At 40.9% G+C, this 72089-nt stretch overlaps 2 protein-coding genes across 3 annotated transcripts; both read right to left on the bottom strand.

Moving 5' to 3' along the window:
• Positions 1 to 12695: 12695 nt before the first annotated feature.
• POU4F1 (POU class 4 homeobox 1) lies at positions 12696 to 15382 on the bottom strand. Its single transcript, XM_066383704.1, has 2 exons — positions 14987 to 15382; positions 12696 to 14331 (listed from the first exon to the last, which is right to left on the bottom strand). Exons 1-2 carry the CDS (start codon positions 15107 to 15109, stop codon positions 13195 to 13197), a joined length of 1260 nt encoding a protein of 419 aa, XP_066239801.1. The 5' UTR covers positions 15110 to 15382; the 3' UTR covers positions 12696 to 13194.
• An 8426-nt stretch (positions 15383 to 23808) lies between these two features.
• Positions 23809 to 66361, bottom strand: OBI1 (ORC ubiquitin ligase 1). 2 transcript variants are annotated; one of them, XM_066380711.1, is made up of 6 exons: positions 66246 to 66361; positions 56805 to 56940; positions 53304 to 53395; positions 50664 to 50912; positions 47172 to 47260; positions 23809 to 27525 (listed from the first exon to the last, which is right to left on the bottom strand). In XM_066380711.1, exons 1-6 carry the CDS (start codon positions 66315 to 66317, stop codon positions 26016 to 26018), a joined length of 2148 nt encoding a protein of 715 aa, XP_066236808.1. In that variant the 5' UTR covers positions 66318 to 66361; the 3' UTR covers positions 23809 to 26015. The 2 variants fall into 2 exon arrangements, with proteins under 2 accessions (XP_066236808.1, XP_066236809.1); XM_066380712.1 differs by lacking the exons at positions 53304 to 53395; positions 66246 to 66361 and having other exon boundaries at positions 56805 to 56937.
• Between the last annotated feature and the right edge of the window lie 5728 nt (positions 66362 to 72089).

The raw sequence follows: 72089 nt of genomic DNA, 5'->3' as shown, positions 1-72089 counted from the left end.
TGCAGTAGACAACACTGCAACCCTGAGATTGAAGTTCCAACCCTGATTTTTCTAGTGTGTGTTGTCCCTGGAATTGAGATTTAAAAAAAAAAAAAAAAGTCCTACCATATAGGAACTAGAACATTGGGGGTGGGGGGGGTCCATCCATAAAGGAACTCTTCTAAGATTTTTTTAACTGATTTTTAATAAAGTCCTAATATTAAGGCTGACATTTGTGAAGAGTGACTTTGGCATTTTATACTTTTTTTTTTTTTAATTTGTGATCAGCAGTGCAGGTTGTTAAGTTTCCAAGCAGGAATCAGCTTAAAATGCTTGGATTCTATTATATGTACAATTTAATCACAGGTATTTAAAATAGACATTTCCATCTAAAATCCAATCAGAAATCAACACAGTTCCTCCAGGCATTAGATGATCATCTGGATTTCGCATTTGTAAACTGAGAGAAATAAATGTGACTTGTAGATACCAAGAGGTCAAGTACGGCTGCTCAAATATTTTTCTTACAAAATGACGGATTTATTAGACAAATAAGTAGCCCGGCTGATGCAAAACCCCCAGTGATTGAATTTTGACGTTAAGTCAACAACAACTCGAACTACATCAGTGCTTCAAGATTTAGTTATGATGGTAGAGATTACTGAACAAATAAGAGCCAGAAATGAACACAGATTTCTGAGGATCTGCCCCTGGCACCCTCTTCTTGACATTCTCCTCCATAGGCTCCCCCTATTCAGATTGTATTATAATTAAAGAACTTGCTTGTGCCTTGTGATTGGGAAAGAATTTTAAAATAATTAGGCATATTTTTCTGTTTAAAAAAAAAAAAATAGAACAGGTTCAGGGAGAAAGCCAATTGAGTTTCATTATAAATTCTTTCGTGGCCTGAAAGCCATCCACTATTACAAGGGAGGGAGCATAGAGTGGGTGTTCAGTTTTCTTTTGTTTTTTAAATTTTTTACTCTCATTAAGAGTTTTTGATAACATACTCTTCTATCCTTCCCGCTTCCTTTCCTTTAAAACACCGCTAGTTAAAAGATTTGAGGACTTTGGCCACCTTAGGATCCCACTCAAGGATCCTGATCTCCTGCTAAATAATTAAACAGTTCTTAGAATTTCGGGAGTATTTAGATTTCACCATTCCTAGGTCAAAGGCTAACCTCCTCCTCAATGCAGTCATCCTACCTACCTTTGGGGAGCTGGTCGTGGTCCTGAAAATCCTGCGTGAATCTTGTAGGAGAGGGCACCAACCATGGAGGGTTTTGCTCCTCGTGAAAGGGGTTTAAATAATTGCGATTACATTTAAGCATAAAGCAGTTCATTTCTCATCTTTTCCTAGAGAAAAGGACTAATCTGTTCATAGTGTGCTCTTATTCTGTGGGTGACTTTCTTATTGTAGTGGAATTGGTGACTAAATTTCCATTCAAGTCTGTTGAGCTAGCCAAGAACTCATTCTTTCCCCCCTTTTCTTTTATTCCTTGATTCTCGGCTATAGTTTAGTTCCTTCCTACTCTATGGAAATGCTTAGTTTGCAAGACCAAATTTATATGTATTTTAAGGCTTCGTCCGATCAAAAGTTTGGGATCATTTTTCTTTGTAGCTAGAAATTTGTTTTTTGAATATCCAGGCACAGACCGCTAGAGGCAATAAACTGGTACTAGATTTTTATCCCAGATTTTATTTAAATGTAGTAATAATTGCATTTTGTAAAATAAGTTGCCCATCCAGGATTCTCTCCCAGTTTTTCATATTCCCCTCTCATGTATGCATATACCCATAATTGCTATCGATGTTTTCATCATTCTGGTTTTTAAATCATTTATTGAATTAGTTGTTTTCCCAAGCAATAAACCTGGAAGTACCAAATTGCTAACCCTAAAATAAGCAATAGAATTCATAGGTAGAAAAGGATGTTTCATAATTATTTTGTCACTCCCCAGGATTAAATAATAAGTTGTACAATTCAAGCCCTTCTATGGGAGGGGGACATAGTTTTTTATTCTTCTTCCTTTTTAAATATTGAGTAGTATTTTTAGTCCAACAATGCATTTGTTTACAGTTTGCCTAAATTTGTTTCTGGATTTATATTTCAATATGCTCTTTAGGATGCAAAATTCCTGTCAAATTAAAGAGTGTTCATGTCTTGTCCGCTTCCAGCAAATCACTTGCAGCACCTCATAAATCCAGCTGGGGTTCCTTCCATAGCCCTATGCTGCCGAAATCATTATTGTCCTGCCTTGTTTCATGTCAGAGGCCTCTTTGCCTCATCTGTCATGAAACCAATTTCACTTTATTTACATCCATTTGCTAGTTTAATTACTGTGCTGATGAATAGCCTGAAGGAATTAAGTTACGAGTCTTTGGAAACCCAAAGCGACAGATATATGGGCTACCTTTTAACTACAGGGGAAGAAATGAAGGCTAGTGTGGCATGCACCAAAATTTAAAGATAATAAGTGTTTCTATCTACCCAGCTACTCTTGAAATTCAGGACGATCCTGACTTTATGCATTCACCATCTCCTGGATGAAATATAGTGTTTTAGGACCTCTCATGTTTACAGATTTACTGCAGTTTTCTACACTACAATCCAGTTCTCTATTTTTAAAAAAGCTTTTTGTCTACTAAAACAGTGACAGATGATTTTTAAACCAAACCAAATGATCTAATGTACTGGTGTTTTTAATTACAGGTACCTACCAATGTTAACCTTTCCTTGTAACTGATGCTTTTGTAAAAATAAAGGACATTTAACACATACAGTCTCATATACAGTTCAAAGTACTCCACTTACACACTATAAATAATGTCACAGACCAGTTACATTTTTTTGTTTATCATTGAGCACAGATTCACAATTATCTTCTTTAATGTATTTTTAAATCATAAATAAGAACTTTGTGTTGCCTCTTTCTTTTACAAGTCCAACATAACAGAGTACTGTGAATCTATGTTAATGACAGAGAGTTTGTGGTGGGGTTGAATAATCTGTGCTCTCAAATATATATAAGTAGTCAATCATTTGCATATATTTTTTTTAAAACCTAAAAGCAATAAATTTTTAGCCATTCCTTTATCCTATAAATTAACTACTGTGGTATAAGCCTATTAATCATGACACTATTAAAAACATGCCTACTAATCATGACAACATTAAAAATCACTTTCAAATTTCCTAAATGTTATCATTAATTCCCAACTTTAAAACTGAACATTGATAATCCAGAGATTAAGTCTTAATATGGTTCATCATCACTGACTACCATTTAAAACAACAATAAACCTGAATTGATATTGATTTTATATTTTCTCTATCCCCAGGTAGCATCACACATGAAGATAATGTAACTTTTAAATTTAAGTGCCTATATATTTCCCTTCTATTACTCTGTTTCTGACAGTTTAAAATCAGTACTTTCATTTGATTTCTCTACAAATGGTGAGTTTAAGGCACATAACAAACATAGCCACCATTTCAAGAAAGAATGTATGAATTTTTAAAAAAATTTAATGTACTTACTCATTTATACCATCACCATGTTGAGTACATAATTACTTCTAAGGTTGTGCAAACTTTCTAAACTATTACCTAATGGAATATTTTTTAAACATTCAGGGAAGGACAAGAAATTCTTCTAAACAAAATAGAAATAAGAAAGATGGGGATTTTAAATGTTTTCTCATTTTCTCCCCCTCCCTAATGAGTTAAATATATTTTGCACCCTATAGACTCTGCAGTTTTTTTTATCATTAAAGCCAACATGAGGAAGAGATAAAAATGCAAACATTTTACATGTACTATCAGAAGAACTAAAGATGCTGAAAAACTACTGTCTATGCAGCTCTAGATTAATAAATTATATATTTATTAGCAATCCTCCAGGCACCTCTCCATACCCCCCTATATCTTCTAAAAACACATTTGCCCCATTCTTCCTCTTCCACTAATTTTAATAAAGCCCATCTACTAAACAACTCACATTACAAAAACAAGTTTTTTTGTATCAAAGAGTTTGCATATAAAAGTTTTGCAATAAAGGAACCCTAAACAGGACCAGAAACTGTTCCAACTCTTTTAGTAGAGATTTTTGAACAGTCTTCCACTTGACAGAAAGGAAGTCTGTATTGGTTGAGTCTCTCTGGCTATTTTTATTCACTTTCTTAAATGAAAGAAATGAGAATGGTGGGGGTTTAAATGCTTTTTCCTTTTTCTCTCCCCCTCCCCATCACTCTCACTCTCCCCCTTCCGAAGACCCTCTTCTCCCTCTTCAGCTCTTTTTGATTAATAGATCCATGTGGCTAACGGCCTGACATATGGTGTGCGAAGCAGCTTGAGATAGTACCTTAGGCATCCCCTACGGCCATTAACATATTAGGGGCTTATGTGCAGTCAGTCAGACCTCATCTAGAGCCCAGAGCCTGCATTTTCAGAAAGGCTGCACCCCAGAGCTGTTTGATACAGGGTTTCAATAATGCACCACTCTTCAATTTTAAGGGAGTTGCTTCTGGTGCTGAAACACCGTAACAAGAACAGGAATAAAGTTGAGAAAGGCTCAGTTACATTCACCAACAGCAGTAAGATTGTGCTTGCATCTGTTTATATATGGATATGCACGTGGAGGCGCAGCTTCAAGCCCACAAACACGCACCAGCTCCTGAGTATTATCGGTAAACATCCAACGTTGGCTGCCTGGATTTATTTTGTTTAAAAATTTATTTTGTTTAAAGTCCTCTTTATACCGGGAATACCAACAGTACAATAACAATACAGTTACTGATAGAAATGATTCAAAAGCAAAAACAAAATACAGCATAATGCTTAAGAAAGAAACTACTCTGAATCATGTAGCTTGATCCTTTCCCTAGTAGAAAAAATTAAATACATTTTTACTTCTCTAGCCTTAAAATGAGAAAAAGAGGAAGAAAATAATGAAAATTTTAACTTTAAAGATTTGATCATATTTTAGATACATTTTCAGATTAAATCCCTGGAGAGGTAACTATTCTTGCTCTACTAAACCTGAAAGTTTACAAACAAATAAAAGTCTTCACAACTCAGAAAAATAGGGAAAGCCTCTAGTATGTTCATATATGCAATACACACACATATAGGAGTGTATGCATGTATAAATTTTTGGCAGAGAAAAAGATAATTCAAAATCAAAGCAGACATTCATTCCACTTGAAGCTTATGCAATTCACTTTAACATCGTAACTGAAGCTTTAAATTCACTTTGCCCAACGTTCTCCTTCCAGCCTCCTGCTGATGCACCACTGTACCCCTTTTTGAACTGTTCTCTGGCTGTTTGCTGGCAAATAAATGCTGTTTCGCTCTATTAAACCTTTTAGGCAGTTTCATCTTTGGATTTTTCAAATACAGAGCTAATAAGGAGTTGCTTTGATGCTGTTTTACTTTCAAACTATAGCCTCGAGGCGTTAAAACGTGCAAAAGGTAAGCGAAAAAGTAAATTGCCACGAGCAAGGCGCACCCTCCCTTTCAAAATCGCTCCGACCCTCTGTAGTGCACTGCGTGGCAGCCGAAAGTCTCCTATTCTAGTGCAGAACTACGTCCCGTTGGCAGCCTCTGGGGTTCTGAACTAGTGCCACGTTACCAGAGGGATGAGGAGCGCGGAGGTACTTCTAAGTTTAAAAGCCCTGGGATCCCTTGGGGGAGGGTAAAAACGGGAGGCAGAGACGGTAAAGCTTCCCAAAAGTTGATTTCTAGTCAAAGAAATAGCAGATGAGAAGTGAAGATTAAGAAACGGCAACTTGTTTAAGCAGCCAGTAATAAAACTTTTCCTTAAGGCATGGCGACAGTGTGCGAGAGCCTGCTCCTGAGCTCCAGGCTGATTTCAAACCTCAGGCTCAGGTTACACTTTTGGAGGGAAGACCCCGGCGCGCACTCTTGCCTCTCTCACACTTGATCTCCCTCCTCCCCCACCCCCTCGCCCTTAGTTGAATATAAGCAAATGAAACAATCGAAACATGTATGTTTTTCTTTAAAACTGGGATAAAAGAGTCCTCCGTTCAGAGACGTCAAGGTTCTTCTCATTCAGGTATATTTTCAGAAGAAATGCAAGCCCCCGGGACATACCTCTGCCCGGCATCAAATGGATCCTACCTGCTTTTTACAAATGCCTGTATTTTCATTGCTAACTCACAAGACACATTTTAAGTAGGATACTTGAGCTCCAATCTCAGCCTCAGAGCTCCTTGTCACATTCTGCTTCTCTTTCTTTTCCTTTCATCACAACGTTTTTGGAAAGTCGCATAAGTGATCAAAATTAACATAAATCATTATTAGTTATTAGGATTTGCTCTAAATTACACTGTGAATATCGCACCAGCCCCATCTGCCGCCCCTGCTCTCGCAGCAATAGATTGCAGATAAAATAAATGTCCTTACCCCATTAGAAGGTTCCTGTCTCTGTAGCCAAAAGCCAAACAAAAGCAATAAATACCGGGCTTTTCCTCTCCACTATTCAGCTGTGACTCTTTTCATCAGCTCTTCCTCTAGAAAAGCTCGATAGCGGCCTGAAAATATTGCATTTTATATCACCAAAGGGCGATTAATATTGCATTAACTGTATTTAACATTTTTAAGCGCGAGTAATCTACAATGAATTTGTTTCTGTTAAGTACAGGGGGTATCAGAACTACTGAAGACCACTTAAGATATCTGTATAAACATATTATTTGTCTCACACTTCGTATTTTTTATATAATGTTAGAGTGTAGCACGCGATGTTTGAAGTGGAAGAAGCCGTGCTAATTGTCTGCTTTAAGTATTCTGACACTGATTGGAGACAGCCTGGTCCCTGCCTTCATTAAATGTTTATTGTCAACACTTGGGGGGTTGGGGAGACTGGTGTAAGTGAATTTCCACGGCTGGCAATTGTCAACACTTTGTTTAATTCTGATCCGTACCCACAAAAATTTGTCTACGTTATGCTGCACTGAAGCCAGGAGTCAGAGTTACCAAACTTTTATTTGCAATTCATTTTACTTATCAATGCAAGCAGTCTATTTTTCTTCCTCCCCCAACACCCTTTTTTCCCCTTCCCTTTCCAGGCTCTCTGTCAGCTCCTCCTTTCCTCTTTCTACCCTCTTCTTTGCTAAATCCGAGAGAAGCGACCTCTGGGACCTTCAGAGTTGAGGCAGGGGATAGACGCAGAAACTTTTCGCCCCACTCCTGGATTTGCAGGAGCAGGACGCTGGTCTCGCTACTTGTGCTTTGCCAGCTTATCTCTCACCAAGATTTTCAGTCTCCGTTTTGCGATACAGCATTCTATTGAATTCTGCGAGACGAAAAGCCCTGTGGTCAGCCCTCCTCTCGCCCCGGGTATAAGTCCTTGCCTAATAAATACAAATCCATAAGTAATAAATACAAATCCATAAGGGCTTTGGTGATGTGCACCTTAACAATAAAACAAAAGCCAAGGTATTATTGCTCCCAATTCCTTTTATTTATTTTTTTTAATGTAAACCAGTTTTGAAAGTTTTGTGGTGTTTAAGGCGTCTGTTGACTTGGACAAACTGTCAACCATTTGGGAGGGGAGTATTTTTAACCTCTGTGTGACACCGGTCCCTTCCATTTTTTTCCCAGGACGCACTCAGAGACGCTTACTGGGTGGGAGATGACCTCCCAGAGCGCTTAATTACCAGCTGCGGAGCGCCGGCTCACCACTGAGGGACTCGGCGCACGTACCGCGCATGCGCGGGCTGGCGCGCTCCCCACGCTCCTCGTGCTCCGTGCGCGCCTGGTCCGCCCAGCGCTCCCCGCGGTCCGCACCCTGCCGGCCACACCTGCGCACGCGCGCTGGCCTCCGGACCTCGGGGGGCTGACCGGCTCAGTTCCTCCGCGGCCTGGCCAAGTCCCGACCCGAGCTAGTAGGTCTGTGGCTGTTTCGTCGGGTGGCAGGCGCTGCAGCCTGCGGCAGCTGGAAGCCTCCGGGCAGCGCTTCTCCGGGCGACGGCGGAGGGGCTCAAACCGATCACACCGCTGCCGCTTGCATAGGGCTTCTGGGGCGCGGAGACTCCCCGCGTGGACCGCCCTGAGTGGGTGGGTGTTTCCATGGCAGGGAGATCACCTTGCATGGGTCGAGGGAGGGAGGGTGGGTCCCTCCTCGTTGCAAATTCTGACCCAATCAGCTCTGCCTTTGGTTTGAAACGGCACCCACCACCCACCCGTCCCAAAGACCGAAGTCTCGCCGCGGAGACAAGCGGGCTGCAGCCCCACCCGGCCGCCTCCGAAACAGCTCCCGGAGTCGGAGCAGCGTTTGGCCGCTCCGGTTTCGCGGCCCTTCCCGGCCCTCGCCCAGCCCTCGAGTCCACCAGATTTGGGGGAGGAGGAAAGGGAGGGCTGCCTGACCCCTATCAAGCTGACTTGGAAACAATTCGTAAAGTTTTTAATTAGCTTCTTGTTATCATTCATTTTATTAGTTTCCAGAAGTCTCAGGCTATGAATTATTCAAAGGGTAAGCCAACTCGAGAGGTGCGGCCGCGCGCCCGCCAGCCTGTTTCCGGCCGGGCTCGGACCGCGTGGCTCGCCCGCTGTCCCGGAGGGCGTGAGCCAGCCCGGCGCCACCAGCGGCGGTGGCACGAAGGTTTGATCAAATATTAAATAACGTAATTATTGCGACAAGGCTTATCTCGCAGGTGGAAAGAGTCCTCTCTCCCCGTGAGAATTGGATTTGAGTGCTCTTTTTTTTTTTTAATCAATTAAGCTTGCGGTCTCTTTTGAAACCACCTGCGAGGACTGAGTGGCTGTCTTCGTGGGGCTAAGACTGCGGCGGCAATAACACTGATAAGCAGAACCATACCAGATAATTATCACCTTTATCGTCCCGCTGGCCACCAAGGCTGTTTGAATAGAGTGGGGAACACTGCTTTTAGCCAGGGTCAGAAATCACAATTCCAACTTCACTAGACTATGAAAGCCCGTACACGTGAAAGATGGAGCAGGAATGCTTCTCATAGGGATGGCGGGAGAGCCCAGGGCCACAGGGCCTGGGGTCGGGGCGGGAGCTGGACAGGTGAGTCCTGGGGTCAGGGCGCCCTATCTTCTCTAAGCGCGGCCACTTGTAGGAACAGGACCGAAGTAGTTTGTCACAAGAAAGTAAAAATCGATACAATCACGGCAGTATGTGCCTACGGTTTATTTATGAGAGTGTAGTCGAGATTGAGGGCAATTTCAGACCACGCATTAAACAAAAATTTAGAAGTTAGTTGATGTCTCTTAAGGACATCATTTCTTAGACCTACAGAAGGAACAGGACTCGAAGCTAGGACGGGAAAATTTAAACGAATGGATAGCAGAAGCATGGCAGGTGCATTTCATGATTATTTTTCTTTGCCTTTTCTACTCCACCGTCGCCTGGATTTCCCGAGAAGCTGAAATGCAAACGGAGAACAATTTCCCCGCTTTCTCGCACTTATTCTTAGATTGTTCTTTAAAAGAACCAGAGGCATTCATCTTGGTAGTTCCACTTACTGACTGGTGTTGTGAATCCGCTTAGAGTAAAATTCCGCTCTTCAGCACCAGAAAATTTTGAAAAGCCAATTACCCACTGAGTGGCTATCTTTTGCATTTTCTTCAGGAGGACATTTGTTAGCTTGTTTATTTCTTTGTTTCTTCACAAACTGACACTTAAAGTTGTCTTAGAATAGTCTTATTATCCCTGCCGGGAGTACACAGATTCACTCACCAGATAGCAAAGCATTTCTTGTTTTGCATAGTTTCCTACTACAGAAAATAGGAAACTCTGCAAAGCATGTATTTTCATGTTTTATTAACATAATATTGTCTTCATTTGGTAAGGATTTTACTTAATACAAAACAAATGCTTAAGTTATTTTACATACATTGGTCATCATTATATAATACAAATGTATTTGCAACATTTCTTTTGGGGCAGATTTTCTTTAAAGCAGCCCTTGTAAATCTTTTCATTTGTTCATTTCTGGTTCTCCAACAATGAAATTGGTCATACTTTTCTATAAAATAATGTGTTTTCTTTTTTACAAATGCATTTTATTAAAAACTTTGATGACATTTCAAGTCAGTGACAACAGAAAAAAAATCAATTTTGATGGAAGAGATCTATTTAAAAATACCTCTAAGTACTTTTTAAAAACATTAACAACTGTAAAATCTCAGCTTTTTTAAAAGTACTATTCTTTTTTGAACATCAAGTGTTTTGTTTCACAGATTTGCCGGTGAAATTAAAAATATTTGGCTAAAGTAGGATGATTTCAGAAGATACAATCCCAGCTATTAAGAAACTTTGTACATTTGGCATCTGATCTAATCCCAGGTCACCAAAAGATAAAGAATCTCTGGTCCCTTTGGAGCAGTAGGTGGCACAGTAAATGTTCCAAATGAACAGAGGCATTTGTCTTGGGAGTGGGACAGATAAATGGATGGGTTTTATATTTATTAACTTCCAGAGAAAAGTCATATAGTTACAACATTCTTAAAGAAACATTTTTAAGTTAGAACAAAATATAAAAACCTCCAACTACCTCTGTCCTTGAACCTTGATTTAAGTATTTTGGGGGTGCCTGATTATTTATTAGCTTTCACTACTTTCAAGTAAGGACTGTTGTGTAAGAGTTTTTGCAGTTAAAAAAACTGATATACAGACAACTAATATAGAATTCATTTTATTCAGAGCACCACTTTTCACATGAGTTGTCTGAAAGTGAATTCTGATTCAGCAGAAAAATACATCATTCTCACCCTTCCCCCTCTTTTCATCCCCTTTTTAACATCCTCCCCTGTATTTTTGGTTGACTTGAGTCTCATTTGCTTACCGGCTCTACCAGGATTTGGCCTAGTATAGACACAAAAATGCACCCAAATCATAAAACTGCTCTTCTTTCAATTATATTTTATTTGTAAGTGTACTGGGACACATCCCCTGTCGTATTTTGGCGCGTAGAAATGTTTCTGATAGAAGTGGAAAGGGGAAAAGATAATAGAGCAAAGACATAACCAAGGAGAAAGCTCAGCAGACATACATGGACAGATAGATCAATCCATGAGACATTTTAGGAATAACACTGGCAATTTGTAACCACTGTGTGAGTGTGTGTATTAAAGAAAATATTTACAATAATCTTCCTTTTTTTACTTTTCCTCTACATACAAGAATATGACAAGAATGCTGTGTTTTCCGTGAAAACAGGCAGTAGACTGTGAAATCACACTATTCACAAAACGGTCTATCAGAAAGCTAGCCCAGTTTAGTGCTCAGTTTCAAATGCATAGAATGTTTGCGCTGCAAACAATGATACACAACGTAATTAAATAAACAATGCCTAACCAGAGTGAGACCTAATTGTGATTTTTTTCTGCACTTCTCAGATCATGCATGATTTCAGTCTTCTTGAATGGCAGGGTTTTTTTCTTTTCTCATTTCTTCTGTTTTCAATTTTTTAGTTCTTATTAAAGGATGGTAATATACCATCTCCACACGAGATCAAAAGAGTATCTTGTGCACCAAACAGGCATTTTACCTAACCACCTCAACTGTCTTTCTCATCTTTTAATCCATCATCAGTTCATAAGTACCTTGATTATAACTATGAAGTACTATATATGATTTTCTATTTGGGAGACTGGTAGTGCAAATTAAAGTTCTTGCTACCCAACATTTATCCCCAGCAATAAATTACTTTTGAATAATTAATAATAATAATAATAATAATGAAACATAGTTGTTCTGCCCCCCCCCCCACATGCAGACCCTTTTGAAACAAATGGAGGACTTTAAACATCTCTTCCTTTCATTTAAGATTTAGTTGATTTTCCTCAGAGCCAAGTCCTGCTGAACTGAAAGCAGAAACTTCCCAGTATTTCAATGATTTCATGTTCTCCAAGAGAGAAGAGAAGGGGACCTAGACGAGCCAGATGGATTTTGTTCTGTGGAGGAAAAGGGACAGAGTATCTGTCCTAGAATCTTCTACCTCATCAGTTTATTTGAGTCAATAGGAAACAAAATTCAGTAGGTAATTTAAAATAAACCACTCAGAAAAATAAATAAAAGGCCAAGAAGGTTCTGTGGCGGGGGTTGGGGGAGATTTTGAAATAGTGTTTCTAGATTTTAGATAAAAGGGCAAAAATGAAAAGAAAAAAATCATTGTTAAAATTGTTATATTCTAGAATAAAATATTTCTTTTGGAGCTCCTAAATTCTGCTTTTTAGTCAGCTCAAAGACTACCTCTCTCTCCCTAAACACCCTCACCCATCTAGGTCACAGGAAAAGTTGGACTTCACCTAAACAGGCAGTTGTGCCCCCTCCCCTCTCAGGTGTCCCCCCACTCCACGGAGCCCAGGCCACAGGAGTGTAGACCAGGACCCTGGGAAACTGGGACTTCACCTCAACAGGCACTCACGCCCCCATCTCCATTCAACTGCCCCCCCCCTTCTGGCAAAGGAGAGCAGCCACGAGTCTCTTTGGATCACAGAAAATAAATCAAAGAGGACGTTGGATGGGGTAGAGGTGAGACTTAGTGGGAAAAATTAAACACACAGAACAACGAGCTTCCCCACCCGGAATCTCACCTTCCAGTTCGTTTGGTTTTCATGTCTCAGTTCAAGTGTGTAGGGTTGGGTCAGTGGTAATAATGGTGGTGCTCTTTTTTTCTCTTCCATAAGGGGGAATAAAGCTGCAGAATACGGCTCCCTGGAGTTAAATTTCTAAAGAATATTTTATTTGCTTTTGTTTTGTTTTGATTTAGTTTGTCTTTATTTAGCTTCTGGTGGTTGGTAGGTTTGTTTTTGTACATAGTTCCTTGGTCCCCAGGAGATTATGATAAATGTCTCTGTTCCAAAACAGTTCATTTCCCTACTCTTCCCAAGCCTCCCCCTACCCTAGCCCCCAGATCCATCCTGCTCCTCAAAACCCGTCCTCCAGTCTCCGCTTTCCTTCCCCCACTCCCTACTCAGCCAAATTCCCCCTCTTCTCCCTGCCAACCTCTCCAGTGTCCAAACCCAGCACCCTTGTTCTCTAGGCTGAGGGAGGGCGAGGGCCGGGAGAGCAGAGGGGGCAAGAAGGAGAGCGGTAGAGGAGGGATTCTCCAGTGCAAGCAGGATAACGGATGTTCCACACCCGGGGGACGCAGGCACGGGAAAAACCCCCGCGCGGCCCCTCCAGCTCCCGCTCTGCCCCACCGGCGCTCCCAGCCTCCTCAGTAAGTGGCGGAGAATTTCATCCGCTTCTGCTTCTGTCTCTGGTTACAAAACCACACCCGCACCACGTTCTTTTTGAGGTCCAGTTTCTCCGCGATGGCCGCGATCTTCTCGGACGAGGGCCGAGGCTGTACCGCGAAGTAGGCCTCGAGGGAGCGCTTCTCCGGCGCGGCGATGGAAGTCCGCTTGCGCTTCTTCTCTCCGCCGTTGAAGAGCTCGGGCTTGTTCATTTTCTCGCGCTGCGCGCCCTCGGCCTCCTCCAGCCACGCCTGCAGGATGGGCTTGAGCGCGATCATGTTGTTGTGCGAAAGCGTGAGCGACTCGAACCTGCAGATGGTGCTCTGGCTGAGCGAGCCCACGCCCGGGATCTTGAGGTTGGCCAGCGCCGAGCCCACGTCGGCCTGCGTCACGCCCAGCTTGATGCGCCGCTGCTTGAAGCGCTCGGCAAACGCCTCGAGCTCGCGAGGGTCCGTGTCCGAGTCGCAGATGGACGCCAGGCCGGCCGCGCCCACCACCGCGGCCGCCGCCGATGCCGCCGCCACCTGCCCGGCCGCCGCCGCCGCTGCCGCCGCCGCCGCGCCGTGGTGCGCCGCCGCCGCCACCAGCCCCGGGTGCGGCAGCCCCGACGGCATGTTCATGGCGGCCGCGGCCGCCGGGTGCGACAGGTGGCTCAGGCCGTGCATGTGCGGGTGCGGGTGCGCGGAGCCTCCCAGCAGCCCGCCGCCTGGCCCGCCGCCCCCGCCCCCCGGGCCGCCGCCTCCGCCGCCGCCGGGGCCGCCGCCGCCTGGGCCGCCGCCGCCCCCGGGTCCGCCGCCCCCCGGGCCGTCGTGGGCGCCACCGCCACCGCCCGCTGCGCCCGCGCCGCTGGCCCCTGCCATGAGCGCCAGCGAGGGGGAGGAGATGTGGTCCAGCAGGTCGCCGGGCTCGAGCGCCTGGTGGTGGTGGTGGTGGTGGTGGTGGTGCGCGAGCGGGACGGTGGACGTGGACGTGCAGGGCACGCTGTTCATCGTGTGGTACGTGGCGTCCGGCTTGAACGGGTGGCTCTTGCCCTGGGACACGGCGATGTCCACGGCCGCCAGCGCCTCGGCCCGCGCCAGCAGCGTTTCGTCTAGGCTGGCGAAGAGGTTGCTCTGCAGCTGCAGGCGACACAAACCAAACCAAAAAAAACCACACAACCAAAAAAGCAAAATGCAAAACAAAACAAAACCACACACAAGCCGGAAAGTACAACAAGCAAAGAACGAACACAAAGCAACCAAAATAACAACAACGGGGGTGGGGGTGGTGAGGACCGGGAAAGCCCGGACGGGGGACACGTTGGGGATGAGACGGGGACGGAGAGAAGGGCCGGGAGTGTGGAAGGTGGACAGACGGAGAGAGAGGGGAACACGGGAGCACAATCCGGGAAAGGGAGTGAGAGACGGAAACGGGGAGGGAGGGAAGAAGAAGAAATGGAAATATAACTCGGAGCCTGGGACCCGTGTCGCGGACCGAACACGCTGAGATTGCCTTTCCGAGGCGTGAAATTAACAGAGAAAGTGGAGCAAAGTCGGAAGTCATGGCTCCACCGCTCCCCACTCTAATCGCAGGCGCTCGACACGGAAGCACGGGCGACAGGAACAGGACATTAAGCGCCACTATACAGACTGCGCCAAGCAGCGGGACTCCTCTAAACCCCCTGCCTGCAACCCCGAGCCGGGACCTGTGCACACACCGGCGCCCCACATGCAGCGCCTCGGAGACGGGAGGGGGCGGGCGCGCGGGCCGGGACCGCGGGCGTGGGGTGCTTACCGGCGGCGTGGGCAGGCAGGCCCGCCGGATGGCCTCGGAGCTGGAGTGCAGCGACGGGTACTTGTGCTCAGGGAGGGTGGGATGCATGGCAAAGTGAGGCTGCTTGCTGTTCATGGACATCATCTTGACGGTCTGGCATGTAAATCCACAAACACTCCGAAAGTCCGCGGAAAGTGCGCACGCCGGCTCCCCCGGCCTCCCTTCCGAGGCTGTAGCCGCAGCAGCTGGCGGCGCGGAGGCGGCGGCCGCACTGGGGCTGCTGCTGCTCCTGCTGCCGCCGCAGCCGCCGGGCGCTTCCTGTGACCGCGCAGAGCGCCGCGCACCGGCCTTGCGATCCCACTTCTCCAAGAGCTCTAGCCCCGCGCGCGGACGGGATGAACTCCTCTTACACCTGAGCCCCACTTCTCGCGGCCGGCCCAGGGAGCTCTCGCGAGAGCTCGTGGGCCAGCCACGCTGACAGGCATCAGCTGTCTGGTCTGTCTGACGCGCGCTCTCCCACTCGGCGTCGCCGTGCGACTGCGCGCGCGCGCGCTCACCAGGCAGCGACCGACGCGTGGGAGCCGTTCTTATAGTGACCACCAGCAAGGACAGCGCAGGTGATGCACCTGTAGCTGCCGGGGCATGCGCGGTGCTCGCCTCACCTTTCCCACCGGGGTTCTGGCAAGATCAAAAAGGGCCAGCTATTGTCTGAGGGTAGGCATCTTTTAAGTAGAGAAAGGCCAGACGTTCGCACGCAGCTCTGTGGTTACCCCTCTTCTCCCACTCCCGCCCCAGCTCAAACCCTGAATATATTCGCATTATTTAGGCACACCTCCTTTCCAGGATGTCTAACAAGCTGTTATATAATGTATACAGCTGGGCATTTGTATGTTAAATTATGCCCGCGCATTCCTCTGTATACAGTATAAATAACAACACAGAAATGCAGAAGGTGCTGTCTTTTGCTCTAAGAACCTGTTTCTTTTAAGGTTTATAAATAGGTTCCTGGAGAATAATCGCGGTGACAGACATTTGTTTGAAACAGTCAGACGCTATTGATTTCCACATAATTTAATTTCCTCCGCATACTTTGTTGTTGTTGTTTTTGTGAATATAACTATGTCAGGCACCGACAGTGACAGCCACTTAGGAGCCACAAGGAGCGTGTGCTTTCTACTCGGGAATGGCTGTTGAAATGAAATCGTGCATTTCTCTCGCTCTCTCTTTTTTTTTTTTTTTTTTGTCTCCTTTAACTGTATACAAACCCACATTTCAAACGAGCTCCGGGTGATCTGAGGCTTCTAGTAAACAAAAGGAAAAATAGTTAACAGGGTGTAGTTGGGATCCTTTCCTCTCCTCAGCGTGTACACACACACACACACACACACACACACACACACACACCACTTTGTCCTGAAAACTCCAGGAAAAGGAAATCGCTTCAGAGAAAAAGGGGATACGATGTTGAAAGCAGAAAACTCTTTTTCCTTCTATCGCTTTGGCTTCTTCGTCGTATGTATAATTTTCCTCAATAGGAGACAAGATTAAGACAGTTTATCGAAAAACGTAATTAAAATATTAATTCAAACCAATTTGAAAGAAAGGGCCCAAGCTCTGGTTGGGCTTTTATAGTATTTACTTTTCTTGTTAAAACGCAAGAAAAAGAATAAATCAATTACCCAACTTATTATATAGCCCTCATGTGGAGGGCAGATCAGGGGCCTTCCCAGGGACTACAGTTCAGGTGCCTGAGTCCCCAGGGACGCAGCGCTAGCCCGGGGTGGTGATAACAGCCCAGATGTTATCACATTTGGGGTAAGAGAGCTGGAGATCGGCAAGGGGCTGCTTATGAGAGCCGGAGACCAGATAAATAATTTTTCTTATCTCTTTCATACCAGAGATCTGTATTTCCACCAAAGAGCAGATCTCATTTCTATAAATCTAAATTTGCGTTTGCGTTGATTTTTACCTTTTCTTTGGACAAACGGCTGTGTATTTAGCATACTCACTCACTGCTCAGATTCCAAGAGGAGTTCACAGGCGTCACCAAGGCTTTTTCTTTTCTCTCTACCCGTCCCTCCCCCTTCCCCAACTGCAGCCCGAGAGAGGAGTAAGAGGGATGTTCATTTGCTGGTGCGAGAAGGAGCCGCGTTTCCATCCATTACGCGGTCCCCTGGGAGTGCTAAATGCAACTTTATCTCGACGAGGAATGGACTAGGAGCAGGACGTCGCTGGAGGGAGCGAGTGAGTCCCAAGCAGTAGTTGCAGCGGGTGTCCAGGCTCAACCTAATCTTTCCTGATCCCTTTCGCGGTGGTTCCCCGAGCTCTCTCTCAGGGAAGGAAAGGCCTGGCTGAGGGCGAGCGCCAGGACTCTGCCCCTCCTCCCCCGCCCCCGCCAAGGGAAACGCTGGTCTTTAGGGACCTTGAAGAGTACAGGAGTACAGAAACGACAACAGCACAGATTTGGGCCCCAGGTGGACCTCCAGAGAGCGAAGCGAATCCCAGAGTACCCGAAGTTCATCTCGGTTTACCCTCCAACGCTTGGAGGGCGCCAGTAAACCCAGAGGAGAGGCACCTGTTTTAAGGTCAGGAGTTCACTGGCTTGCCGAGACTCCACCCTTAGCTTACGTCTTTGGACAGCGGAACCCTTCTTACCTTGGGATGAGGTCAGACCTTTGCCCAGAATATCTCGCTTTTCCGAGGGCTAGAAATATGAAAGCTGTGGGTAAAATTCTCAACCCACTCCCCAACCAATTGATTGGAAGTCCATTTAAGGAACATCTGTGTCCACCTTGGCGCTTAGCAAGGTGCCTGTCACAGAGTAAAAACTCCCTATAAAACAATAGATGTGTGTAGAAAGGAAGAGAAAGCAGATGGGGAGGGACAGGAGCAAAGCCAGAGAGAGTTCAACAAGCCAGGGTTAATGGGGGGGGGGGGGGTTAATGGAGTAGGGGGACAGCCGGGAAGATCACTAAAGGAGTCTCCTTTTTCCCTACAAAGGAGATGGAGACTGAGCCAGAGGGGTGTGCTGTCCTCACACAGAGCAGTAAACCTTGATACTGGCCTGTTCTATTTCCAAAGAAAATTATTTCATCCCTCCCTCATTTACTTTCTACCTTACCTTCCTTCCTCAAATGCTTGCTGAGCACCAGTCTGGGCCAGGGCAAGACATTGAAGATAAAAATGAGGTATCTACCGCCTGATCTGTGGTGGCGCAATGGGTAAAGCGTCGACCTGGAATGCTGAGGCCGCCGGTTCAAAACCCCGGGCTTGCCTGGTCAAGGCACATATGAAAGTTGATGCTTTCTGCTCCTCCCCCTTTCTCTCTCTCTCTCTCTCTCTCTGTCTCCTCTCTCTAAAATGAATAAATAAAATCTAAAAAAAAAAAAAAGGTATCTACCCTCCAGGACGTGGCAGTCTCTGAGACTGAAGCAGCTACAGGTGAAGAGGTATTTGTCATACAGGTGTGACAGGTGCTATAAGAGGAAGTTGTAGAGAAATATGATGATGATGCTTGGAGAATTATCTTGCCATCTCCCTGCTGGGCCTTAGCTCCAGGCTAGAGAGTGGGGCACTGTGGTGTATCTGCAGGCACTGTGGTGGATCCTTGGACCTTATCAGCCTTTTCCTACTTACCCCAAGGCAGTGAAAGGAAAGGGTGGTGGACCAGGGCTTAACCCACCAATATGTCACTGTTTTGTTTTCCCGATTTGGCAAATGCAGTAACTAGTTGGCCCCTGCCTAGGCTAATGATGCCCACATGGGGTCTGAGCCTTGGCATACATTCCTGGGGCAAGCTCTCTTACCCCCCCCCCCCCCACACACACACACTTCTTGTTTAATGTCCAACACAGATCCCCCCCCCCCCTCCCGCATCTCATAGCTTGGCTTTTATCAAGAGGGGGATAATGAATGCAAAGCTATTGATTTCCAAGGAATTTCTGCCTCCAGGGATAGGGAGTCTATCATCTGGATCAGAGACACATTTCTTTCCTTCATTAATTAATTTTCTCCTCCTCCTTTGGCAGGCCCCACTTAACATTTCCTTTGGCAGAACCTCTTTCCCAAGCTCAGGGAAAAGACACTGGTTGGTTGGAGTGAGGACCCGCGACAGAGGCGTTGTGCCAGGGCCTGCACTGTTGAGGAGGGGTGAAGTCCCCTCGCATTTGACCGCCCTGTACCCCCCTCTCACCCCGTCCCCTTCCCCACACACATAAACACAACCAAGTTCGTGGCAGTGTGCCTGGCAGCTGCTGATGGCTCGGGCTGCCTTTCTCCTTCCAAAGAGGCTGGGGGAAAGTTAGTGCTGAACTCAAGAGCTGCTCCCTGCACGCCTCCCTCCACCCCCCATTAGATCCAGTTATTTTTCCGGATTCAGACAAAAGGTTTTAGCTCTTTGGAATATCCAGTTAAGTGTGTGGAGGTTGTGTGTGTACAGGAGGAGGGGATCTGGTCCCACTTGCAGGCCCAACCACCTCGGGCTCTGGCCGCCCTAGAGGGGCTCTGCTCCTCTCAGACCCGGGCCGCCTGGTGTCTCTCGGGCTGTTGTCCAGGTTGACGGTGGGCATTTACCTCGTGCAGGGGGGGCGCCCAGAGTCCAGAGTCCGCGGCGTTAGTAAAAGCTTGGGCTGTTTTAGGCGGTGGGAAGGGGCATGCCGGGAGGAGCGGGCCTGCGGGAGGGGGTTCGGACTTCGGAAGAGGGGCTGCTCCAGAGGGTACCGGCGCACACCCGCTCCGACACTGGTGTTGGAAGGGTGAGCTAGGGAAGCGATTGGTGCGGTACTTCCGCTTCTACTCCGGGCCGCCCTCGCAGGGCCACGCCTGGGCTGTTCTGATTCTTGATCTCTGGTGGCGCTAGCCCTCCCGCATCCGGGCCCAGTCCCTCCCGCGGAGACGAATGGGCTCCTCGCCGACCCTGCCGGGGCTCCTCGGACCGCCCTACCCAGCTCGCACGGCCGCGGCGCCCACCCTGCCGGTCCCGGGCAGTGGCCCAGCCCTCTGCCCCCCACAGAGCCAGGCTCAGCCCTAGCCGCGGGTCCAGAGCGGCGCTCTTGCCGATAGGGCTGGAGCTGTCGTGGAGGCCGCTCTGCTTCCTTCCTACCACGCCCTGCCCGCTCCTGGGGCCGCTGGTCTCCCTCGGTCCCCAAGGTCGGGGGGCGGGGGATGAGCTATTGGAGCCGGTGGGGTGGATCTCAGCCCCGTATTCAGACAGGGTTCCAGCTAAGATTCGCAGAGTTTATGGAGTAAGCCGGTGGAAAACCCACTGTTTTCCATTTTCTGTTCGTTTCATTGAAATGCATCTTCCGTTGGGTACATTTTCCTGGACGTCGACCACGCCACCTCGAGATACCCCTGATGTCTTTGGAACACGAATGATGAGTCCCAGTAAAGTTCACTGCGGGTCATTATCACTCTTGGCCCTACGTAAGGAGAGATCTATGTATATATCTCCAGGCCAGTCTCTCTGTGGACTTAAAACCCACCCACCCTGTGGAAGCCCTACGGGTGATACAAGACACTACATCCCCGCCCTAACTGGGGTCTGCCTCCCCCGCTCGCTGGGTGCCAGAACCAGTGTTGTTGTCCGAGTAAGCAATGTTGTAGCACTAAATATGGCTGGCCACAGGCCCCAGTGATTTAGGTCCCAAGAGGAGCAGAGCCACCCTTGGTCCAGCGAGGCACCTTCAAAACTGCAAGAGCGCGCTGGTCAGAGAAGGGGTTTCGAGTTTCCTAGGATAAAAACAACGAACAAACCAGCTCGACAACAGATACACACAAATGGAGAGAGCTCCATTTGGCGCAGATAAATAGCAGAGGACCCTCAGCCCTCCTTGAGCGCAGTTCCCCGGACCGAGAGAAGGACTCCGTCGCCCTCCGCAGGCTCAGCTCTGCCTGCAGTAACAGGATCCCCAAACGACCCAGAAGCCGCGTACGGAAGCGCGAAGCCGCGAGTCTAGACACCCTAGTGTGGAGCTGAGTGCGTTCGCTGGGCTCCAACACTTGCCGGCGCCGCCGCCCGCCGCCCCTCCTCCTCGCAGCCCGCACAAATCAAAGCCCTTTGCGAGGGACTGGGAAATAGTTGCCTTGTCATGTAACACATTGCCCTGATTTATTATAAAATTTTAACTAAATCATGCATATTTTAACAGCCTTTAATCACTGCATGAAAATTTAATTCATGGACTGTAGCGCGTTTAAATAAATGAAGTGTTAATTCATTAGGATTAATTAATTTGTTAAAGGATTGTGTGTAAGGTTAAGGTGGAAAGAAAACTCTTTGTTGGTCTCGCGTCTTAATCGCCAGGTTCGTGAGTGGTAATAAAATGAGAGGAAACCGCAGAGCCAGTCGTTTCTTAGGATGGAGACTGGGCGGGACCAACTGAGAGAGCCCTCAAAAGCGCAGGAAACTCCGGCCGGAGGGGCGCCGGGCGGCTCGTGCTCCAGATAGAGGGGAGGAGGGAGGGGGAGCGGCACTGGCTTCGGGTATCGGGAAGGCTGGGTTCACAGGAACTAGAAGGAGGAAGGACCACTTAGAGCCCGGGCTGGCGGGCTAGATCTCACCCGCCCCCACCCCCTCACCCACCCCCACCCCAGCACAAAAATGATGTAAGGCGAGGTCGCGCCTTCCCGCCTTCGGAGCGCTAAGTCTAGTCTTAATGACAGATGATGTCAGTCCTGCCACCTCCTGAGCCTTCTAGCGCCCAGGGAGTCACTGTCTCACCATCAGGCCATGGACCCTAGTGACGAGGGTGAGCCTGGAGTCTCAGAATATGCTCGGAGAAAGAAGGCGGGGCAAAGACAAACTTGCAAGCGCAGGCTGGAGTATCTGGAAACCTTTTCAATCAGGAACCCTGACTTTAGGGAATGGTTCTTTCTGCACTTCTAAGAGTAGGCTGAACAGGCGCCTCATCCAGCATAGTGCAGAAGAGATGTCTTCTTCCACACTGATCTCTTATTCATCCCTAAAATCCCAATGCAAATAGTAACCCCGTAAAACCATCTCTTGCTCTCCTCAACACGGACACTTTTCCATTTACCACTGTCATAAGAATTATAATCAGCCAGAACTAGGTCCTCCTTCCTCACAGGATGTCTCAGTAAATGCCTAAATCAAATCCTTGCCTTTGAGGACTGGATCTTTCTACGCCCAAATTATAAGTGTCACACAGGGCACACACTTCTACATACTTGGTTAATCCAACACTTGTTGGGGGGGGGGGGGGGTCTTCTCCCTGTTAAAATTTAGCAGATTTAGGAACTAGTCTTTTGAGAAGTGGAGCTTCAACTTCCTTTCAACTTCCTTTATCATGTGAAACTGAATCACCCTAGCCTTAGTTCTTAAAAGAAACCTACATTTAATAGATGCTTCCTCACAGAGTGGGGTTCCAAGAATTAGGTAATAAATGTTCACAATACACTCTAAGATCATTGCTTAAAAGGTTTTCTCTCTGCCAAGCATTATTAGAAGGATCAAGTTACATCATGATAGGCAAAGACTGTGTTGTACGACTCACACAAATAGGAACGAAAGACTTTCTTAGGAGGATTTGGGAAACCCTTCTAATCTAATAGGCCACATTCCATAAAGTTAAATTGTTAACCTCAGTTTGATGTTTTCTATAAATATTCACTGAGACAAAAGCAAGGGAGAAAATCTAGTGCATATATTACTTTGAAAAACTGAAACCATTGAAGTAATATAGAAACAAGTCCCTGAAACATCTTAAGACTTTAAGACCAAAGTCCTCCCCTTGTTCAGTGTTAACTTTGCTTCAAACCAATGTAAATATGAGATTCTAGGAAAACAAAGCATATTTGAAATTAAGGGGCTACAAATCATAAGGTCCACCATTTTCAGAATTGGTCTTAGTTGAAGCATTAAAACAAGAAAAAGACGTCATTTTGGATGAGATTATGATTTTGAAAAATAAAAGATAAACACAAACGGTCATGTCAAAAAATGTTTAGCATGTCACAATGTCTTAGATACAGCATTTTAGAAAGATGAGCAGTCAATGAATGCTGTTTTTAAAGACAGGAACTGGTATCTTCTTCCTTTATCACTACTGCACCTTTTTCTAACATTGCCTTAGTGCTATTTTTTTTTTCTTAGTGCTATTTTTAAATTCAACTAAATGTCAATGTGAATGTTTATAAACTTAAAAGTGGCACATACACACTCCCAACACTGAGTTTCCTTTTAGCTGAGTCAGCTTCAGGAACAAAGGCAGGAATTTAAATGCTACTTGAAAAAAACAACATGCTAATACTTCCAAAATTTGCTTAAAAGATTCCTTGGCAATTTCCTATCTATTCATTCTTTGGGCTAGAAATGCGAAGTTCCTTGCATAAGGGAGGAATACAAGCTTTGGGGTTAGAGACTCAGCTCCACAATGGTTCTATCCCATGTGAGCTGCATGTGACTACTATTCCTCAATTCACTTATTTGTGAACTGGGAATAACAGTTGGCTAGCAGAATTTGAAGAGTATTATGAGACAGAGGTTAGCAAAATACTTGGGTTTCAATAAAAGACAGTTGTGTGTGTGTGCGTGTATAGTATATATACTACTCAAAACTATGTGAGACCACCATATTTGCCATGACATAAATTATGGTAAAGAGGTAAAAAAGACAGATGAGAATGTGTGATTAAAATAAAATCCTGCAGAGATTATTCCTTGCGACTGAAGAATTTACAGGTTTGATTAATTTAATACATGAAATACTGTATGGGTAATGGGGCAGTGCTTCTGAAGCAGCTGGGAAACACTCGGCCCAGTACAGACACTCACACTCCGGGCGGGCGTAGTAAATCAGGTTACACACAGGTTCCATGGCACATGATCATGTATATATTTTGATTAAAAACTGATACATTCATGGTACAAAAGAATTACAGAGAGAATAAGAGGCTTACCCCCAAATTGATTCTATTCAGAAAAATTTTAATTTCTACATTTAATAAAATTTCAAATGTATGACCACTTTGTCAAAGATATTTAAACTGCTAACATCTCTGAACGTATCCATTAGCTTTTAACATACCAGAAAGATAAAATGATACACAGATACTTATTGGAAATATAAATGATAAAACAAAAAATGCTTTAGATTAGCTTTTGAAAATTTTTATTTTGGCATTTTATTACTTCTAAAAGTGGAGGGCATTATTCTCCAAATCATAAAAGTGATTTGTTATTATACTTTTATGGTCTTGTTGAATCCTTAGGGTCTATAATCATAGGGGTCAGCAATTTTTCTGTATTTTAGGCTTTATGAGACATAAGGTCTCTTTCATAACTATGCAACTCTGCCACTGCAGTGCAAAAGCAGCTATAGACAATATGTAAACAAATGAGTGTAGTTGTGTTCTAATAAGACTTGATTCAGAAACACTGGAATTTGAATGATCATTTTCCGTGTTATGAAATATTCCTTCGATTTTTACAAACATTAGTGTAAAAACTAGTTTTAGTTCACAGGCCTTTCACAAAAACATGTGCCGGCCAGATTTGGTCCATGGGTCATTGTTTGTCAAACCTTATGTTATAGAATAAATTAAAAATAATAAGTTTGACTGGTCTTTATAGGCTAATTCAGTCTCAGAGACAACATCAGGAATTATAGTGCTATGACATCCTTTATTCAGTTCACATAGAAAAGCATGCAGTACTAATGTGAAACAGGACAGTATTAAAGTAAAATGTGCAGTGCACAGGAGCTAAACAAGTCATTAGCATACAAACCATTTTTAAAAACCTATCTAGGCATACCAATATACTTTTTCAGAGCCTAAATTAAAAATTGTGCTTAGCTCACCTATTCTCCCCCCCAACACTCATGAAAAAAATTTTTTTGTCCTCTATAAAAGATATTCCATTAGCCAATTGAAACTTCTTTTTCTTAAGAACAACAGTGCAAGCAAGAATACTACCATGCATGAGTTTTCACAGAGAACATTAACATGCAAACAAAAATCTGATCACTCCAAAAGAGCTTCCCTGGCAGATCCACATAAGTGAATCAAGAACTTGTTGGTGAGTGCTGTTGCACCTGCATATCTGGAACAATGAAGCTACCGTGCTTAGGCTCTTCCAAACCCACTGTTCCATGCCTTCTTTCCAAAGTAAGCTCAATTTTTTTTTTAAATTTTCAATACACACAAAAAAGATGAGCAAATGGAAGTTATCTGACATGAAACAAATATATTCATATAGAAATCTATTCTTTCACACTAGCAAAATGTTTTTTAGAAAAACTGAACAAAACAATATTAAAAATGCAAACATACCTTTAAAAAAGTAAATGAATATGGTCTAAGGCAGTGGTCAGCAAACTGTGGCTCGCGAGCCAAATGCGGCTCTTTAGCCCCTTGAGTGTGTCTCAAAGGCCAGTTTAGGAGTACCCTAATTAAGTTAGTAACAGTGTGCCTACCTATATAGTTTAAGTTTAAAAAATTTGGCTCTCAAAAGAAATTTCAATCGTTGTACTGTTGATAATTGGCTCTGTTGACTAATGAGTTTGCCGACCACTGGTCTAAGGTTAGACTGTTATTTCTCCACAACAGCCCTGAATAATAGTTAGGCCACCACTAGACTTAAATAAAATGGGGCAGGCAAAATAAAATCCATCCTTCTTTAAAGAAACTAAACTGTCTTATGACCAGTGTGTAGAAAACTCAGTTTTATTTAAAAAATACTAGTTCTGAAGACAACGGAGGCTCATTAATAGGCCATTGTATCTAATAGTTAAATCAAGATTCAAAACAAAATACAGATACAAACCGGATACATATAATACTCATTAAAAAGAAACTCTCTGCCTACCTTCTGGTCAAAGATTTCCAAATGAAAATTTTAAAAAATGAATAAACTCTTCAAATTGAACAAAAGTATTCTGGGTACACGCTAATTCACCATTCTCACTTGACATCTGACTAAAGACTATCAATTCAAAATTGTGTAGAACTTTTATGAGGGGGAAAAATGGAACTTTAAAAAGTTATATTCCTCTCAGGATAAAAACATAAACGAGACCTTTCTAACGAGTCAACTTTTAGTTGCTTTTGATGGGCTGGCATTGGAAAGGCTGCCCTGGATCTTTCTTTTCGTTGATTGGTTCACATTTTTATTCCTCTTTTCAGGCACGAAAGTAGACCAGGGAGACTGAAGGTGGTTATGAAGACCATGCATCTCTGAGGACATCTTAAACAATGATGACCCAAACCTTTGATCTTCAAATAGCCTATGTGAACTGCTTAACAAAACACCTTGAGAAAATTCAGTCTGAAACAAACAGCTTGGAGATTTTATTTCATTAGTTCCTGAGTTAGAACTGGGATGGAGTGAAAAATCTTCACTCATTTCTTGGTCAGATGGAGAGAGGAGAAAAAAAGACGAGGATTTCCATTCATTTCCATTTTCTAACTGGTCATTAGTTAAAGAACCTTTGGACAGGGTTGACTTAGTTCCTTCTTCCAACTTATCTGGTTCCTCAAGAAATTCACTGCCTTGAGATGATTTGGATAACCCGTCCAATTCCACTGACTTAAAACCGTTATTACAAGGGCTCTTGCTATTGTCTGACTCAGACATCATTGAATCCAGCTCAGAGATTTTGTCAAGGTAAGCTGCATCCATTGAGGCTTCGCTGGATGTTCTTGTCCGATTGATTTCAAAAGAGCGAATAGAATTCAACCTTTTGGATAAACATGAACCTGATTTCTCGCTCAATTTTGAAGAAATTTCTCCAACAGAACTTGCTATTGTGTTCCCGTCTGAGCTTTCAAAATCCAAGCTTTGGGTATAGCTTGTGGAACAACAATCCCAAAACCCCGTCTTTGGGGAAGTAAAACATTCTGATTTCTTTTCATTTTCACTTCGATCATCTTCTGAAGAATCTTTACTACAAACATTTGGAGAATCACAAAAATCATCAAACACCAGTTTTCTGAGATGGTTTGAGTGCTTTTTGGAACTTCCTGCTTTGATCAAAGAGGTCTCTCTATTTTCTGGAGTACTGAGCTGAAGGCAACTAAGGGATAATGGAGTGCAAGGAGCTGGAAGATCATAGAGTTCATCTTTGTAGGGTGCACAGTCATTTGGCTTATTACCCCATTCTCTTTCCAAATAAGTATTCATACCTGTATCAGTCACATCTAACATGGTTTCCACCTGTTTTTGATAGAGATCTTTGTTCTTAGAACAATTTAGTTCTGTTTTGCTGGTGCTTTCCTGCCGGGCAGAACTGTTAGAAGGCTGTGCCAGATGAGAACTCAAGGTCGATGAGCCAAGCTGTTTCCTGGCACCATCACCTTGATTCTTTGATGGCACGTCCTCCTCGCTGCTCTTGCTGCCTTTGCCATCTGCAGAAAGTGCTCTCTGGCAAACGGAATTCATAGCTTCCTTCTCTTCACTTGAATTTTTTAACTGTGCAATTTGAGATTCTAGTTCCTCTATATACTTATCACTTCGTTCCAGGGCTTTCTTGAGGCGACTGGTTTCACGTTCATATTGTTCTACTTTGGACTGAAGAGCAGCTACTGCAAACCTTCCAAACCTGCAAGGAACGGAAGATAGTTAACCTTACAGTTCAAGTTTTTTTCTTTCCTTTTCAAAGTTTCCGAGTGCTAATTGTCTCAGCCCATTCTAATTTCACATAAGTGATATTTCGGATAACTTAAGAAGAGGAGAAAAACAATGTCAGATGTAATATCTTTAAAAAAAAGGATTTTTCTCACCTATTTAACGATCTGTATATGGTAATAATGGCAAAGATCTAATAGAATACTTTTGTGGTAGCAGACAGGCAGAAACTTGCTGAAGATTTCCCTCCTAAGAGCTAGCTCTTTCAATTCAGCTCATATATGCATGAAGAGTTACCCCCTAAAACAATGGCAAAGTTTGATGATAACATTTGAACAGTGGTACACATCTTTTTAAATGTTTACATTCAATCATTTTCCTATCGTACAGCACTGTTTTATAATATAGTTCTTGTACAATGTCACCTTGTCAAACATAAAATGCCATTGGAAATTCAGAAATTTTAGCAGTCCCAGCAGGGATGGTTTTAAATACTTATTTGGATCCTTTCAATTATAGCCACACTTGATCTGAAGCTTTTAGTTGGGCTTTCTGAACACTGGGCTTTAATTTACTTCAGTTATACTTATTTTTGGCATTTTATAATTATGTAAGACATCAATCTAATTTCCTACAAGTTTGAAATATAAAGTCAGTGCTTGTGTTCCAATATACCATGCATAAAAAATTTTCACATTTTCTGAAAAGGAACATTTTGGAGAGTAAACGAAAAAGAACATGCCAAAAATTCATCCCTTTTACTCAGGATTATCTTGTTTTTAATATTCCCTTAAGAATGGGTATTGGGTTCAGCTCAGAAAACAATTTTTGAGTGCCTAGTATGGGTTGGTGGTAGATCTGGAGCTGGGGTACAAAGATCAACAGACTGTCCCACCTTTAAGGGACATAAAATGTCTACCTTAAATTCCATCTGACCAACAAGGAAAATTCTATCTTTCAGAAAACTGCTTCTATGAGCCAATAAACATAGCCTTACATTCTAACCCCATAAAAATAACTTCTCTCCACAAAGGTTCTTTGCTTAATCATTGCTTTGATTAATTAAATATTAATCCATGAAGAATTCAGAGGTTGTCTCTTTGGAGGAAGGTAAGTTGAGAAGGCAACTTATTAAAATTGTTTTACCTATAGGTTTATCTTTCTATTTCCTTTCCCTAATAATAAAAATAATTACATTAATAAAATGTACTAAGTATTTTTTAAAAACTGTAACAGAGAAGGAACCAACAGTAACTGTACTTCTTAAGAGCCATCACTATATGTTCTATGACTCTCAGTCAACGCTTATCACCTCCTTCTAAATTATAGCTGAATTTACTCTTCAACTTCCCCTCAAAATGAACCTGGCTCTTGTCACAAAGGGAAAAAAGCAGGGGCAAAGATACGAATAGATTCATAAAATCTCAAGGTGAGAAAGGGCCTTAAAAGAGTTGTTGCCCAATACTGATCTACTCACTGCAATTAACTGAACTCTCAGAAAAGAGCATATTCACCTTCAACCTTAAAAAGTAAAGCAAAAACAAAACATAGGTATAACAGAAACAAAAGCAACCATAATAACAAGCCTTCCTGTTTTAAAGACAAAGTTTACTACTATAAGGATCTGATTAAATGAGAGATGGAAGTGTTTCCTTCTTTAAGAAATATATTTTGGTTTGTAAATGTTATATTTGACAGAGTTGTAATTTCTGTAAGAGAATTTTTAAAAGTAGAGAAAGATCTTGAGTTCTTGATTGTAACTTTCCCGGAATAACCAAATAACCTACATATTTTTAAAAGGAAAAAACAGTGTAGCATGTTTATTTAATGCACACAGTAAAAGTGATAGCCTTAAATTTGCTTACATCGATAACATTTTTTTTCTTAAGTGCAATTTTTATAGTAAAGATACCCTAAGATGAAATATATCAAATGCTTTAAAATAAATAAATAAATAAAAGAACATTTCTCAAAATACTAGGTTCTTATTCCAGGCTTTAGCCTAAATTCTCAAATGTAATTCATTGTAAGATGCTATATTTGCTCCTATGTGCTATTTTTTCTTTGTTTTTGAGAGAGAGAGAGAGAGAGAGAGAGAGAGAGAGGACGGGAGAGCTATGAGAAGCATCAACTCGCAGTTGTATCTCTTTAGTTGCTTATTGATTGCTTCTCCTATGAGCCCTGACCGGGGGTGGGGAGTGAGGGGTTCAAACTGAGTCAGTGACACCTTGTGGAGGCCAGCAACCTTAGGTTTCAAGTTGAAGATCCCACATTCAAGCCGGCAAACCTGGACTCAAGCTGGTGACCTCGGGGTTTCAAACCTGGGACCTCAGTATCCCAGGTCAGCGCTCTATCTACCACTAGTCAGGCTCTCCTAGGTGGTTTTTAAAAGAAGCTAAAAGATGGTTCTGAGTGAAGTCCAAATGATAGCCCTAACCATGTTTTTTTGTTACTTTTGAAATAAAGCTGAAATGCCATGAAAAGTAACAACAAAGGCCAGCAATGAAGCACATAGGAGGAGAACAAACAAGCAGAAGTCATTGATGGAGCTGCCTGTTTTCTAAGAGGTCATTGCCTTCAATTCCCCAAGGTTCCATTGCAATACCTGACAAGTCTACAATACTTTGAGCAATCAGACCATTTTGCCATACTAGTAAGGGACCTATGCTGATAGGCAAATGAACAGAAATGCATAATGAAAGCCATGGAAATGATCAATTAATTCATCAATCCATGCAATTTATTTGTTTTCTGTCTCTTCTCCATTAGAGTATAAGCTCCAAGAAAGCAAGGAGTTTAACCATCTTAATTTAATGCTAGCCCCTTAGAACAATTCCTGGTATACAGCAATCTTTCACTAAATATTTCTTTATTTGCCCTACATGCATTATTTTATTTATTTAAAATAAATTTATTGGGGTGACATCGGTTAATAAGATCATATAAGTTGCAAGTGTACATTTCTATGATACACAATCTGTATATTGCATTGTGTACCCACCACCCAAAGACAAATCATCTTCCATCACCATGTATTTGGCCCGCTTTACCCTTTACTGCTCCTTCAGCCCCCTTCCCTCTGGTACCACCAACTGTTGTCTGTGTCTATAAGTTTCAGTTTTATATTCCACATCTGAGTGAAATCATATGGTTTCTAGCTTTTTCTGACTGCCTTATTCTCGATGTCCATCCACATTGTCACAAATCGCTGTACTTAATCTTCTCTTACGGCTCAGTAGTAGTATTCCACTGTATGTCTGTACCACAGCTTCTTTATCCAATCCTCTGTTGAAGGACAGTTTGGTTATCTCCATGTCTTGGCCACTATAAATAACGCTGCAATGAATACAAGGGTGTATAGATCTTTGCAAATAAATGTTTTTGAGTAGACACCCAGAAGAGAGATTGCTGGGTCACACAGTAACTTTATTCTTAATTTTCTGAGGAATTACCATACTGTTTTCCATAGCAGCTATACCAGTTGAATGAATGTTATTTTCTTATTTTAAGATATGTCAATGCCTTAAATCAAGACGGCCTGAACACCAGATAAGCCTAAGGTCCTTGGGCCTCTTTTACGTGTAAGTATTACGAGTCACTATATTACTAAAGTAAATGTTGCATATATTTGACAGGCTTTTTTTCCAATGACACCAAGGAAACAACAGAATATGACACACACAGTCTAGTTTTATTTTGTTTTCCACTACAGCCTTGCCATTCTACAATGCTCCATCCAAAAAAAATCCCTTTCCACTTACACCTTAACAAAAGAATGCAAACAGATGAGCTTTCTGACATAGATATTAGGGATGTTTAGCTTATCCTAGATATCTATATCAAATTTGGCAAAGAGCAATTTACTTGATAATACAGAAATAACAATTAGGAATGCATATATGATGTTAAACTTCCAAGGAAGAAGAAAATGAGGATAAGAGTTCATTTAACTTTGGGTTTAATACTCTCTTATTCACACTAATTCCAGATATTTCCAGAGTATACGTCATTAGATGAATCAATGCTAAGGCAAACCGGAGGGATTTCTAACACCATTTACTATACTTCCTAACACCATTTACTATACTTTTCCTGAGCAAATTTCAAAATGGAGTATTTTCATAAACATTCCATTAGAGAGCAAAAGGCTTTGATTTTCAAAGTAGCAGTGACGGCCAAAGGCTTCATTATGTTAGAAAAAATATCGTAGAGCAGCATGGGAGCTGCAATTGAGATCAGAAGTATGTTCTGCCATAATCCAGGAGAAGCTTCAAGTGTTTTTCATCTTGCAATGGTAACTGATGTGTACATTCTAGTTGAGGGATACCTTGTCCAAAAAGCTACTGAAGTACAAGACTGTTTCTATCTCCACTAAATCTGAGAAAGTCCTATTGGTTTCACCTTTGAGGTATTATTATAACTATTTTAAGATCATTTCCAAAAAATAACTTCCAAGACCACAATTACTTATAAGCCCATCACACAGGAGGACTAGCATATCCTTGAAAAGAGGTCAGAAGAAAGCAAATGTGGTAAAAGAATAAACGCCAGAACCAAGTATCAAAAGAACTAACACCTAGTGTTATGCTGCATTAAACTGGTTGTGTAAACAAGCAACTGACTTTGCCTCTCTCTGTTCCAAAGGCATCCCCAACAAAAGGGATAATGCAGCACATGTAGTGGGTTGCTGAGACCAACAAACTTCCGAAACATCATCTTGAGGAACAAGGGGAACAATGGTGAAATGAGCCCACCTGCCTCCCATGCATTTTTGATTTTATATCTTTTCCTTAGTTGCTAGCTAAAGTAATTGTGAAGCAAAGTGAAAGCAATCTTTGGACCTGGACCAGCTTTTGAGATCTAGCCTGACTGACAGATTTTCAATGTTGACGTCCTTGCTGTACACGGTTTGGATATGCACAAATTTGTTTGCACAGTTTAATTAAATAACACTTGTCACTTAACGAGACTCAAATTAAAGTAAAACTTCACTGCTTGCTTTTCAGTTCACAGAACACTACATAAATAACAGATGTGTATGATGATCAATGACCAATCAGATCACTTCTTTCAAGTCTGAAAGTGACTGATCACTATGATCTGTTATTCAGTTCACACACGGACAGTAAGTAAAACAGATAGCTGTAGTGCCACACGACATTTTACAAAAATAGATAATCAAAAGACAGAGTTAGCCTACAAGGTTGAAGGTGCAGCAAAGAAATGAAAAGCAACTAACGCTAGAAGTAAAATTAGATTCAAATACAAATTGTCATTATTGAAGAATAACTGATTGTGGGAATGTTGAAATTGTCACTATTCGAGAGCCCTTAGACATGCTAAAGAAACTGGGGAGAGGCAAACTTACTGACATAAATGAGAAAAGTGGTTGTGACAAAAAGGATAAAGACATCTAGAGAAAGTGACAGGCTGGCAAAAACTTCACATTAAAGCAATATGGAGATATTTCACGACATTGAAAGCACTATGGATAAAATGTTGGAAGTATAAAAAGTTAGGAGTATGACAGTTCATTACAGCATTAGAGAAGACGCTAGCTTCATATATAAGTCATGTAATAAGACGGCAAAGCCATTATTCAGATTACTCTCCATAAGTTTTTTACAAAGACTTTAATTCTCGATGTTTCTATTTTAAACTGTACTATATAAACATTAGCTTAATAAATAAATACCAGTTTTACTATTTTTCATTTGCATATACACTTATAACTGACAGTAAGAGATATTTTGACAAATTGTTAAAGGTTAAAGAACAATTAGATTTTTTTTCCCATTGATTATTAAGATTGCTTTGCATGGTTTTAACTTAAAATACTATTTTGATGGTCCTATATAACCGTGCAAAGTGACGATTACCAATACTAGTAAATGTGCTGCCAAAGCCAGCACAGGATTACCTATACTCAGGTAATGGCTGGCATGTGAGAAAAACAAGTAAACTTATGCACGTCTCAAATATTTTTATAAAAAATTGCCACACTTACCCTAAGAAAGAATGACCAATTCAGGGTCACTCAAGGATTTTATTGTAGAATTAGTTGCCTTTCTACATAGCTGCAGTTGCCTATCTTCTCATTCCCTGACTTTCCGGGACTTTAGAAAAGTATCTTCTTGATTTTAAACATGGAAGAGAGGTAGAGTTTCAGAGGGAAGAACTTTCCATTGTTTCTTTCCATTTCCTAGAAATTTCCTCCTAAAGCATCATCCACCAGTTAGAGATACCTTAAATTTGCAGACTCCTCTTTTTGATCACACCTAACTTAAGTGATAGCCTGTACAACAAGCTCCTTCGGAACCGGAACTGTGAGAGGAGCGGGAAGAAGTGGGCGAGGCCCCAGTGCAGTGTGGTGCCCTGCCTTGTGTGTAGTGCACGGCGTGGGGGCATATTTTAGGGAAAGAGGATAGAGAAGACCAAGACTGCACCAAACTCAACACTGTGTTTGGTGGCCGGGGCCATTCTCTTTCACCTGCTTCCAGAGTTCTGGTGCGTTACATCTATTCCACCCTTGTGCATGTGTCGGGAGGGCAGGGGGGCAGAGCATATCTTTAAGCCACGAGGGAACTTTAAGAAGCAGTTTATATATTTTTATCCACTGCTTAACTGTATGACTTGCTAGTATTTCTACAAAAAAATTTTCCCTTTTGAAAATTAAGCACTCATTTATGAAAATGCTACATTCCTAGAAAACTTGTTAATCATAAATATACTGTCTATGGCCAATCCTAGTCATGAAGTTAATTCCACAACAACATATTAAATAATAGGAGGCAAACTGAGAGAGAACAGAAAGACATTCTCCCCCCTGAAGAAGCATGACAAAGTTTTTATTCCCTGGACTAAAATGAAATAAGAGAAAAGTGAACTTTTGGGATATAACTTACCAAAACTATGTGTTAAAATAAATCGTTAACAGCAATGTAACAACTACTGACAATGACGATGACAGTAACAATAGCAGCAGCCACAACTTACTGAATGTTTACTTGTGTCAAGCACATTGCGATATGCTTGATATGTCTCTTATTTAACTTAATTACCATATCAACTTTATAAAGTAAAATCTGTTATTACTAATGATGAGAAATGAGAAACCTTAAAAGGCTGTCTCTTGTTCAAGGTTATGCAGAAAGTTAGTAGCAGAAAAAGGATTTGAATTCAAGTCTGTCTGAAAGCAAACACCATGTCTGAAACCATATGAACTGTATGAACATGAGATTTCTTCTTAAGTAGTATCAGTAATATCAACACCTATTTATACTATAAGACAGTTTAAAATGCAAGCCCAGTTTACTGAGCACAAAGTCTGTATAGACAGTTAAAGGACTAGCATTGTTGTAATCTTTATTAATATATACATTTGCTACTAGAAACATGGAGAGAAATTTTTTAAAAAACCTACAAGATGTGGGAAAACAAGATGTGAATATAAAAAGTGGATATTTGTCTAATACCAACTATGTCTTAGATACAAGCTCAAGAATATTTTGAACCTTCCAAATTCATTTTTTAAAGTAGCCTCGCAGGAAACCATAGCCTCGATAGAGCATCCTGGCAAATGCCAACCCAAAAGGGTGTGTCTAGTTTAACCAGAAACATGGAGACGGAATTTAAACCAGAACTGTGAACTGAAAGCACCATCTTTAGTGGACCAAGTATAGAAAGTACATATGATGGTCTGTCTACCTCGTGCACAATCAGCAGCTATCTTCAGTACAAGAAATAATGCTACTTATGTGAAATAAAATAAAAATGTAAATAAAAATTTTAGGGCCTAACGATCACATAGGTACTTGTTTCAGGGTCTAATACTGAGGAATAAAAAAATACAAGCTATCTTTATGTTGTATCTTAGTTTAATCACAAAATATAAAGTGCATCAGTATCTGTAAGAATGAGACAAAGAACTGACACCCTTGAGGACATGCTCCTCTACCTTCCAAAAGTTCTCTTTCAAAACTGAAGGGGGAAGCTTTCAAATGGAGAGCAGATTTTAAAAATAACAGCTCGTACTATTACCACAATTTTAAGGAAAGATTTGTGTGTGTGTTTATTTTATTAAACTAAGTAGGCATCTGTAGTAAAAAATCGTAGTGTCAAAAATTCTTGTTGAGATACCTAGGAATGCTTAACAGAAACAACCACAGTGTTGGGCAGCATAAGTAAATTAAAAGGGACAGATTCCCCTTTTGGTAAGTCTCTAAAAAGGGCTAACGCACATACACACACTCACTGCCTGTGAAGGTGGACTACTCTTTTACTGTAAAATAAATTCCATTCTATTTGATATATATATATTTCATTAGATTCCATGCAAAAATGCCCTATTTTTCTGCCCAAAAAGATTGACCTTAAACTTTACATTGGCATCAGTGGGGATCCTAATCTTTCATGGCATGAGAGGACCTTAACACTCGCTATTTCATATCTTTCTACAGTTCTAAAATAAGAGTAATAAAGGAGATTCACATTTTTCTAAAACACAATATCCTTAACAACAACATAATCTCAATAGTTTAAAGAGTACTATTGTGTGAAAAAAAGCAAACTTTAAAATCTCTGAACCAGTATCTATCTATACATTTTCATTATAGTTAAACCAATCTTTCTCAGCATGAGGAACAATCTGAAACAAAATAAAACAAAAAACTGTGATTCAGCCACCCTGTAATCATTACTGAGATGACATTACTGAGGACGAATGTATGCGGAGGGGCTATGAGAAAGGAAAACAAAAGAAATAGAAGGCATCCTTGTTCTCAAGCAGTTCATATTCTTTCTGACAACCTTATTGCTTAGTCATTAGCGTGCACTGCAGGCTGCTAAAATACCTTATCAATACAATAAAGACAATTGACAGAAAACTGCAGTCACTGTCCACCCCCAATTAGCTGAATACCCAGAGAAGGGCCCCTCAGGCAGCTAAGGGGCCTGAGCACACCTGACTGTCACCATCTGGCCCCAGGGTATCATCACGTTCCCCTGAGAGTCTACAAGTTCCCCTTCCGGGAACACCCAAAGGGCATAGCAAAATCACTCACTGGATCAGGCTGGGGTCAAATACCAGGAATCATGGCATTTTCAGAGTAGAATCATGAGGAACAAAAAAGGCCAGAATAGGTCAAGAAGGGACAATAGCCAAGGCCAGCAAGCCCAGAGATGCTGCTGAAAAAGCCAAAAGCCAGGAGTAGTAAGTGATACAGGAATGTCTTAAAACATAGTTTAGGAAAAGCAGACCCATGAAAGGGAAGGGGCCACAGCTCAGAGACAGCAAGCATGGAGACAGATAAGGGCAGGAAAACCCGGTTCAAGAAAGGAGGCTCAGCCTGACCAGGCAGTGGTGCAGTGGATAGAGCGTCGGACTGAGATGCCGAGGACCCAGGTTCCAGACCCTGAGGTCATCTGCTTGAGTGTGGGCTCATCTGGTTTGAGCAAAGCTCACCAGCTTGGACCCAAGGTCGCTGGCCAGAGCAAGGGGTTACTCGGTCTGCTGTAGCCCCATGGTCAAGGCACATATGAGAGGTCAAGGCACATATGAGAAAGCAATCAATGAACAACTAAGTAAGGTGTTGCAACAATAAACTGATGATTGATGCTTCTCATCTCTCTCTGTTCCTGTCTGTCCTGTCTAACCCTCTCTCTGACTCTGTAAAAAAAAAAAAAGGAAAAAAAGAAAGGAGGCTCAGCTAAGAACCCCTGTCCAGGAACCAGGCAAGCCCTACCATCGCCTCAGGCCTTTCCCTTTCTACCTCCCAATCTTTAGTGCAGTTTAGGAAAATTTAAGGAAATCCCTCTACTCTTTTCATTTGCAGGAAATGCCAGGAACCTGATTTCCTGCCTTCTTAAACCCTTTGTAATTTAAGTTTCAAGAAAGCTCAACATTTTAATTTCTTGGTCAGTTCTCTCCAAGTGGCAATATAGAGGACCCTTTCCTCTGCCAGTCCCCAGATAAGGTGCATGTGTGCGCACAAACAGGTATTTTACATATACACGTATACAGGTCACATTTAAAAAATATGTCTTAACTCCAAGGACATGACAGATTAACTGACTGTTACAGTCACGGAAGTGGTCAGTACACAATGTAATCTTACAATAATTCGATAGGACAACAATGGGAAGAACAAGAGGAAGAGTTTTCTCTGTCTACAGAAATCACGGAGGGCCTCACAGATAAAGTAAAAAGTGGGCTAGATCTTAAAAAATGGAAAGGAATTAACCAGGCAGAATAAAAAAGAGAGGCTGGGGCATAAGCAAATGTACAAAGACATGTCACAACCTGGCAATTCTGCGCCCAGTGAGAGACTGAGCGTGGCCAAAGCAGAGTGCAAGAGGGGAGACTGAGAGGAGACGAGAAGGCTAAGCTGTGGCCCTCACATACTCTACTAAGAAATCTGGATTTAATTTGCAGGCAATGGGGAATCACCAAGGTTATTGAGCAGGGGAGTGAGATGATAAAATTTATATTCTAGAATGTAGGCAACAATAAAGCAGAAGCTCAAAGGTTATATGAGTAGGATAGAAGAGCAAGCGGTTGGAAGATTGTTAAAATAGACTAAGCAAGACATGTGGATCTAGAGCAGTGGGAGTGAGAAGAAGATAGATTACAAAGGCATTTCAGGCAGGACAGACAGAAAATACTGAACAATGAGGTGAGGGATGAGGAGAGAGGTGGAGAAGCAGAGGAAGACTGGAGTTTTTATCTTAGGCAATCAGATGCGTAGTAAAGTCATTAAAGAGAACAGGAACAAAGCAAAAGGATAAACAATCTTGGTGGGACGGATAATGGATACAATTATTTACACACACAAGTCTACCAGTTCTTTGTACCAAAGATACATTGTGCCAAAGATACAAAATTAACTCCTTTAATCTTCATAATACTGCATTATCCATATTTTACATGAAGAAAATGATGGCTCCAAGAGGTTAAGGATTTATTGAGTGTTATTTATTTAATTATTCAACAAATATTTAACAGGTGCCTTTCGATGATGGAATTTTCCAAGTGAAGGAGACAGCAGCTAGGTCCATACCCTTGTGAAGTTAAAGTTAGAATAGAGAAGGCAGACAACAAACAGGTCAAGCAGTTAAAAGAACAAGATAATTCAGACAGCGAGAAGGGTGAAGAAGACAGTAATACTATAGCACTGGCTGAGCATTAATCATGGGTTCTAAGTGCATTTCAAGTTTTAATTCATTCCATCCTCACTACAACTAGGTAGGTACTACCGTCTCCATTTCACAGATAAAAGATAAAAACTGAAATACATCAAGGTTAAATATCTTCCCCCAAGTCACAGAGCTGGTAAGTAAACAAAACAAGTCAGTCGGAGGGAGCCTGGCTCCAGAGCTCATAATCACACACCATGCTGCTTCCCCACACCATGATGTTATTACCACGTATCACACAAGACCGAAGAAGGGAGGAGAAGGTGCTGAAGCAGAGGCCTGTGTTTGACTGAATGAGCTGAAAAGGCCTCTCTGAATCTGATAGTGAAGGACAGAGACACATAAAGATCTGGAAGCAGAACACTGGAAGCAGAGGGAAAAGTCAGCATGTTTTAGAAACAGAGGAAGGCCATTATGGCTGGAGCAAGATGTGCTGAGGAAATGAGAGTAAGATGAAGTGAAACAGGTTAAATGTAGCCTAGCTTTAGAGAATCTGAATTTTATTTTAGGAAAACACTAGACGATTTTAGGCAGGAGATTTAAGTAATTTGATTTCTACTTTATAAAAAGACAATTTGAGTATGGTGAAAATGAATGGGGCAGGGGAAGAAGGGCAGAGTGAAAGCCCGGGAACGAGAATCCGGGCAGCAACTACAGCATGGATGCACTGGACCAAGGATGAGGACGGGGACAGCATGAGATTCAGATGCTACTAAGAACAGTGAGCATTTTAAAATTTGTTTATTTCTGGAACTTGCCATTTAATGTTTTTGGGACTGCTGTTGACTGCTGGGGTAACAAACTGTGGAAAGTGAAAACAAAGCCATGGATAAGAGGGGACTACCAAAAAGTGATTTGCCACTTAACAACAAGGATACGTTCAGAGAAATGCATCGTTACCCAGTTTTCCCTTGTGCGAACATCATAGAGTATACTACACAAACCTGGATGGTGCAGCCCACTTCTGTAATTGTATCTGCTATACTTTTATACAGCTGACAGCACAGTAGGCTTGTTTACATCAGCATCAGCGCGCGTGTGCGCGCACACACACCTACAGTAATAACACTACAATGTTAAAATAGCTACAACATCATTAGGCGATAGAATTTTTCAGCTCCATTATAATTTTATGGACTATTGTACATGTGGTTCACATGACTGAAATACTATGTAGCACATGACTGTATTTTATCTCTTTGCTCTAAATTTAAGATATAGGATTTCAGGTGAAGGTATAAAGTAGATAAATGGAAACAATCCAGTTTACGAGAAAAGGCAAGACTTAAATTTTCTTTTGTAATCTCATACACAGGTAGATATTATTAAAGCCATGGAGATAGATGAGATGATGCAAGGAACACAAATACAGCAAAAAGGGGAGAAAACACAGATTGTAATCTATGACGCCTATGCTTTCCTCTTTAGAGCACTTCTCTTCATGTACTAATAACAGGACAGACTGCTCACTGTCCAGAGAGTACCTGGAGCTTTTACCTTCTCTAAGAAGGAGCTGGGGCATGGGTGAAGAAGGCTGGTTCATAGTGACAGTCTTGGGGCTGCCGTGCAATAAAAGAGCTGCTGCATTCAAGGACTGATTATTAAACCCACAGATGGCCTGACCAGGTGGTGGTGCAGTGGATAGAGTGTCAGACTAGGATGCAGAAGACCTAGGTTCGAAACCCTGAGGTTGCCAGCTGGAGCACAGACTCATCTGGCTAGAGCACAGTCTCACCAGCTTGAGAGCGGGGTTGCTGGCTTGAGTGTAGGATCACAGACATGACCCCATGGTCGCTGGCTTGAGCCAAAGGATTGCTGGCTTGAAGCCCAAGGTCACTGGCTTGAGCAAGAGGTCACTCACTCTGCTGTAGCACCCCACCCCTACTGTCAAGGCACATATGGGAAAGCAATCAATGAAAAACTAAGGTGCCACAATGAAGAATTGATGCTTCTCATCTCTCTCCTTCCTGTCTCTGTCCCTGTCCCTCTCTCTGCCTCTTTCACAAAAAAAAAAAGAAAAAAAAAAAAGAAAAGGAAACCCACAGATGTCACTAAAGACACAATAATAAGAACACATAACATTCCTGAACCTGTATTTATGGAAAGTAAGCCATTAATCCAATTATGACCAAGTTTGATACAAATGATGTGAAGTTTTATACATGGAGCTCTTACCCTACGCTATTACGGTGAGTTAAGAGTTGGGTGCAATAGCTGCTCAGCCGAAGCCTCCTAATAGCTGGCTACATAGCACAAATCCTGCTTAGCAGGCCTATGGCCAAACGAATGGCACAAGAACACAAAGAACTTGGAGAGAGGGCATGGAACTTTCAAATGCTTTATAAGTCAATTCTTCATACCTCTTTAAGCTAAAAAAAAAATCACTAAGGAACTCCTAACGCTATCAAGAACAAATATATCTACATTTCCTGGCACAGTGTAGGAATAGTAATTGAAGCCAAGGGAATTTAGGAATCCAGAAATGCAATACTTTCGGTCTTCCTTTCAGCTTCTCATCATTCTTGTTGTTTCTTACCATGTGGAGTGTGACACTCTCGGTATTCCCCACGAAATTGGAGACTGAGAACAGGCCTTCCAGCTTAGAGCAAAGAGTAGTGGATGTAGTGGAGTCATGCTAACCAGTTATTTACTAGGGTGATGACGGCCACAGTGGAGAGATGTATAAATTACATAAAGGACTTCTGCTCTGATGAGCTCAGAAGAAAGCCACCATCTTTTCTTGAGCATACTTTTGGCTGCTACTGGGGAGAAGGGATTAGAGCTGAAGGAACCGCACAGTACTCCTATCACCTCAAACTGTTTTCTCTTGCCCAGAATGTTCTTCGCTGCCCTAACTGAAGTCTCCATCCTCAAAGCTGGGCTCAAGTCCTGCTTCTTTGAAGAAGATGCTCATTACTAAAACCTACCTGCCACTCTGTAAATGCTTGTTGTTTCTCCTATTTGGTTTAGTATCTACTTAGTGTTTAATTTTTTCATACATTTTTGTCTTTGCCTTCATTAGACTATGAACTTCCTGGAGGCAAGGACCATGTTTTTTTGGTTTTAATTTTTTATTATAAAAGTGTTCAAGCATCCATAAAAGTACAGAAAACTATGTAAGAAATGCCTACCCCTGGCTGGTTGGCTCAGCGGTAGAGTGTCTGCCCAGTGTGTGGAAGTCCTGGGTTAGATTCCTGGTAAGGGAACACAGGAGAAGCAACCATCTGCTTCTCCACACCTCCCTCTTCTCTCTTTATCTCTTTCCCTCCTCCTCCTGCAGCCATGGCTCAATACAGTAAGTTGGCCCCGGGCACTGAGGATGGCTCCATGGCCTTTCTTCAGGTGCTAAGATAGCTTGGTTGCTTAACAATGGAGCAGCAGCCCCCAGATGAGCAGAGCACTGCCCATAGGGGGCTTGTCAGGTGGATCCTGGTAGGGGCACATGCCAGGAGACTGTCTGTCTGCCTCCCCGCTTCTCACTTAATAAAAAAAAAATGCCTGAATACTCATCACCCACTTTGAACAATTATCAAGATTTTGCCTCATTTCATATACACACACACGTGCATGCCTTTTTTGTTAAAATGTTCAGTAGTACATATTTTAGTATGCATTTCTTAAAAAATAGACATTTTCTTAAGTAACCACAATACTTACACAAAATTAACAATAATTCCTTGGTATCATCTAATATCTAGTTCATATTCAGATTTTCCTAATTACCTCAATGTCTTTGACATTTTATTATATTATTATTTTTTTTAGTGAGAAGGAAGTGAGACAGAGACAGACAGGAGGGAGAAAGATGAGAAGCATCAACTCATATTTGCGGTACTTTAGTTGTTCATTAATTTCTTTCTCATATGTGCCTTGACTGGGGTGTTCCAGCTGAGCCAGTTACCAGTTGCTCAAGCTAGCAACCTTGGGCTCAAGCCAGAGAACATGGAGTCATATATATGGTCCCATGTTCAAGCTGGATGAGCCCCTGCTCAAGCCTGTGACCTTGGGTTGTCAAACCTGGGTCCTCAGTGTCCCAGGTTAACACTCTATCCACTGCGCCACTGCCTAGTCATGCTATTTTGTTAATCAATATCCAAACAAGATCAGTATATGGTCGACCCTTGAACAACACAAGGGTAGGGGTGCTGATCCCCAATGCAGTTTAAAATCTGCAGATGCTCAAATTCCTTATATAACTTCTGACTCTCCCAAAACTTAACTGTAGCCATCCTTGCAATCTCAGGGAATTGGCTCTTTATATAAAATGGTATAGAACAAAGCATACACTCAGCCCTCCTCCCCCACCAATTCCCAACTGTGGATCGAAAATGCTGTCTTGATTTGTTGTTGGCTGAATACACTGATGCGAAACCCTAGGTATCTGGAGGGCCAACTGTATGTTTATTGAAAAAACAAATCTATATATAAGTGGATCCATTCGGTTCAAGCCCAAGTTGTTCAAGGGTAAACTGTCCTACATTTGGGTATTATGTCTCTTAATTCTCTTTTATGTAAAGCAGGCCTCCTCCCTGTCCCAACCCCCCTCATTTTTCCAATGATTTAATGAAGAAATCAAGTCATTTTTCCTATTGAGCATACCACATTCTGGATTTGTCTGTCTTGTTCCTTATAATCCTAGGGACTGTATTTTTCATTCATTTACTCAACAAATATATATATATATTAGGAGCAGAATACAAGCCAGAACTTTATAAAATGCAATGGCTACAACAATGAACACTACTAGAGTCATAAAACAAATAATTACACAAAACTGTAATTATTAACAATTGTGATATGTGCTAGGGAAGGGAAAGTACAAGGCAGTAAGATAAATTATAGCAAGTAAGCCTCAATTGCTGTTTTGTATACTTCAAAGCACTTTGTATAGTGTTAAGCAAACATTCAGTATTTCTGGGTTGGCTGGGGCATGAGTTTTCTTTAGATATCAGCCTTGTAAATTAAAAGACATAGCACCACTTCTTCAGTTCTAAACATCAAGTCTGATTCTCTTATGCGTCTGTGTTAAAGAAAACTGAAAGGGCAGGCCCTGGCCAGCTGGCTAAGTGGACAGAGTGTCGACCTGGTGTGTGGGTGTTCTGGGTTGGATCCCTAGTCAGGGTACACAGGAGAAGTGACCATCTGCTTCTCCTTCCCTCTCTCTCTCTCTTCCACTCTTGTAGCCAGTGGCTTGGTTGGTTCTAGCATCAGCCTCAGGAGCTGAGGATAGCTCAGCTGATATGAGCAAATGCTCCAGACAGGGATTGCTAGGTGGATCCTGGTCGGGGAGCATGCGGGAATCTGTCTATCTCGAAAACTGAAAAGGCAAATAGATGGTTTCCCCTTGGTGAAATAAATTATTTCAGAAAAGAAAAAACTTAAGAACTGTCTACAAAAAATCAAGAAAATGATCAAATTTCCTGACCATCAGTTTGGATATCAGTACAATAAGTTTTTGACAAAGAACCGAATGGTTATTATTGAAACCTAGAAGAACATGCTTAGTAGGATATCTGCCACACTGCTCAACAAAGCTTGTTAATGCTGAGGCAGGAAAAGTATCCAGGTATATTGTAAGTTTGGACAGAATAAGGGTAAAAGATAGAATAGAAAAACAGTAACAGAGGAGATAAATGATAACCCAGCTCCTCATTTTAAAAGATTATAAAATTTAAGTAAATTATAAAATGTTACTTTTATCATACTGTCTACTTAACACCAACCAGATGTTAGTCTAGTTTTAGGAAAATAACATGATTTTTTTCAGTATCTTGAAAAGAAATATATTCTAGTATGGAGTAAATTGTGTTCTCCACTCCCATCCTGCCAAATTCCTTTGTGGAAGCCCTAACGTCCAATGTGACCATGTTTAGAGACAGGGTCTCTAGGATGTAATTAAGTTAAATGAGAGGTCATAAGGATGAAGCCCATATCCAATAGGATTGTTACCCTAATCAGAAGAGGAAGAGGTACCAGGTCTCTCTCTCTCTCTTTCTGACACATAAAAACACAGTGAGAAGGTGACTGGCTGTCTATAGACCAAAAAGAGTCCTTGACAGAAACTGAAACTGCCGAACCTTGATTTGGGACTTGTAGCCCCAGAACTGTGGGAGAACATCCTACGTTTTAGCCACCCCACCTGTAGTATTTTGTTATGGCAGCCCAAGCTGACAGATATGCCTTCCTAGTTGTTCTCCTCTCTAATCTAAATTTTAAAGCTCTCCTGAATGGCTTATAGACTATATCTGCATAACTTGAAGGATATGTCAGAAACTAAGGCCATGTGTAGAAAAAACATTCCCTGACATCTAGGCAAGTAGACAAGAGAAAATATTTGGTCAAGGCGCTTTCTAATCAAGGGAATAGAATAGATGATTTTAATTTGCTTGCATGTACTTTTAAACTCGTGAATTTTCATATTGTTTTCTTTTTTTTTTTTTTTTTAAATGAATTTTTATTAATGGTAATGGGATGACATTAATAAATCAGGGTACATATATTCAAAGAAAACATGTCTAGGTTATTTTGTCATTAGATTATGTTGCATACCCCTCTCCCAAAGTCAGATTGTCCTTCACCATCCTCTATCTAGTTCTCTGTGCCCATATTGTTTTCAATACAATATTAGGTGAACCAGACCTGGGTATTTTTGGCCGTGTCCAGCTTCTCTCTGAATCCCACTAGAGTCTGGTGATGCAGAGTAAACAAGGCTATAAGGCTATACCTCAAATGCAATGCATTTAATACCTCAATGCACTGCAAACTGATCTGGAAGAGGAGTCAGTTCAAATTGTTTTTTAAGTAAAACTGTCCCCTTACACCAAAGGGAAGAAATGGAAGTTAAAGACAGCAAATCCTAAGTTACATGGGATTCAGAAGTGTGGCTGCTTGATAGAGTCCAGGCTTCTTCAGGTGAGTCTTCAGTTACTTATCAGACTGGAGCCATGGATATTTAAAAACACACATCCTGGTGGCTAGCATTAAATCTGAAATCTGGTGGGCAACCTTTCAAGAAATAAAAGCTACAAACAAAATGGCCTTAGTTCCATTCAGCATGCTGTGGGAAATGGCTAATGGACAGGCATTACTATGACTGGCAAGGCGAGCTGCCAATAATGAGAGGAGCAGAGATTCAAAACCACCACATAACAGCAACATTTCCTAAGCTTATTTCACTCATTTGTCAAAGTAGGACATTATCTGAAGTGAAAGCAAAATGAGGTTGCAGAGCACAGGGGAAGGAACTATTTAAAAGGAAAGCAGTTTCTTTCTCTGTTGGTTATCTCTGTTTTGAGCAATTATGGTTTACTTCTACCATTTCCTGATACTACATTTTGTTTTACTGAAGGCAACACTTTCTCCTTTTCAAATGCCAAGCAGAAAGCTATTGCTAGTAGAAAATATTTTTATTCTGCTTTGTCTTTTTCCACTAGGAAGAAAGGAGATCTAGTGGTTGGACGGGAAGAAAGTGTAGAGTTCCGATACACCACCCCTCAGAGAGGGATGAAAGCCATATTCTCGTTTCATTTGTCTTTTTTCCTAGAAGAAAACCCTCAAGCACTGTATCCCCCACCTTTTCTCCATCTTCAACTCTTAAGTCTCAACTGTTTTCACATTTTAAACAGACAACTAACTGTGACTCAACACTTGCAATCTTGGACATCTTGGACAGGAATGAAAACTATCCCATCATAAAGAAAGAGTGCCATCATTAATAGTTCAAATGAGCCCCCACACCCAGAGATTAGTGCCTTCAGTTCTTTCCAACAGGCTTTTTAGTGCAGTGGGTAGTGTAAAAATATAACGGGGCTGGCTACAGGGTTCAAATCCTATTGACACAGCACACTAGCTGCATGGATTCAGATAAATTAATTTAATCCTTTGGTGCCTCTGTTTCCTTATCCGTAAATGGGCAGCAATATTATTGCTGAATGTTCTAAACATGGTAACATTATACCATATGCAATTATTTGCAAAACCAATACTAAGAGTTAATTCTTGAACTATAAGATTGTACATCATAGGCTGCCACTGGCAAAGAGAAAGCACTATATGAATGTTAACTATTAAGAAGATTATTTCAAAAAACCTCTAAAGGGCACTGTGTTCGTCTCCTACTCTGTTAGTACTATTAAATAGTTATATATGAAACCAAGTGAAAGTTCATGGATTTTAGGTTATGAAACAATTCTCTTGCTCATCAGATGAGAAAAAAGAATAAAAATGAAATCCTTTCTTCAAAATTAGCCTTAACTAAGACCAAAATTTTATAAATAACATAACTATATACTTGATTTTTAGAGGTAAGACATTCTACTTAAACCTATAGGCTTCAATGAAAAGTCAAATGAAAAACATATGACAATAACAGCTTTTTCTAAAACATTTACATAATCCAAAACATTGCTCTGTGAACAAAATACATACTTCTGGGGTGATCTGTTATCAACTTCAGCCTTCAGTCGTAAATTCTCCCTCACCAGGCCACCATTTTCCAATTTCAGTTTTTTATTTGCCTTGAAAAGAGTTAAAAATAATTAAGCACAAGCTAAAATAAAAGTGCCTTGTACAATTTATAGCATGAGCCATCAGTATTTTTTAGTGATAATATCAGAAAACTGAATGCTGGAACGTGGCCTTCAAAAACAAAATCACCACTGGGAATGACTTATGAAATTGTGAATACAACCAAACATTTTAAATCCATATTCCCCAAGCACTCTGCAACTCTCCTATCCAGGGAAATAAACAGAGCTGTGTTAGTTAGTCATTAAGGGACTATACTAATAGCATTTTTTTTTCCTTTTTCACATAACTGAATATTCTAAACATGGTAACATTATGCCATATGCAATTATTTGCAAAACCAATACTAAGAGTTAATTCTTGAACTATAAGATTGATTCTTGATTGCTACTTAAAAATAGTTTTTAGTGATAATAAATCTAATGTGATTAAACTGCTTGCTTGCTTTCTTCAAAAAGGCTTTCCCAAATACCCTCGCTCACAACTTTTGAGACTCTCAAAATTGATTTAATATTTTCTAATAAATTCTGTGGATTCTCTTTTACTTAAAAAAGAAACCCAAGCATGATTTTTTTTTGAATTCTATGATACCTAAAAATTGCTTAAAACATTAATTGCTAGAAAATCTAGAGGCTCAATATTGATTCTAGACAGTCTAAAAGGTAGTTTGCCTAGATTTTGGAGTTTTCTGAAAAGTTATTTCCTTTAAATCCCCTAGTCATTGCATTTTTGAATTCCAAAGAAAAATAAGACTCCCCAGTGTAGAAACCAATCTCATTATCTTGCAGGAGAAATTCTTTGTTAGACTAGAACATTCACAACTGGGTCACAGAACTGTTGTCAACAAAAAGATTTAAACCAAGAAAACTTAAAAACAGATTTCCAAAATTTGACCAATGTTTCTGAACTGTTGTCAACAAAAAGATTTAAACCAAGAAAACTTAAAAACAGATTTCCAAAATTTGACCAATGTTTCTGACTAATTTCCAGGTCTTCTGACTACATTACCTGACCAGCCACATAAATATCCCCCAAGAGAATGACAAGAGAAGAAAAGCAGAGAACATTATTTTGGGCACAAAGCCTAACTTTCTTAGATTCATCCAGGTTCCTTTTGGGCTCTGAGCACCTGCTTCTCCTCGTGGTTGTAAATCAACCAGGATTGTACAGGGTTAATTCTTTAAGTGACTGATAAACACCATTACTGCCCCTCTGAAGATTAAGGAAAGTCATTACTTCCTCATAGACACAGATAATGAATTAAGCTCTCAAGCACAGTACCATAAGAGGAGGAGGCACTTAGTGAATGCTTTTTGATGATGACGATAAGCTTAAATTAGAAACTCATTTGAGATTTCTTTTTTCCATCCCCTCTGTATTGTATCGCTATATTGTATCTCTCTCTCCAGTCCTGTGGCTCCCTAATGTTCTCTTTATGGGCTGGCTAGTTCCTCAACTATCAGGAGATATTTTCAAGTTCAGGAGAGTTAGGAGGGTAAAGATTACAAAGGCCAGAGTTCTGCCTATGTGTTGCATCTTAAAGAGTAATGAAGTCTTCAGCTAACTATTCTGCATTCTCAAAACTGAATGGATAATGATAATGGTTCAAATGGTTCAAAACTCATTCTGTCCTGAAAACATCAGAAAAATGATGTCCATTTCAGTCGTTCTAAGTAGTCCTTTATTCTGAATCTTTTCTACCCTGTATTTGATTTATATTATGTTATTCTGTACTTCACATTTAAGTTTTGCCTCTGTAGTCTATGTTTTTAAATTCATTTATGCCCCAGTCTGTTGCCTAGTACTACCTAGCAGCATCACCAGGCATCTAAAATGGGCTTATCAAGTATCCAAAATAATTCTGGGGTCCCTGAGTATTGAATTTAACATGTGGTCTTTAAAAAAGCAAAGATAAACTCTGTTTTATGTACTTTTCTTTTCCATATATCCTCTATACCACACTTAGGAGCAGGGTAAAGTTTTCATAGCAAGCCTCATGCTCTAAGAATTATTTACTACCAAAAACTTAATGAAGTTTAACAAATATAAAGGAGACCGTACAGAACTTACTATGGCTCAAGAGGAAGGAAAGTTGAGGGGACATGGTAATAGATACTGTAACTTCCCAGCTGTCTTCCTTTCTATGCCCTCTTCTCTTCTTAGACAAACCAACATGCTGATGTTGGCCATCAAATACCGAAGGAACTACACACTTCCCCTACACTAGTAATAAACTTAGTGCAATTATGTCTGTAGTTTCTTTTATTCTCTAAAAGCATCAAGTTCCTTTCTTTCTCTTATCTAGGCCTTTTCTGAGCCTAAACAGTACTTTTTTTTCCTAAAAAGTACTGGAGAGAGAGATACATGGGTATGTGAAAATAGCTTAGTATTTGCACTAAGTTGCAGCTATTTCTCTGCTACTAAGGATCGGAGGGTGAGTATGTGGTAGTAGTTCTTTAAAATATCACATGGAACTCATTAATGACTTCAGAAGGCAAGATTAGTAATTCAGTAGAGTAACAGTATTTTAAGGGACTGCAGGTAGGCTGAATGGGTAGCTGTGGACCTGGAGACCACAAAACCATCTCCAGGCAGCACAAGAGAATTCCACTATGGATAAAACTGAAGTCAAGCTAAAGGATGTCCCTTAGGCCAACACGGCTCTTACAGCACTTGATTACGCTCTCTCATGACTACACGCATTACATCTCCTTTCCTAGACTGGAAAATCCGAGAGGTTTGGCTTTTTCACCTCTGCTTTCTCTATCTCGTTGGAAGGATGGAAGGATAATTGAAATAAATAAATAAATAAATAAATAAATAAATAAATAAATAAATAAGCCTGTCTCATACAGCACAAAGAGGCTACTCACAGCTCTCACGGAATTAGGCATTAAGTCTTTAACTATTTACAAGTTTAAATATCAGAGAATGGTACTGCTAGAAAAGATATGGTCCAAGTCTTTCATTTTATAGGGAAGGGAATGGATATATATTTGTTTTTATGTATACTGGGTAGTCACTGATATGAGCTTAAAAATGTTAAGGTAAACCACAAAGAGAGAAAATAGAAACACATCCTTCAGAATGATGTCACTCTCCTACAAGAAGATGCAAACTCATACAGAAGCTCTAGAGTCTCCAATTATAGTCACAAATGGAACCACCTGATATTTCCTGGCAGCTAATGACATTTAACGAGAAAAAGTTTTCCTAGTGATTATAAATGCTCATTCAGGGATTTCTGTCCTTTCCCCATAAACCATCTAAAGATGAGTCAAGATAATATGGCTATTTATACTTTTGAAGATATTTATAATATTATAGAATTTTAAGAACTATAATATAAATCTAAAAACTACAAATAGAATTTTAGAAACAATCACAACTTACCTCCTTTAATTTATCCATATCATCTTTCACTTTTTCATAGATTTCATTAGCAGTTCGAAGTTTTTTCTTCCACTCTGTTACAGTTTCAGGGTCAATTTTACTTGAATTATCAGCAACTGGATGCTTGTCTTCATTTTGGTTACCCTGCATTGAGGTTAAAGGATCTAGAATAGTCTTGATCTGAGACTCCAAGCTGAGATTTTTACTCTTGAGCTCTTCTATCTCTTTCTGCAGACAATCTATTTCATCCTGAAAAAGCAGTGCATAGCCATTAGGGAGACACAAACACTAAGCACATATATCTATTAACCTAAGGCCAAAGTGTTTTTAAATTTTATATTCAAAATTCTGTAGATACACATATTCTTTACATATCAGAATTGTTTTGTAGGCAGAAACTTACAACTGAAATTCTCAAAATATATTTCAACTCAGACAAAAACTGGCATTCCCACTGCTTTCATTTAAATTCAATGATAGTTTGTGATTTTAAAAAACAAAAATGTCAAATCTTTGATTCTATTTAAGATATCTAGGAAATAGAGTCATATGAATTCAATAAGAAGTAGATTCCGCAGAAGAAAATTCTAAGGCTTGTTTAATTGCTTTACTAAAATTTAAAATATATAGATTTGAGACCCTGGCCGGCTGGCTCAATGGTAGAGCATTGGCCTGGCGTGTGGAAGTCCCGGATTCAATTCCCAGCCAGGACACACAGGAGAAGCACCCATCTGCTTCTCCACCCTTCTCTCTCTCCTTTCTCTCTGACTCTCTCTTCCCCTCCAGCAGCCAAGGCTCCACTGGAGCAAAGTTGGCCCAGGCGCTAAGGATGGCTCCATGGTCTTCACCTCAGGCACTATAGTGGCTCCAGTTTTAACGGAGCAATGCCCCAGATGGGCAGAGCATTGACCCTGGTGGGCATGCTGGGTGGATCCCGTTTGGGTGCATGCAGGAGTCTGTCTCTCTGCCTCCCCACTTTTCACTTCAGAAAAAAAAATGTATATATAGATTTTGATGAAGGTGATCTATTATCGTTTTGTTTGATGTTTATATTTTTGCTTCTCTATTTGAAGTAAAATTTGAAACCATATACCATTTCCTTCCACTTTCCATTTCTGAAGAATACCTGCAGTTAATTTTTACCTTTCTACATTCTGTTTCTTCAGTTACCACAGTGAATAATCCAAGTATTTGATTTCTCTATCTGGAAATGCTTATTGGCTCAAATCCAATTATTAAACATTTGGGCTTGAACTCTTTTCTGTGATATAATTTATTCATCTATAATGGATATTTCTTAAACTAAGACTGTGAGAAATTCTGCTGTAGGAAAATAAATTCTAAGTAGTTCAATATGCCAGTAATCTCCTAAAGGATTAATCTAATTAGTACCTAAATATGATAAATATTCATTAAATATGTAAGAATACATTTCTGAATTAACAGGTAGTTCTATTTACTATTTTAAATTATATTTCAAATTAAATAGCATCATAAAATGAGAAAATCACTGTTTTAATTAACATATTAATGAATAAACAAATATAAGTAGAAAAACACTTATGGACGTTTATTCAGTAATTTCTTTATACCCCACTTTATTTAAAAAAATTTTTGAGGTAGCTAAAAGAGTTTTCATGTACATAGTTTAAATTAAAGATATTTTGTATTAAAAGAAGATACCAATACTATCCTCTCTTTAGTCAACAGAAAAGAACACCTGGACTTAATATTCATTATTCAAATGTATACGTATTTCATTAGCATGAAGTTAATTTGGAAAAATTCCATCACCGTGTCAAGTCACCTTCACAGAAAGAAAACTAGGGCATGATCTCACTTATATATGGAATCTGAAAAAGTCAAATACACAGAAGCAGAGAGTTAAACAGCAGTGGGGAGGTGGGGGAAATGGGGAGAGAAGTGGGGCGATAGGTTAAAGAGTACAATATTTCAATTATGCAGGATAAATACGTCTAGAGACCTAACAAACAGCATGATGACTCCAGTTAATACTGCGCTGTATATTGGAAATTTGCTAGGAGAGGAGATGGACATGTTAATTAGCTTGACTAATATAATCATTTCACTACCTATGTCTATCAAAACATCATGCTGTATACCTTAAATATATACAGCTTTTATTTTTAAAAAACCCCACATTATTATACATGCAAAATAATTTAGGAAATACCATCTTTCATGCCAAAAAAATCTCTTTGCTAATAGTTGACATAGGTATATTTACTTTATCAGACTTGACCAGGCTTATAGTTATCACTGAATTTATAGGCAGAAACCAAAACAGACTGAGGACTACAGTCACTGCTTACCAGAGCACTTGTGGGGGCTGGAGGACCACTTACAAGAGGGTTTCTTTATCTCCCAACTTCTTAGGGAGCAAATACCTACAAAATGATGTGTCTGTTTATTTTAAACTAAAAGAAAGAAAAAACAGAAAAGCTTCTATCTGTTCCTTTCCTCTATTTGAAATAGGAAAGGAAAAAGATAAAGAACTTGTCAAATATTTTTAAATTGACTTTTAAATAAGATTTCATGGACGAAGTCCAGGGCCTGATATAGCTCAGTTTTACCTTGACTTCAATGCTGCCATCATTTTAAATTTTAATGATGATTTACCTCATATTCTTTGTGGAGTAACTCAAGTCTAGTTTTCCGAAGGTGCTTCCGGACTGTATGACTTAGCATAGGTTCACTTTCACTTGTCCCTCCTACGTGAAAAAAACAAAATCTAACTTTTCATTCTAATTTGGGCAGAATGAAAATAAAACTGAACCTTTTCTTACTGTTTTACATAGTTTCCCAGCTTAATTTCTACTTATATACATATTTGGGGCTGCCATCTTGGCTTTTAAAAAAGATAAATATCAAGTAACACCGTAAGAAATGTCTTCAGTAAAATACCATGTTGAGTTCACTAATCTAAGTATCTTGTTATAGTAAACTCAGGAAAGGTAAATGCTATGTTTCATTATCACATTTAGACTACTGTAAATTTTGAATACCAATTTTTAAATAATGACAAAACCAATGATTATATTTATATTTAAGTAATAAATTATATAGATTATATATTTTATATATATATAATTATCAAATATATCTTATCTATATATAACATGTACATACACATTATGATATAATTTATTCATTCAGGCATATCTAATTAATGGTAACACACTGAAAAAATTGTCAACTCACTGATTCTAACAATCTAGTTATAATGGATTAGAAATAACAGCATTATTGTATAACAATGATTCAGATACACTCAAAATGAATTCTTCCCAAGAGCTCTTCACTTTTGTTGTGGTTTCTTCTTTGTACAGGGGGTCCTCGGGTCATGACACAGTTCCATTCCTAAGACAGTGACGTAACCCGAATTTTGGTGTAACTCAAAACACACCCCAGCTGAACAGAAACAGAACACTTGCACTTCTAACAGTCCAGAATGGCGTAGGTAAGCATACTGGGGACGCCACTCCCTCGCTCACATGTGCGTTACTGTGTATTCTTCTACCACGTGCAACCACACTGGTTCACCCAGTAGTCTGTACGTACAGCACTAATGGAATAAGCCAAAACACTCACATCTCGATTTTTTTAAGTTTTTATGGGAGTGAGCGCCATAAACTCGAAATATCGTATGTCAAGACTGTCATTACCTGAGGCCCTGTGTACTTCTTAGCAGTATGATAACAAAGGCATTTTACAGATGTTCTTTTTCAGGACATTCTATCCAAATGCAAGGATAGATGAACTATTTTACTTGAAAAAATGAATGAACTATCACTTAGACATATATGAATGAAGGCAGGAGATGAGATGTGAAGAGAAACTGCTAGAAAAAAAGCATTCAAATTATTTTAATCATCTATCTCCATATTTTGCAAGAAAAGACTTGGTTCCTCGGTGAAGTTTAGAAGAGAAAAACCATAGGCAGAGAGGTTAATGCTGTAGTGCACAGCACAGCAGAGAAATGCTCTACCAGACTTCATCCAGCAGCCAAGGAAGAAAGCTGGGCCCTCTCTGTGTCCTCCCTCAGAGTCCTTAGTTCCAAGTCCCACTAGTTCTATGCTAGCATACATCTTCCTTTCCATTCCCGTGCTGAAAGTCTTACTTAAGACCATTTTCACTAACTTGGGACTAACACAATGACTTCTCAAGGGTTCTGAAAGGTGCTTCCTAAACGTAGCTACTGAAAGATTCACTTTCAATTTCTCCTAAAGCAAAAAAAAATTTTCATTTTTGCAATCTAAGAGAAATAACTTATATGAGTAGAAGAAAATTCCTACACTAAAAGAGCTCTTTAAATGTTTTCTTTTTCAAGGATCTTCTAGTTCAAGTTTTATTCTCCACCTGACCTGCTCTACTACAGCACTGAGTGTTCTTTTTGACCCTTAACCCAGACTTACATCTGTCTCACCTGGGCAAGGACGTCCTCCTACCTGACCCGCTCACATCCTGTCTCTCCACTACAGCCCAACTTCACATAATCCACTGAGTAACAGTCCTCAAGCACATTTGGATCATGTAGCTGCCGTACTCAAAACCATCATGCCGCCCTGGCCAGTTGGCTCAGTGGTAGAGCGTTGGCCTGGTGTGCAGGAGTCCCAGGTTCGATTCCTGGCCAGGGCACACAGGAGAAGTGCCCATCTGCTTCTCCACCCCTCCCCCTCTCCTTCCTCTCTGTCTCTCTCTTCCCCTCCCGCAGCCGAGGCTCCATTGGAGCAGAGTTGGTCCGGGCGTTGGGGATGGCTCTGTGGCCTCTGCCTCAGGCGCTAGAATGGCTCTGGTCGCAACAGAGTGACGCCCCAGATGGGCAGAGCATCGCCCCCTGGTGGGCGTGCCGGGTGGATCCCGGTCGGGCGCAAGCGGGAGTCTGTTGGACTGCCTCCCCGTTTCCAACTTCAGAAAAGTACAAAAAAAAGGAAAAAAAACCCATCATACCCACCTCACCCTTCTTTTCACCCACAGAGCAAGTCCTTGGTTTAATTTGTCACTCAAAATTCTCTGCACTACAGCCTCGATTTGCCCTGTCAGTCTTATTTCAGTAGTCAGACCCAAACTAGACTACTGACAATTTCCAAAAACAGGCTTTATTCCCTCTGCATAAAATGTCCTTCCTAATCTTCACCAGTTGGAATTTTATCCATCCTTACATCTCCAATTTAAAAGCCACCTGCTTCATGAGATGCCCTCTTGATGCTAGGTTAACTTTCCTGTCTGAATTCTCTGGGCCTCTTCTTGGCCTTTAGCATTTGCTGCTTTATACTACAGTATGTCTGTAAAGTCATGGTGCACTTTTGACCGGTCACAGGAAAGCAACAAAAGACGACAGAAATGTGAAATCTGCACCAAATAAAAGGAAAACCCTCCCAGTTTCTGTAGGATAATGTGGCAGCATGTGCGCATGCGCAGATGATGATGTAACACCGTGTATACAGTGGAGCAGCCCACGGCCATGCCAGTCGAGATGTGGACGGTACAGAGGAAAGTTCAGTGTGTTCTGTGGCTCGCTAAATTCGAATCCGTGACCAAAGTGCAACGTGAATATTGGCGCGTTTATAATGAAGTGCCACCACACAGGAATAACATTACTCGGTGGGATAAGCAGTTGAAGGAAACCGGCAGTTTGGTGGAGAAACCCCATTCTGGTAGACCATCAGTGAGTGATGAGTCTGTAGAGGCTATATGGGATAGCTACCCAAGGAGTCCTAAAAAATCTGTGTGTGAGCCCATATCGAACTGCACTGAATAGGTATGAAACTGGGAGAGTTTTCCTTTTATTTGGTGCAGATTTCACATTTCTATCGTCTTTTGTTGCTTTCCTGTGACTGGTCAAAAGTGCACCATGACTTTACGGACACACTGTATTAATGTTTTGGTCGACATGCAAAACCCCGCCAGAACGTAAATTCCATGAAGCTTTAAGGTTTCTCCTAATACCTTGGGCTCCTCAGCTGCTCCACTTATAGATTATATATCTGACCAATCCATCCAGTATGATATTGGCAAAATAACAGCATTGAAAGTTGTCTTCTATGGTCTTCTTCCAAATATACACTATTTGACACTGTTTCAAATCTGTTTCTATGTGACTATAAAATGGGCTCTTACCGATAATCTCTTTGCAAGGGTTTTCAGGAGTGATGGGGACTCTGCAAGCTGGACACTGGCTATTATTCTTCAACCACAAATCGATACAAACTGAACAAAATACATGGTTGTTGATGCATATGACAGGCTGGCGTACCTTTGAAAAAAAAAGAAACATTACTTTTAGTACAGGGCAATAGTCCTACCTAGAATCCCAATAGGGTTAGTTAAAAGCAAGCAAATTGCTTGTCTGGAGAACAGCAGACAAAGTGTAGAAGCAGAGTTGCTGCTTCTGCTACCACGCTGTTTCTCATCCATGTTTAACAGAGGTACGAGCTGAGATAGCTGTCACAGAGGCCGAAAGTTGACATATAGTGTGGAGCAAAGTAGGTTTATAGTTGTTCATATGGAAAATACAATAATAAATAATAATACAGGAATAAACTGTGTTTTGTGTACTCACACCTGTACGTCTACATTTACCCCACTCTGTATTATGAAATGGTTTTATTTTGTTTCAAACCAAAAAGATAATGCATTTTGTTCCACTAAGGCTGGGACAATTTTCCTTAAACTACTCTATTTTAGAAATATGAAATGAGGAATAGAAGGTTCTTTTACAGAATAGGTCTTTAAAGATCATTTAGTTCAAGCACCCATCTGATACTTGAATCCTCCCCTTAATTGATTTTTCCATATTACATAGCAACAGCAATCAACAATTAAGTATCTTACTGGACACTTTACTAGAAACTCTCCCAAACCAAAGGCATGAAAGCTAAAATAACCCTAAAAGGCATGAGTACCATTCTCATGTGGTATATAATCTAAATAGCAAACAATGTTGACAGATATTGATATACACCAAATACACAAATCTCTGACTCCATTTAAACTAGTACAAATAATAACACTTTACATTTATTTAGTCCTATATTTCACAAAGGGCTTCAAATACGTTTTCTCTTTCTCTGTTTTTATATGTTTACCTGCGAGGTAAACAGAGTAAATATACTTTACAAAGAAAGAAATGAGGCGTGAAAAACTTAGGCGGTTTGCTCAGGATAAACTAGATATTTTGACTGTGTTTAGTTGTTTAATCTGAGGGAAAATAGAAGAGAGAAACTGCTTTGATTCTTTACCTGATATTATATATTTGTTTACATATTTATTGTCTATCTCCCCTATACGAATGAAGGCTCCATGAAAGCAAGAACTTCCTTAGTTTCATTCACTTCTAAATCCCTGGTGCCTAGAAGACTGTCTAGTACACAGTGGGTAATCAATAAAGGTTTAATACTTGCCATTAAGACAGTATTAAACATTCAATTCAAGTTGGGGAACTTGATAGAGGGGAAAATAACTTAATATTTTTCAAACAGCATTAGTTTAACAATAAAGAAAGTAAAAATGTTTAGGCTTTTACTTGATTTACATGGTACTTTTACTGTGGAACTCAAAATACCTTAAAGCCATTATCACTATTTCCTGTTCTAATAATAATAATACTGCTGTAGAGCCCTTTTGCATTGGGACTGGAAGAGCAAGGGAAAGCAGAGGAAGTCCAGTAGAGGGAAGAAAGAGACAGATCCGCCACAAGCCACTTTCCACAGAGAAAATGCTTGTCCCCCTCAGTATATGAATACTCAGAATATGAGTGTTAATTTTAAAGGAGCCCACCCTGAAAGAAATCAGATGTACAGTGATCCATGCCAGGCAGGTAATCAGTCGAAGTCTCACTACGAAGTGCTCTCTGCTCTTAGTTTGGTTTCCAAAATTCAGATGCTCCCTTCATTATGAACACTAGCATAAAAAAACTAAACAGAGAAGATAATTCAGCATCGATTTAAGCTTCCTCTTAGTGAAACCAATTCTAATTCATTCAGTTCAACTGATTTGACTGGACTATTTAAGTAAATAGATGACCATGAAGCAGTGAAACTCATCTTCCCAAGTATTCTACCAACAGCAAGGAGGGGGTGCTTATCTGGGAACATGGTGTCGTGATTTATTAGAAATACATATATTTGATCACTCAGATAACCTAATTATATTTCTCAGATATCTGGTCTTCATCCATTGCTCCTGTTCACAGGTCCCAAACGCCTTGGAATTTTCTAAGTGATGAGAGCAACATGGTATCTCTTATTATGTTAATGAGGTGACTTTTGAACCCCACCTGAGGTTGGGGGCTGGTTGCCAAGAGGAGCCAACTTTGAGGTCAGAGGATTGGAACTTTCAGTCCTATTTCCTGATTTCCAGAGACAGGAGAGGGGCTTGAGGCTGATCAGTCAAAAATGGCCCAAAACTCAGTCAATAATGACTAGTCATGAAGCCTCCATACAAACCTAAAAGGGCAGCCTGTCAGCCCTTTCTCAGGGAACCAAAGTGGCTCCACATGCCACCAGGCGGCCCCGAGCTCCACAAGGAGACGTTCCTTTGTTTAAGAGCTCACCCTATGTATCTCTTCATCTGGCTACTGATCTGTTTCCTTTAACATCCTTTATAATAAATCAGTCATTTAGTAGGTAAATAGGGTTTTTAAAGTTCTATGAGCTGTCTCAGAAAATTAATCAAACTCATGGAGGGGTCGATTTACAGCCAGTCAGTCAGAAGGTACTGGTAACCAGCTGCACTTGGGACTGGCTTCTGAAGGGTGGTCTTTGTGGGACTCAGACCTTCCTTCACCTGAGAGAGAGGGGTTTGAGCCACACATAGCAAAGTTCCTAGGATGTAAAGAGAATGAGATCCAAAGCACAAGGGGAGACTTGGCTTATAGAGGAGTGAACATCTGTCTTCCACTGTTACAAAAGGAAAAACCAAGGGTGGGAAAACCAACACAAAGTGTTTGGAAAATCGGTTGATAGGAATATTAGAGAACTATATTGCAACTGTCCTAATTGCTTATATTTTGTCATTAAATATGAGGTGAGGTTACCAACCGAAAGTAAGAAGCGAAGAGGGGCATCAACTTGAGTAAAAAGAATAAAGCAGTTATTTTGAAAAGTGAGAAAGTAAATTTACTAGGGACATGTAGCAAGATTGCCAAACACTGTTGAGTGCCTATTTGAGGTCTGTGGTTTTGACTGTAAAGACCTATTAACACAGGTGTGTATTTTTCTTATCAACTTTAGCGACTCATGTTCAGGCAGGAAGTATAAATAAATGAGTTGAAGTTTTGCCAAGGAGGAAGAGAGAGACAAGGGACTGATGATAATAAATGGCTCTGGTTAATAAGGGAAATGAGTACTTGAATGGTAATGACAGTGAAAAAGTGAGAGTCATAGAGTCAATGGATGGGTCTGGGCCAAGCTGAAGTATTGCCGAGAGTAGGTGTGATGGGAGGAGGGTCAGAGACTGGAGGTGGTACAGTTTCTTTCTCTAATGTTTTGTCTCAGGCCATGGTATTTGACAGTTCTTTTTCTCTCTTAATCTCATGTATCTCATGGTGTTAACATCTTTTCTATGGTGACAACTTCTGAGAATCCTATCACTGGCCCTCAGTAAGTGGCAGAGCTTAGGCATTGTGAAATTAACCTGGGGCCAACTCCAGCTCTGCCACTTATCGAAGTGTTTGACCTTGGATAAGCTCTTTAGTTACAAGGGGCATCAGTTTCTGCCTCTGACAACTGTAGTTTAACCTAGTACACTTTTCATTCAGTGTTGTTTACGATTTCTAGTGTAAAGACGGAAGCACAAAGACTTCCAGATAGCAATACCTCAAACAAACACAGGAATGGAAAGGTAACAATATTGCTATATCCACTTGCCCCGTAGCCAAATGCATGTAAGGATCTTGTAGCTGCCTTCTCGATAACATATCCAAAACCAAACTTGGCCTCCTCCACATACTCATTCTTCCTACACTCCCTCTTGTCTAAACTAATGGCAACAATCCTCACCCCCTCAGAGCTGTCTCCGACTCATCCTTTTTACTTCTCCTCAACATCCAATCTGTCACCAAATCCTAGTATCATTTATCAAGTCTAAGAAGCCTAAAATTTTAAGATGCTCCAATAAGTAAAATGAATGAAAAATGCTGCCAAATGCAACTCTAAGATGCCATCACTTGTAAGATATAATACAACCAGGTTTCAGAGATGTTATAATGTGGATAAAAAGTACACCTCAGAATAGTTGAAATATGGTAACTCTGCCTCTGAATATTCTTTTACCTATCACCTATCCCTTCTTTTCCATCTTCACCTCAGTGAGTTCAGTTTCTCATTTTATCCCTGATCTACTGTAATGACCCCTCCCAAGTGTGCTTCCAAATGTTCTTTCCTGGCCACCTTTCATACTGGTGCCAGAGCCACCTTTCTAAAATATGGATCAGCAGCTTTCATTGCTTTTCTGCAAAACAGCAATGGTTTCTCTCTGCTCGTAGTTTTAAGTATAGCATTCAAGAGCAATACAATCTGGTTCTCCAACAGCTATTTCCTTTGATCTGCTGTTTCAATATTTGACATAATCTGCAATTCAATCACACAGGTCTACTTGATGTTCACCAATAATAATACCAGTAGTAAGGCTCCCTGTTTACTGAACTCTTTCCTTTTTTTCTATCTCTCTCACTCTCTCTCTTCTCTCTCTGTTTCTTTTGTTTGTTTTTTTAGCTAGAGAGAGAAAAAGAGAGAGAGAGAGAGAGAGGAATAGGGACAGACAGACAGGAAGGGAGAGAAATGAGAAGCATCAACTCACAGTCGCGACACCTTAGTTGTTCATTGATTGTTTTCTCATACATGTCTTGACGGAAGGTGGGGGGGGGGACCTCCAGCTGAGCCAGTGACCTCTTGTACAAGCCAGTGTCCTTGGGCTTCAAGTCAGCAACCTTTGGGCTCAAGGTAGTGATCATGGGGTCATGTCTAAGATCCCATGCTCAAGCTGGCAACCTCAGGGTTTCGAACCTGGGCCTTCAGTGTCTCAGGTCTATGCTCTATCCACTGCGTCATACCTGATCAGGCTGTGCTCTCATTTCTTATTTTAATTTGTCCTGATGGTCCCCAGTTTCCCCAATCCCTCCCACTTTTTAAGATGAAAATCAAATGCTATCTCTTCTACAAGTCCTTTACTAATCCTTTTTAGAAGTGCCTGGGTCTTTGTCATCCTCATAAGGGTACTTGTTATGCACTGATTTAATGTTCACTTCTTTCTGTGTTGTGCTATACTAAGAAAATTGTTTACCTTCTGCCTTCTGTGTTAGATTTGAGGATCCTTGGGGGCAGTGGGAGTGTCCTGCTCATCTTTGTACTCATCTACAGCACCTGAAAACAATGCCTCACACATTCTAAAATAAAACTGAAGTTTGATGCATTAAAAAGAAAGGCTGAGATAAAGCTTCTAAAAGCACTTCAAGAAACAAAAGGTCAATGGCCATTGTGGAAAAGCAAAAGTTTAATCTTTTCACTTAGTCCACCAAAATGATACACAAGAACAACCAGGCAGACTACTTGACTCCGTATGCTAAGAGCCACTGGCAATGTCACCTATAGGAGAATCATTTTCACTGTTCAGAATCTGGTATTGTCACTGTCATGGTGTTGGATTTTTTGAAACAGTTGACTAATTCATTTCTTTGTATCAAGAACTTATCAGATAATGATTTCCAGGTTTAAATTTAGCTTAGAAGTATAGAAACCCATACAGGAGAAAAAAATTGCTAAACCAAATTATAGTACTGTTACTTATTTGTAACCTACAGAAGCAAAATAGAAAGAACCTATCCCTCTCTCAATTCCTGTCACACTCATCCTCTTCAATCCAGATCCCGCTCCAACACCAAAACACACACATAATGTTCTTTAATAAGATCTTCCCAAGACTCATAAATAGCCATAATTTGCCTATGTTATTAGATTACATCTAATTTAATCTCAAGTGAGACGTCTGGTAATAAAACAGTACTCATGAAATAAAAATGCAAGATGACAATGGCAAGGGTAAGTGACAGGTACAATTCCAAACTTGTGGATTAAACATAGTGAAGTGACAGGACAATGCCTCCTGAGGCTAGTGAGGAAGAGGAGGAAGAGAAGAGAGAGTCAGGAATGAAAGCGGGCTCTTCCACTGGAATAGGCCTGTGGGGGAAGGCAGTCCTAGGTGCAGAGCGATTAACCCTGTAAGTCTGTAACCTTCTACCTTTTAATAAAACCAACCGTGGACCACATCTGACTGTCACTCATGGTAAAACACTGAGTCGGCCAAAAAACATATTACATGCAACACCAACTTGGTTTCACAGCTTGAATCCTAATTGAAGAGATAAATATCTGGAATTATCTAGAGATAAACTGGTCTGTAGCATTCTGGCAGCAGTACCAAAATGTCACCTAACAGATATTTTGGACTAGATCATTACTACATTTCTGCTGGCCCACTAGTCCAAAGAGCTCTTATAGTATTGGCAAAATGGCTCAGTATCATTGGGCAGAGAGAATCCCCCTTTAAGACTGAAATAGAGACAGAGACAGTAAATACAAAATGTCTAAACTTTCCAATTTGGGGTACTACATTTGTAATCAAAACACAAAGCACTGACCACCTGCATATTTAGACTATCTTCACTATGTCTTTCCCCCCCATTCCTGCCCCCCCATCCCAATCTCTTTAGATTTAAGGTCTCCCACACCCCCATCTCCTTTAAGGTAATATGCACCTTTCCCCCCATCCCCCACTCCAGTGTCATCCCAGAAATAATGGTTCCTTAATTCTGTTGAACAATCAAAAGAGAAGATTGCCGATGTCAAAATTTTGGGACAAATGGTGAGGGCAGCCCAAGAATGACTATGTGGAAGAGGGCTAGGCAAGGTGGACACAAAGACAGATTCAGAGGCAGCTGGAGATGCTGTGTGGGAGGGTGAAGGGACACTGGGAACCCGGTGCTACTCCAAGCTGAGCCACCACCAGTACCCGAAACGAGTGAGGTGTGTGGGGAAGGGTGAGTAGCACAAGTACATCAGATCTGCTCCAGCTGTACAAAAGGCAACGGTCCTCCGGAACCAGTTCAAATTCTTAAATGTACTGTGGCAATTTCCAGAACAAGTCCCACTCTGCTGGGAAGGCAACGCTTCATCCAGTGAGTGCACTGGCCTCACAAAGTAACTGGGAAGAAGTGACTAGAAAAGGCTAGTTTCCTCAGTTTGATGGCCTGCCCCATGCCCACAGTGAATATACACAAGTATCTAGTGTTGTTATGTGCCAGACTATGCTAAGCACTGCATAACATTGAATTCTCCCATAATCTCAAGGATGGGTGTTGATACTATCACCATTCACAATGTACAGATACGGGTAACTTCTCTGAAAGAGATTAACTTGTTCTATAAAGGTCATTAAACTAGTAAGTGGAAGAGCCTTAAGACTCATGCAGAGGGAACTCAGGCCCTCAACCACACTTTCCTGCCTCCACAGTAGACAGAAAAAAAAAAAGCCTGTTTAAAAATTGTTAATCTTTTATTGTCACATTTAATTTTAGAATACAGCTTAACTAATACAGGGAAATAAAAGAGAGACCAAAAGTGTCTGCTGTTATGAATGAGGTCAAGTGAATTTTTAGGACATAATCTACTCAAGACAAATGTCAGCAAAAGAGGTTCAAATACCAGTTTAATAAGAAAACTAAGCCTTATTTTTATTTTTTCTTAAAGAGAACATTTTTTATATTTAATTTTTATTTATTTATTTTAGAGAGAAGAGAGGGTGAGAGAAAGAGAGAGAGAGAGAAAGGGGGGGGAGGAGCAGGAAGCATTAACTCCCAGACTAGTGCAGGGTTTTGAACTGGCGACCTCAGCGTTCCAGGTCGATGCTTTTATCCACTGTGCCACCACAGGTCAGGCAAGCCTTATTTTTCTTATTAAAAAAACAAACAGGGAAACCAGCCACTCTATCTCACAGCCCTGGTGAGAGGAGTAAAAGGAAATTAAATGCATAGGAAAACATCCTGTAATCTGCAAATCATTACATTCTACTACGTACAATTTTTGTTAAACACAAAAAGCAATCAACCGGGCAGAACACATTTTCAACACACTTACAAAAGACAGCCTATTAACTAATGGAAACTAGATGGAACTATACAATTAAGACCCAGTAAAAATTATTTCCCAAAGATACTTTTACCAGCCTTTAAAGGCTACTGTTGGAGGAAATGCACTCAGAATTTAACACATATTTCTGGAACCTTCATGTCACGGGCCAGATGTGGACTATACCAAATAGAAACATCACCTCCTTCTCTCTCAGCCCTGTATAGGTAGCAGTAGCAAATGCCAGTTAAATACCACCCTCCAAGACAGCGTCCTTCATCTCTCCAGTCAGAATCGATCAAGCCAACCTGTATGTGCTCTCACAGCACATTTGCTACTTTGTTGGCATCTCATTCTGATGACCATTAAGAGTTATTAGTTACTTCCAGCCTGACTTCCTACTACAGTATTTCTTGAACTCAGTAAATTCACACTGAACCCCAAACAACCTACAGCAGTTGATCTTATTGGCTGGCACTCAAATATTTGCTCTATGAAATTTATATTTAACAATTCTAAGCCTGCAACCATAGGTTCAGTTTGCACTTGGGGGTAAACACACACACACACAACACACAACACAAATGTGATAACACTTCAGGGTAGAAAAAAATCTAATTGTTCACACTTTCTTCCTTCTGTATCAACATGGTGAAGAAATATTCTTTTAAAAACCGAAAAAAGAGGCACAAACGGAAAGGAAAGAGGAGACCAATGCATCAGAATACTTAAAATTCCGTATCGAATTCAAAACTGCTTTCTCCACCTTGTTTCACACACACTTTAGGTACCTCTAGCATGACAAAGGGTATTCTATCTCGTGACTGGTCCGTCCTTGAAATTAAAGACCGCGCCTCCCATTCTAAACACCCTCAGGGGCACGTGCTATTCCCTTTCCGAATGCTGAACCCAGCGCACAGGGCTCTCAAGGCTGGGTTAAGCAAAAAAGAAGGACCTGGAGAATGGAAAATATTCCCCAGTAGGCCCAAGAATAGGAACACTCTAGGTGGGGAAGGGACGAAGAATTCTTAAGTGAGGTCTCCAGGAGATGTGCTTTCAGGGACTTCAGTGCACGCCACACGCGTTGCACAGAAGCGTAGAACACTGCTGGGTACCGCTTCGGACCCAGCCGCCAGCGACGCCGGCTTTGGCCGGGGGAGGCCGCGGGCGGCGGCACAGCCGCCTCATCGCCCTCCCTGCAGACCCCAGGCCGCTGTCATCCTCCTTCGGGAGGCGCACGGATGAACCCATTAATCACCGCGCGCTCTGGGTCCCCCGGGACGCGGCCTCCCCTCACAGCAGGAGGACGCGTGTGAGCGTCTTCACCCATCTCGGCGCTGCACGCCAGTGCCCGCTGCACGCGGAGACCGCACTCGGCCTCGGAGAGCGACTTCATACCCGATCCCGTTTCGTAGCTGTGCCCGGAATTACCCATTACCTTCCCCAAGCAAATGTGGCACGTGATGGGCAGAGTGAGCGACAATGTAACGTTCTGCACGGTCTGAGCCATGGCAGCGTTCAGAATCCCGCCAACACGGAAGTCCCGCCGACTGCGACTCCTTGCAGCGACTGGGGCAGCGCGAGGCTGGCTACGGCAGCCCGGCAGGGCCAGAGCCCGCCGGGAGAGGAAACGAAAACGCGCTTTTGAAACGCGCGGTCTTGCAGAATTTCCCCTTTCCTTCATTTCTTTCATTAAGAAAAGCAAACAAACAAACAACAACAACAACAAAAAAAACCCACAACTTTCCTCTGTTCAAGAGCTGCAAGATTTCTGAAAATGGAAAGGAAGGATATTTATTACAGGGATCGAGGATCTTTAAAGTTTAAAGGAAAGAGTAATAGTGTTGAGAGGAGAGGAAGATAAATAAAGGCGGTTTTAAACCCCTGAATCTTTCCGGGAGGGTAGGATGGGGGCGGGGGAGGTTCTGTCTAAAGATTAAAGCCCCGCTCAGTCTGCAAACACACGGTGCAGTCAAAACAGGAGGAGAAAAGACAATCTCTACATTTTAATTTTTCAAAACAACTTTCTGCCACTCATAGCTCTCTTTCTATTTGTAAATGATGTAATGTCACTTAAAATCAACACACTGATCATCTCTTTATCTGTGTCTGAGACGTTGTGGGTACACTTAATCGCAGCTTTTTCTGAAGACACGCTTTCCCTGCTGGACTTTCTGTGGTTTCTATCTAAAATGAAGTTTGAGAGTCTCAGCCACAGACTCTGATTTACATCCACAGGTGAGAAAGCTGCGGAGTGTGAACCACACTCCCCAAAAGCACTTGAGTTTAAAGCGTTTAAAAAGTTCGTTTCAGGTGCACAGTTGGAAATGAAATGTACCACTGTGCTGTTGAACTCCGAAGAAGAATGCATGAGGTTATAAATTTCCATTTTCTTCTAATGAAAAAGAAAACTCTGAAAGTTCCTAAATGAATTTTGACTATAACAGATTTGGGATTTAACTGCAGCTTTAAGTGAGGAAGAGCCAATGTGATCAATTTATGCAAATACACTCTGTGAATAAGGAGATTTAGAAACAAAACAATGGAATTACTTTTAATAATCTTTCAGAAAAAGATGCAGTATAAATTACAATAAACTGCCTCGTTGTTAAAGAGGTTCTGGATCTGCACGGTGAAGGTAGAAATCCTTGTGAAAACAATTTCCTAGCTCTGCTGGCTTCAGACAATTTATTTAACCTCTGTTTCTTAGCTTCCTGGTTGATGAAGTAGGGTGTGTGTGTGTGTGTGTGTGTGTGTGTGTGTGTGTGTGTGTGTGTTCAGTGATGTCAATGCAGTGTATGCTTACTATCAGGTCTATATATATATAAGGAACAGACAATAATGATATTGGATCCGCTAGTAGTTCACTTGAAGAAACCCAAGTCCAGTTCAAAATAAGCTAACAGGTGACAGAATTCTTCCAAACAGCTCAGTATCTTCATCGCCTGGGAATAGGAGACTACCATGTGCTAGAAGTGGAGAACTGGGAAAATAGCCATATTGATTGTCTGTTTAATGCTCATTTTTTCACAGTGCCTGGCATAATAGTCATCCGGTTTGGCTATTTCCTGGCTGTTGTAGTCATATTTAGACGGGGACTAGAATTCACATTCCTGGCTAAAGATCTCAGGCTTCAGAGTGAAGAAGCTCCATACCATTACCCACTGCCATTCAAGTTTCCCCATTACTGTGTTCCTTTCCCCATAATACTGTGTTTTTCCGTATTTTCATCTTGCCCATTCCCTGTTCTCACCTTTCTGATACCAAAGATGGTATTGTAGGGCCTGAGTGGCATGTAGGTCTGAGAATGTCCTGCCTCCGCATCCATGCCTGGAAACAGTGCAGCGAGGAGATGTGTTGAAAACAATTCTTTTTAAAAGATCTTTTTATTGCTGCTGGGACAAATTCATTTCTTGTTAATTTTTCTGGTAATTGGTGTTAACACTCAGTCACAAAGATAATTTTTAAAGTCATAACCAACATTTTAAGAAGAATGTTAGAATCTAGTATATTTCCAACATCCCTTTATACATTGACTATCATTGTATGGCTTCTCAGTGCTGTTTTAGCGTGCTGTCCCTATATCTATATCTGTGCAGATCACATTGCTTACAATTGGTTGTTTATGTGTTTGCCCAACAAAAGACTGTTTCTTGAGTTCAGGGATTGTGTCTGATTTATCTAGTATCTGGTATGAAGTGACTATTCCACAAACTATATTTTCTTTGGCTACAAACTACCTTTTTTTTATAGACCCAGACTATTTTAAATATTGTTTTTACTTGCTTTTCACTTCAGAATGGAAAACTGTATTGCTTTTTGCTAATTATAAAAACAATAAGGCTCATCTTAAGAAAATTAAACCATCTAAATATATATAAAATAATAAGCAGAAGTTCCTCTATGCTCATGCCTCAACTCTCTATCCTGTGGGGTAATCAGTCAATATTAACATTCTAGAGCATATCTTTACAATCATTTTAATTCATCTATTACTGTGTGCTAAGCACAAATAGGATTGTACCTCCTTTGTTCACTAATGCTTTGTAGATGAGTATACACACACACACACACACACACACACACACACACACACACATCTGAATAATATTGTTAACTGTCCCAGTTGATTAGAATTTTCGGTAGGTCCAGACTGATTCCAGGCCAAATCCTAGGCTTTGCTTTTAATAATGCAGATGATTTACAGCCAGAAACTATGCCTTCACTCTACTCTATGAAGGGTATTTCCTTTTTTTTTTTGACAAATAATGTTCTAAATAGTCATTATTTGACCAAATTTTAAAATAATGTTGCCGTTGCCATTACCCCAATAGGAAAACAAAGATTACAGGGCCCACTGACTTTCTGCTACATTTCTTTTACAACTTCTTAGTAGCCTGAGGGGGAGTCCTCTGACCTGAGGTGTTCTATCAGATACAGCCCTCGGATGAGCTAAACCCTCCTAAATCCTTAGAATTATAAACTTTTAAAACTAGAAAGAATCTTTGGGGTTTTTTATACAAGCCTTTCTTTTTATAGATGAGGAAACTGAGGCACAGATAAGGTAAACCACAAGTTAATGGTAAAATTGGAGCTAAATCCTAGATCTTACTTGGACACTCTGATATTGTTGGCCCAATGCCTTTGTGTAAATGCAAGATCTATTATTATTAATAAAGTAATTCAGTAATAAAAAGTCAGTCATAATTGAATTTCTTTCCTGAGAAAACCATCAAATAGCTATGGAACACCTTTTACCCCTTGTTTAAATCAGAATCATTTTTATGATAAATTATTTAAAAGCAAGTTTAAAAAAATATAAAATCTTAAGTGCTATTAAAAATTGATTAGGAATGCATTATTCTTTCATTGACCCAGTTCAGATTGTTTTTTAATTTTTTTTGGTCAAAGCTAATAAATTTGAGTAGATGTTTCAGACAGACGTTTTGTAATCATTTGGTCATCAGTCAATTAATCACAACTTCATAAATATTGATTTCAGATTGCATTTATTTTTCATTCCTGAAAGACAGTCTTTTGTTTTGTTTTGTTTCAAATTTATACACACACACCCCCACTTGGATTGTGGTTAACACTGAGAAAACTCATAAAAGTTGTATTAAAAATTAATCAGAGGTGCTGGCCCAGTTGTATGAATGTCTTCTTCACATGGTACCATTTTCTCACATGCTGGAAATGAGCTAAAATGTCTGAAGATATGTTTGTTATTACAGCAGAGGAACTTGGCTTTTCCATGCACATTCGTTTTTTTTTTGTTTTTTTGGAATAGACTGCTGGAAGTTAGAATTCATTTATTTAATGTATTTTTGTTGAAAACATTAAGGAACAACTAACTCAAAGTTCTGTTCCATGGAGCTTACATTCAAGAGTTATGCAGTGCTGACTTGGAACCAAATCCTAGCCTCTTCAGTAGCTGTTGAGGTTTTAATACTGAATCTGCACATCAAGTTTGCATATAAACACAGCATAAGGGTTGCAGAAGAAATAAATACATGTAATTAGTTATTCCACTAAAACACAGTTGTTAAGTGTGAGTAAACAGCTATAAATCAAACAATGTCCCTGCCTATGTTTATTCATTCAACAAATATTTTATTGACTATCAATGATGTGCCAGTCACTGTACTAGTAATGAGCCACTATATAAATGACCCAAATCATCTAACCTACCATAAAATGCTTATTTCTAGTACTTTCTCTTCTGGGTGCTCTTATGATTGGTTAGCCCCTGGGATTATGACATAACAAGTTATAATTTTAAATATTTAAAAGTGTTGTAAAATTGGGTGATTGTTTTAAATAAGGTAATTTTTTTTAAAAAAAGGTATTTTAGTTCCACTTAAGGTTGTGGCACTTCACAAATGTTTTTTAATTGCTAGAGAATAAATGGAGAAGTATCATTTCTGGAAATATCCTAACAGGAACTACAAACACAAATACATGATGGGATTTGCCAAGGTAACAGAATGGGGAACCCAGATCCGAGATCCTGGCTGTTTTTGTCTTTAAGTTGCCTGTCAGAGCACATTTCTTTTCTTCCTGCCCATAGGGTGTGAGCAGACCTTCCAAGGTGAGATCCTCCCATAGGAACTCAAAACCAGGCCCCTGTTTTCACCCTATTTATGGAAGCCCTATGAATATTTGTATTCTGTCTGAGTGCACCTCTCCGACAAAAGCATCCTGCACTGGGCAGTGGCAGCCTCAGCAGCTAGCTGGAGTCTTGCCTAGTTGCTTTACCTCTTTTAGGTAAGGCATAAACACCTCTGCACACTTGACATCCCCAGTCGCTGCTTTAACAGCTGAGTCATTTTTCACAAGGGTTATTTAAGATATGGCTTCATTTCTCCACATCACCATCCTCAACTCTTTGATCTATGACTTTTCTTCCCCCCCCACACACACACCATTCATTATGACTGAGTCTCAAATTTTATCTCTTTCGTGATGCTTTTCCTGTCCCTTCCAGCCTCCTCATAATCCCCTGGCCTTTCAAATTCTTTATCATTTCTGATCTGTATCAACCAAATTTTTTTTTTCTTTTTTAACCACATGTAGTTACTCTATAAGCCCTTTTTAATAACAACTGTGGGTCAAGTACTATGACAATGTTAAAGCTGAAATGTTGAAAGACAGATTTAGCCCTGTCCTGGTGACGTTTATAGTATAAATGGAGAAAGGCAAATGTATTATTATGTCACCAGTTCCATAGTGAGTTTATTCTTACGGGAATAGAGAGGGAGAGCCCCTACCTCAGCCATGCATGGAGGCAGAGATGTTTCTATTGAACTCCACATTTTGAAAACTCCCTCCCTAACTCAACTGAAGTTCCATTATTTACATGTGGCACACTGCTGTACACACAGCGAATCTCAGCAAATAGTGGCTGATTGGCAACCTACTCCTTCCGCAGCTCTGTCTCTCTCTTTCTTTCTCTATTTACATGTCACCATTTTAGAAGGTATATTAGTTTATTTGAGCAGTTGTTTTTACAATTCAAAAGAACAAGTGTGTGTATATATGTGTATTCTTACATAAGAATGATGTTTCCAAACCATCATACTAATTTACGTCTTTGTGCAAGAAATAGGAGGATCTATTCAGAATAGCAAGGCCACGGGCTACAGGCCTGTGGGGTATTCCGACGGAATGACTCCTTCTGCTAGGCAGCATTTAAATTCGACTAGGAGGAAGAGGTGCATCCACAGAACCGAACAGGTCGTGAAGGAGATTTGCTCCGAAACAGCTGGGGGTATCATACCGT

This window comes from Saccopteryx leptura, chromosome 4 (assembly GCF_036850995.1).
Source record: "Saccopteryx leptura isolate mSacLep1 chromosome 4, mSacLep1_pri_phased_curated, whole genome shotgun sequence".
Taxonomy (NCBI): Eukaryota; Metazoa; Chordata; class Mammalia; order Chiroptera; family Emballonuridae; genus Saccopteryx; species Saccopteryx leptura.
Note: the sequence above shows the minus strand (reverse complement) of the source record. Positions and strands in the feature narration are given on the sequence as shown.

Bases quoted from the DNA above. Each gene is read 5' to 3' on its own strand.
- POU4F1 (XM_066383704.1), bottom strand. From the start codon at position 15,109: ATGATGTCCATGAACAGCAAGCAGCCTCACTTTGCCATGCATCCCACC. The intron at 14,332-14,986 runs GTAAGCACCCCA...TGTCGCCTGCAG, and splicing joins CCTGCCTGCCCACGCCGCCG to CTGCAGAGCAACCTCTTCGC.
- OBI1 (XM_066380711.1), bottom strand. From the start codon at position 66,317: ATGGCTCAGACCGTGCAGAACGTTACATTGTCGCTCACTCTGCCCATC. The intron at 56,941-66,245 runs GTAATGGGTAAT...TTTTTTTCAAAG, and splicing joins GCCACATTTGCTTGGGGAAG to GTACGCCAGCCTGTCATATG. The intron at 27,526-47,171 runs GTATGTATTTTG...CGTTCCTTGCAG, and splicing joins GATAACAGATCACCCCAGAA to GTTTGGAAGGTTTGCAGTAG.